The 72,089-nt window shown below is 45.4% G+C and overlaps 1 pseudogene; it reads left to right on the top strand.

Moving 5' to 3' along the window:
* Positions 1–12,375: 12,375 nt before the first annotated feature.
* LOC124673434 lies at positions 12,376–57,540 on the top strand (annotated as a pseudogene).
* Positions 57,541–72,089: the final 14,549 nt, after the last annotated feature.

Raw genomic sequence — 72,089 nt, 5'->3', positions numbered from 1 at the left:
TATGTCACAACATCGTCAAATACATGTCATGGCCAAAGTTTTTCGGCCAGACCACGCGTTGGAGTGATGCGCTTTGACGAGGCCGTGGTGGTGGAGAAAAGCAGCGTTGACGCAACCGGAAGAGGATGGCAGCATCGGTGAGGACATGTAAGGGCGGATGACAACGAACAACGCATGCATGCCAGCAGAGAGCGAGATCAAGAAGGAGAAGAGGTCCAGAAGGCCAGGGAGATTACCAGGAAGCGGAAGGTGGGGTCATGCGTGGCTGATGGGCCCTGGTGGCGCCAAAATTGACACCAGAGAAAGACAATGAAAGGGGGGTAACGGCGACGTGGACGTCGATTTGGAGCAGCCGTGCTCAATTCCCAGTGCCAAGAGGAAGAGGACGACGAGGCGGTTACCCTGGAGCAGTCGGACGAGCTCGGGGAGGCCAGAGATGGCAACGCCACAACAAGGGAGTTGCAATAGCTCGGGAAGGTCGAAGATGGTTCGCTTTTCGAGGAGGAGGGGGAAAAGTAGTGCCTGGTGGGGAAGGACGCGGTGGCCGTCACCCCGCCCTTCCTACCCGAGAAGCATGACTGCGGTGGGGGGGGGGGGGGTGCAGCCATGTCATTGAGTGGGGAGTTGTTTTTCGGCGATTTCATGAACAAAGTTTACCTACGAAGTTGCGACACACGGGTAGGTGTGTGTGGAGCCCGACTTAGCGAAAATAAGGCAATAAGGCCCATGCTTGATTTTTACGTGACGCGAAGTTTCTTCATACATATGCTACAAGTGCTCATTTTGTTTGTTACATGGTACATTCCTAAACATTCTGTTAGAGTGAACATGGCTTACATTTCTTTTCAAAATTTGAACACAAATTATTGCGTTTAGGCCTATTGCTATTCGTCTTGTATGGCTGCAATTAATTAAGTAACATTAAGATGGAACTACCATGACCCTTCCACAGTGATTTGAAATTTTGAGCCGTCCGATCTTGTGCACAAATGGTCTAGATCATCCTTAAACATGCTTTTTTACTCAAACTAAATGGCACATCCCATTAAATCGCGTGTACCCACGTTGGTTTCCTCTCACCGCCAGCCCAACATGACAGAGGGAAACTACTCTGGGAATATATTTACATGCTCTTTCGTGAACCGGGCCAACTCTCCTTGGGCGGCCCACATATTTCTCTTTGTTCGTCGTCTTTATTTGCAGTAGCATGGGCCTGGAAATCATGTATAAGGTTGCCGTCCTTTTTGTTCCTTGGACTATGGCTGCGATCTTTGGCCTCCAAGCGCCGCCTCCATTCTCTTCGTCGTTCTATCGGCAGGTCCTTAAACCAGCGCCGGCAAGTAATAATGGGGAGAAGCTAATTGGTAATCTTCCCATGTAACCGTCCCTGTCTGTTAGCCTCCCCTAATCAACTTTTTCCTGCGGAGTTTTTCATATATGTTGCTTGTAATAGGTTTTCCTTTTGCCTTTCATCTGGCCCGCACACTTCAACTTACTCAATTTTTGGTATTTGTGTCAGGGGTGCTCGCTGATCCGTATTTTCTCATCTGGTGCTGCTGCCGGAGATGACCCAAGAGAATATGTTGGGGAGCTGTGTTGGGGACGGTAGCGGTTGCCCATTCTCTTTGCGGGATTGGTTCTCCTTTCCCAGGAACGCGACAGCCTCCATATCCATCGTGGAGATCGAAAAGAGGAACATGTAGTTTGTCCAAGACCAAGTCCGGTGTATCTCATCGGCGATGGCGCACAGATGGCAGGGGTGGGTAGAAGAGAAAATTGTCGGGGTGGCCCGCGACACCACTTGAACCGGCATAAGTACTATACTATATGGCAACCAACATCTTTTTTCTCAGAATTTTGAATTTTTTTTCGGATTAACGCTGGGTAGACACGTATGTGAATTTGTGGTTGATTATCACTGTGATTTTCTTGTGTGCACGTCGGACACTCTCTTGCAATTTTCGTTTTTTCCTTTTCTTTGTGTCTTGCTGGTCCTCCTTTTATTCTGGGTGGACATACCATTTTACTGAACCGCTGTAACTTCTTCTGGAGAGATCCTACAAGGAAACTGCCCCACGATTTCCTGATTTCCTCCCCGCACTCTCTCTCTATCTCTTCCACCACCCCATCGTCTCCAGCCTAGGGCCAATGCCCTCCGCCCTGTGCTCTTCCACGGCGGCCCTCCGGCGAGGCACGGCCGCGTCGCTGTCCTCCCATTCCTCCGGTGTCCCACTACCCCGACCCTCTCCCATCTGGTGGCGCAGGTGCTCCACCCGCCGCCCTGCACGTCCAGTGACGCCGCCTTCTCCTCTTCCGATTTCCCACCACAGTGGTGCTCGGCCCGCCCCTATGCCCATGCCCATGAAATCCTAGCCCTGTCCTGGGTTTGGTTGCCTGCACAGCTCCGCCCCTATTCTTTTGTGCCTACTTGTGTGAGCGCATACCTTCTACCTGTTTGATGTTATGCTCATGAGAATTAAAACAGATTTCTTCAGTTAGACCGCGAGTAGACTACGAGCACACCTGGTTGTAGATTTTGTGTTGATTTTGATTTGGTGATTTCTGTCTTTCTGTAGGGAGCAGTGCACTGTCGGTTGCTGTATGTTTACCTTGGAGTGGAGCAGAGTAAAAATTCATTAAGAGGATTCTGATGCGGTCATGTTCATTTTAGAGCACGGTGGCTTAGATGACCGTGATGCTTACTTTGTTAGTGTTTTGCAGGTGAACTTTGATGTGAAGGAACACAACATGATGCTCAACTACGAGGTTCTCCAGGAAGTGTACACCAAGCTGTACCAAGCAAGGTACCGGCTCTCAGCCTTGCTATTTTTAACATATGCTTATGATGTTCCTGCTTCTGTAGATGATTTAGAGTCTATTGGAGTATACGAGAAACAAGATAAGAAAGTAAAAAGATGCGGGAGATATACCCATTCACAAATCTGTCTTCTATCAGACGCAAGTAAGCAATTTTTTTTCTTGAAATCTACTTCTAAAAAATAGACATCAGACCATGTTCTAAGACAATCCAGCATATTGTAAGTACTATGCTATATGAATTAGCAAAATAAACATCATATCATGTTTCAGGCTAAGTTCACCTTCAACTAGCCATATTATTTTTGTTGTCCAAGTTGAGCAATTCATTACATGCTGCATTCCAGGCATCAACTCGCAACAGGTTACTGGTTATAATTATGGCGTTTGCTCCAGTACAACCCCCTCCCTCTAAACTCAGAGCAAACTCAAACACACGAACGGCTCAAATTGCTTGATAACCCTTTATCATTAAAACAAAACAGATGTACGAAGCCCTGTATAAAACCCGTATGGTCCAACTACGCATAGGTACAAGTAGCACATCATGTATGCCGTTGGCCGATGTTCTTGATGAGACAACAACGGCATACATGATGTTCCTGCGGGAGGCACGGCAACATGGCGGCATGCCGGCCACGAGGCACAACGAGCGGTGTTGGTTGACACGATCAGGTAGGATGGCGGCGCGGCGCCGTGCAGGAACGGCAGCGAGGCGGCGTGCATGAAGGGTGCTACGGCGGCGGGTCGCCAGACAGCCCAACTTCCCTTTGGCCGGACTGTCCGTTCTATTGAGAACGTAAGCGATAACTCACCAAACAGCCTGGTGTATAGTTTTACGAGGATGATAGGCCAGACAGTATGGCGACAAACGCCAGACAGTCCAGGGCAGTGGCCAAATGGACTTAGCAGAAACAATAGGTATAGGGAGGACATGAAGCCAATATGGCCGGACTCGGAAGCCGGCCTATCCGGCCCTGGTGGCCGGCCTGTCCGGGCTAGGAGTTACAGAGCGACGTTGTTGTTGGCTAGCCGTTTGTGATGATGTGGTTTTATGCCACAGCATGTAGCATGGCAGATCAAAGTTGGGTGCTCAATATTAATCGGCTAATCTAAAATTGATTAACCTACGAAAATCACAACCTTTTCTCACAGCTGAAAGAGTTAACTGAATTTTTTGAGAAGTTAGAGAACAAATATTATACATCCATGAGATCCGAAGCCAATCTTGATGATGTTACCTACCTACTTTTTTTCAAAATACAATACCATTGATATATACACTTATTATGCAGTGCGGTGTGTTTGCTGCGTGCCGGACAGGCCGGCTGATGGTACCGGACATGTCCGGCTATGCACCTGCCATAGCCCTTGAACTGTGACATTGAAACCTTCCACGGTGACAGCCGTGACCGGTGGATGATCACCGTCACCGGAGCTGCAGAGATCGAGGCAGCAGAGTGTTGCGACCAATGTATCAGATCATGGAGATTGTGGAGATCGTGGCAGCTATCGGTATACGGTATACCCGTACATAGGTATATCGAATTTGGATATGGGTTGGATTTGGGCTTAGAAGCCCAAACTAAGTTTGGGGGAGGGGGTTGTACTGGAGGAAGGCTCTATAATTATTCTTTTCAATCATGTTTTTGGACGATTTAAATTGCATGTTTCCACGTGGAAAACCAATAATCCATCTTTCAGTAAACTCTTATTCTTTCAATATGTCCTTCTGGGAGACAAAAAAGCATAGCATGTTTTAGGTTAAGTTATCCTATATAGACGTATTGTTTTTCCTGTCCAAATTAGAAAAAATAAACATCACACCATGCTTTATGTTAATTAGACATTTTGTTCATACTGTCTAGGTTAGGAAAATAAATATCAGATCATGTTTTAAGCCAAATCATATTTTAGGCTAGGTTATCCAACAATTAGATATTGTTTTACCGTCTAGGTTGAGTAAAATAAACATCAGTTCATGCTTTAGGTTAATTGCACATATTGTTCTTACTGGCCTTTCCTATTGGTGTTTATATGGTGCTTCGGATATTTTGAGATATTTCGTTGTAGGTGCATTTTGTTTTCATAATCTATGGAAGTTTAGAAGTGGCAACCTCCAATATGTTCTTTGGCGTTTCCAAGTTTATAGTTTATTAATGCAGCATGATTGTTAGCGAGCTAGACTAATACACGCTTTAGTGAACTGCAGGTGTAAATAGCGACGAGGAGATAGGGACTGTGCCTTAGATGGACCTACATGCATGAGTATCTTCCACTTCTAGCAGTGATGGGCCAGAGAGCGTCACCTTGGTACTGCACGGCAGCACCCTGTCGTTGACACTCCGGGGAAGACAAGTAGCGCAAGCATCTCAACAGGTTTGAGATTCAGCGTGTGAAATTCAGGTATGTTTATGACTCATATTTGCAGGTTCTTTATGCTCTATTTTGGTATGAATTTTGGAATGCACATCTCAGATTGCGCACATGATTCCTCTGGAGTCTGGGAAATGGAGGTTCTTGGACTAAAACGAACTTTCACACTAAATTAATTTTTTTTTTGGCCAAGCGTCAATTCCAGTTTTCCAACAAAAAATGCTTATGTGAGACAATCTTCTGACAGCTGGCATCTTTACTTAGCTATGCCTACGGGTTCTCATATATTCTAATCTCTTCCAAATAAAATGGCCTAGGGCTTCTCCTTGATTTAAGTACTACAGTTGAATTACTACATCTTTCATTCTTCATAATGTTTGGCGATGAGGCTGGGTCCTCCAGCGTGAAGAGGAAGCCACAAGAGTTGCCTTACATAGCCAATGATGATGTTGACCCTGAGGATCTCGAGAAGCGCTGTAACCTGTGAGCTGGAGGAGTGCTGACCAAAAACCAAAGAAGAAGAGTGAAGAACAATTTTTAGCATATCAGATTGCTACCCAGGTTCAGGAGAATGATGCAGAAGCAGCTTCAGTAAGCTGAAGATGTGCCTGGCCCTAAATATACTGTTTTTTGTGGGGAAAACAGAATATGTCCATGGAGTGACAGGTAGATACACATCTGAGCATATGACTGTTTGCCTGTTAGAAGTACAGACTATATAAGCTACGTATTTCAGTAGTTCAGTTTACCTAAGTTAATTGCTACACCAGCTATTGAAAGGCATTCTTCAGCTGTGGTATTGCATCTTTGGCTATCGCCTATTTTTCATCTCACACACACCTATATTTATGTGGGAGCTAAGTTTTTAAAATGATATTATATTTTTGCCACACCTTACTAAAGATTATCAATTTACTCCTGTCACCAGAAATGTAATGTGCAATATTAGCTTATCTGAAACCACTAAGCATGGACACTTTAGTCATGCTGTAATATTAACTGCCATCATTGCTGCTAATTTCTATGGATATGCCATTATACAAAATGCTAATCAGGTGCACCATTTCAGAATAAAATTTACATACTGTTCGCATTTGAGTAATTGACATCTGCTTAAATATAGTTATCAAAATTATTGGAGCCCTAGGCGTGCCATGCCAATTTTGGCTACTGGAACTTCTCATTTCCAATAATAATAGCTATTTCACATAAAACTTTATCATGATATTTGCCTCATATCAATTCACTGCTTACTGCGAGACCTTTACTTTTGATTGCGTTTTACTCTATGATCTGCATTCATAGTTAGATCAAAATATACATTATCATCTCTTCTGAGATTTATCTTCCTTTCCCAAATATTAATATCTTCAGCTGATCAGTAGGAATTGTCTCTATTGTTATTTAATACTATTTGATGAAATTATCAGAGATGCTAAAATATTTCTTATGAACATAAGGTTTGCACTATTGGTCATATTTGGAAACAAAGCAGTTGGCCCATCAAATGTTATTCGAAGCACCATTGATGTGTTACCACTTTGTCAACACTTGGTCAATGTGACGAAAAATGTCATGTTCTGTAGCTTTTTTGGGGGAGTGCTATTTTTTTTACATTCCCCATAGATACAGATGTAGTCCTTAATTCTCTGATACTGAAAATCTGAAACTTCTTGGCTTATTGCGTATTTTTTCTCTTACAGTTGAAATAACATTGTAAGAGAGTTGCTTTCAACAGCTGACAAATAAGACAGGTTACATTCCCTTCATGAATCTTCACGAAATAATTGCCAGGGAATATTATATCCTTTTATTGTTGTTATATCACATAAAACTTAACATTGTAGCTCCACTTCTGTATTGTTTTGCACCACTTATAGGTTTGGCTGTTCCTCGCTCCCAACTTGGTCGTGTAATCTTGGTTAGGATGATATAGAGGTCAGTTGTAGGTCTTTTTGGCTTTGTCGCGGAGGCCAAATAAGAATTCAAGAAGAGGACACTGATTCCCCCTTAGATGATGAAGCATGCTCGGCTCTTTCTTCACCAAAGGCCAACAACTCATCATCTTTTCCCGCAACAACGAGGACACTAATGCAAAGCACTAGTGGATGGGATACCATGGAACATCAGCACTACCAGTCTTACCATCCTACTTTGCTACTTCCTCCCAAGCTTTGATAACCAAGAACATGTCATACTTCTGTTCAAGTAGAAACTCCTGTCTTTTCCATGTATCATATATGTAAAATATGTAAAATGATCCCAACAACTATGTTGTCAGATCTAATTCGTTCAACAAAGTGTTGTCAGTCTAATTCTAATTATATATTAATGCTACTGCCCCTTAATTGCTCAATAGCACTACTAAACCTTTACAACCATCCATATCATCCGCGGGTGCCCTTTTTTTTGTATGCCTTCCCGCTATCAGTGTACCCTATGTCCAGGTTAATTATCAGTTAATTTTATGCCCTTCTTAATGTGGGTAGAATTCTACAGATGCCATTTATTTACTTGATCTTATGGATTAAATTTTCATGCACCTAAATATCAGTATATATTGTATCCAACTTCATTGCCAACCATCTGAAAACCTACTGTTTAAACAAGAAAATATTAATTACTTCCATCAATTCAATCATATTCATACAATCGGCGTGGCGTGCCGCCGCGCCATCCATTGCTAGTGTCTATAAAAGCAAGTAACGATAAGGAGCCCAAAGAGGCCGAGATCATGAGCAAATGACCATATTGCCCGGATCAAATTTGGTGTTCTGCTTGCTTCTTAGATCCAATACATGATAAAGTAAGGTTTTCTTCCCAAGTTAGGATGTACTGTGATGTGCCAACTTATTAGCGTTCAGTGTCTGGCTTGCAATTCTATAGGTAGAATCCACTACGGAACCAGTCAAGGTGCTGATGGGTAGAAACCGTCGGCACATGCCAATTTCGCCATCGGCATAGGCTGTGCCGACGGTCATCGTTGGCACCTTGCCATCGGTACAATATGTTTTCGGCAGAGACCTATTTGTCGGTCAAGCCGTCGGCATAGAACTAACGGTCGTTTGGGAATTCCGGCTCAATTTTTTTCAATTTTTTTAAAGTTTTTTTCAAAAAAAAAATTCAAAGTTTCTTAATCCCTCACATGGATAATTTTTAACTCTAACTACACTTTATCTTAATTCAAATTACATTAATGGTCTAACTTTCCAATTGATCACCCATCCTAACACTACTTCAACCCTAGCATGCTTAACTTCTACATTCCTTCCGGTTGAGCTTAAAAAAAAACCTTATTGGTAATACTACGATATCAATCCTATTAACTCTTACACTGTGACATCACAACTCTTTATAATTTTGAATTTTAAAGAGTTATTTAAATCAACATCAATGATTAAGTAATAATAATCTTTATGCAAGAAGCAACTATCAATTTAATTTTTTTTAAATATTAAATCCTGAATTTTTGGCAAAAATTAAAATCTTCGTGCTTTCACATTTCCATTTGGAATTTTGAGAATCTAAGAAAATGCCAACTGGGTAAACCCAAGTGAATTCGGATGTAACATTTTCGCACGATCATTTTGATGTATTATACATTTTTTCCGAGTTTGTATGCAACCAGAAAATCAAGAGCTAAGGGACCAGTCCATCATGATACCGTGCTAGCGGAGCTTCTTCGCTTCTTCACCTATATAGAGCTACCTATTCACCAAAAACCACCTATGCATATCCTACTTACCTATCTAGCATGTCTTACATTTTGTTGTTGCTACGGACTTTGTGCTTGGCTGTAAAATTATGGGCTTGTGACGTATTGCAAGTCTAAGATGATCTTCTAAAAAAAAGAACCTTGTCCCTCATGTGAACTCATGGCTTTATTAATTTAAAGTTGGACATTATGGTATCTTTTATCTACTACTATAGTACCCCAGTTTTTGAACTTCGACAAGCATATTGATGTAGAAGCACTTATTACACGTTGATTTGTTTCATGGGATGAATATCAATAAGGAAATCAAGTTATCCAATGGCTAAGATTTCCTGGATTTGCTCCATACGGAAACGCGCCAAAACGAGGTTATCCTTATCTTTCTGGAGTCATTGTTAATTCACTATACTTGCATGCCCATCTCCACCCTCAACATATGCTAGAGTTGGGATCATTTTCAAATCAGGATCTTCTGTAGTTATTTTGTGAAGTACCATGGAGTCCAGACATAGAAGAACTTGGGACGAACGATTTTGGATTTTTTGTAGGGTTATGTATCCTCAAATCTTGTTTGTAGTTTGATCATAACTCATAAGATACCACATACATACCACGTTTCTTCTACTCATGGGCGGACCTAGTCTTCCCTACCCAGGCTTGGAAAATGACACAAAGTTCACGATATATGACTTTCTTTAGCAATTTTATCTAAAATTTGCAGCTTAACTTCGTTTGACCAGGCTTTGGAGATTTCTAGGTCCGTGACTTCCTACTTGTAGAATAAAGCAACACTTGCCATAATGCGGCTTGTGTTTCTAGACACGAGTTGTTTTCATACCTTGTGTAACAGCGATACCCTGAAAGATGCAAATAGTACAACACTATTTAAAAAACATGCAAAAGGCTTGCATGTCATTTCATTAAGATTGGGAGAAAAATATTTACAAGGGTATCACAAAGGCCAATGTCCTACACCACACACACAGGAGGCTACTCCTCCTTGTCACTCGCCAGTTTGATCCCTAGTTGCTTTCCACAAGATTAAACCGGCTAAAACAGGGAGACTATCTCCCCAATGGAAGCTTGTTATCTTTTGAAGACATGCTTTTGCCTCTTAGGCCATAACTTTTTGCAACAAGCAATGCTGAGAGTAGCAAGCTCAACTCTACGCCTTTGTGGGGTGCATCTATGTAAGCAATCCCAAAAGTCGCGGAAGGGCTGATCCTGTATTGATGTGAAGGAGGAAAGCCTTGATTTCCCAACACTTGGAACCAAATCGATCTAGAAAATGGGCATTGGGTTAAGATGTGATCAATTGTTTCATGGGCTTGATCGTAGAGTGGGCACACAAAGTGTCCTGGTAAACCTCGTGAGGCCAATATGTCACGCATCAAACATATGTCTATAGGAAGAACTTTTCTTTCAAAGGGTCCCAGTATCCCAAAAGAAAGTCCAAACTTTGCCTCAATCGAGCCTTGTATGTAGATTTTGTTAATTATCACACACTTTCCCTGAGCCTCCAGGAATAGTGATGAGGTGTGCCCCGTGAGAGGTGGTAAAGGCCTGAATTTGGGTCTGTAATTCAATAAACTACAATGTGGATGGTACCAAAAGGCAATAGATGTGGAGTTATCTATTGCGCACTCAGACATTTGCCCTGAGCCTCCAAGAATAGTGATGAGGTGTGCCCGTTGTTAGATGTATATATCTGTATATTGTAGTTTACCCATATGTTAGGGGGCTTTCTGCATATTTGCACCTGTACATGTACTATATATTGTGGCCTTTGGCCCCCTGGTAATACAACAAGCATATTGGCCTAACATGGTATCAGAAGCCCCAGGTCTCGAGTTCAAATCCTGGCTTTCACAATGTATTCTAAAAATCCCCGCAGCCTCCTGCTGTGTGGTCCCGGCCTCCCGTTGCCTCTTTGCCTCTCTACACGTGTTGACTTATTTTCTCGTCTTCCCGTCACACGTGAGAGGGGGTGTTGACGTGTATAAGTAGATTGCCTAACCCTTTCCATCAGTTCGGACTTTTGGTTCAAGTGGCTAGTGCATGAACATGTTTTTTTTGGATGAGATCAGATCCCAATCGGATCACAAAATCGCACGCACGAGGGGAGGACGCGGCGGAAACTCACGCTGTACAGGGGCCTCTGGCGGCGGGCGGGAGAGAGATGCGCCGGCGTCGGGCGGGCTCCGGCTCGGCGGGGGCAGGCTCAGGCGCGGCGAGCGGGTGGTGACGCGGTGCGGGCGAGCGCTGGAACGGGCGGGCGGGCCGGGGGCGGAGAAGCGGCCGGGGCGGCCGGGAAAGGAGAGGCCGGGGCGGATTCCGGCGGGCGGCGACCGGTGAGCTGAGGGCGGGCGGCGGCCGGGGGCGGAGAAGCAGCCTGGCGGCTGATGGTAGACGACGGGTGGACGAGGACGGGCGAACGGACGGAGTGGCCGGAGAAAGAGGAGCGGCCGGAGGAAGGAGAGCGGCGGCCGGGAAGGAGCCGGCCGGAACAAGCAAAAAGACGTCCGTACGGACTAGAAGAGGAGGAGGATCAATTTTTTCTCTGATACCATGTTAAGGTTCATGCACTAGCCACTTGAACCAAAAGTCCGAACTGATGTAAAGGGTTAGGCAATCTACTTATACACGTCAACGCCCGTGAGGTGATAAATGCCTGAATTTGGATCCATAATTCAGTAAACAACACAATGACTGGTACCGGGAGTCAATAGATCTGGAGTTATCTGATGCACACTCTTCTGATCCATCTGTCATAGCAGAATATATGAGTTTCCCATCACATAACTCACAACGCCTCGCCGCAAGGAATAATTGATCATCATCAGTTGCAGTCCATTCAACACTCTCAAGGATTCGGCCTTTTCCAGATCATGTCAATCATGTCATGGGTTAGCTAGTTGATTATGTACCGCGTGGCTTATGTGTACCAAAATTGAGCTTTTACCTCTTCTCTTTTCGTTACCGACAACATGCACGTTTGTTGTACAATTTACATGTCTACTCTACTCATGAAGGACGTGAAACTTGATCACCTATGAAGTGCTTTACTTTTTTTTTTATCTACTGTGCCAGATTGATGGGCGAGTTTGGTTACTTGGGACTTTTATCCATCCTCGATGCAACATGGCACAAGTGGTGAACTTTTGGGTAAATAAACAAATTTCTCAATTTATTATGCATGAAGTTTGGTTGCGTGATTGCCTTGCTGAGAGCAAAACCGTGACCATGGTGTTTGGCTGCATGTGTATTGATGTTTGTGGTATTTGGTTGCATGTGTATTGATGTTTGGGGTTTTTGGTTACGTGTATATTGATGTTTGCCGTCACCTCTTCTCATGGGTAAATCTAACAAATTAGCGATGGGTCAGAAGTGGACGAAGATTTGGTGCACATGAGCACAAGTGCTCCCGGACGGGGAAATTTGAAAACTTCTTTCTTTAGGGACGACCCATGGGGAGCTCAACTTTGCATAACCCATACAATATGGCGTCCACCCCGTGTGGGTCGAGCTCCGGGCCGAGCGTCGCGACGGCAGCGAACCTGGCTGCGGTTACGCTGGGCTCGGAAACCGGCGGCTCCATACTCTGCCCGTCAGCGTGGAACTCCGTCGTCGGTATCTTGCCTACTCTCGGGCTCACCAGCCGGTCCGGGGTTATTCCCAATTTCCCATCACCCCTAGGCAGGACACTGTCGGGTAATTCTTCTTCTTCTTCTTCTTCGGTAATGCTCATATGTGTGTTGATGATCCAATCCATCCATTGACCACGGAATGCAGACCGATGTGCCGCACGCAGTCTAGGTCCTTGACGCCATTGTCGGCTACGACGTGTTCGACACCACGGCCACCGGAGCAGCATCCAAGTACATCCCCGCTGGAGGGTACACACAGTTCTTGAAGAAAGATGGGCTGCGAGGCTAAGAGAATCGGCGTCCCCAATGGCTTCTTCCGAGGATACGGGGAGACAGAATTGAGGGTGTACGAGTAGCACCTCACCACAATGAGGTGATCGACAAGTTGAAATTCCACTGACTTCAAATTATACAGACACATCCCATGAGCTGTACTAGCAAATAGATCAGAACGCCTTGGGTCGTCTCCAGGCGGTTTCGTGTTATTTATATGTGCCACAATATGGCTGAGTTTATACAGGGAAGGACTCCAAATACAAACCGTATAGGAGAAGAATACATGAAATAAGAAAACCTATTACATATTCTAACACCCTCCCTTAATCTAAACCTTTCGAAAGGTTGAGATTACGTTTGAATTCATCAAGTTTCTTGACTGGAAGTGCCTTGGTAAAACCATCTGCAATTTGATCCTTGCTTGAGATAAACCGAATAGCTAACTTCTGATTTGCAACTCTTTCTCTAACAAAGTGAAAATCAATCTCAATATGCTTGGTACGAGCATGAAACACTGGATTTGCAGATAGATAAGTTGCTCCTAAATTATCACACCAAAGAATTGGTTTTTCTTTTAATTTGACTCCCAGTTCAATCAGAAGGGCTTCAACCCAAATCAACTCAGCTGTAGCATTTGCTAATGCTTTGTACTCTGCCTCAGTGCTAGACCGAGATACTGTATCTTGCTTCCTAGCACTCCAGGAAACTAAGTTTGGTCCAATAAATATAGCAAAACCACCTGTAGAACGTATGTCATCAAAAGATCCTGCTCAATCTGCATCTGTAAAAGCACTTAAGAAAGTTGACGGGGACTTTGTGAAGGTGATACCGAGTTGTAATGTATCTTTCACATATCTGAGAATACGCTTTGCAGCTGTCCAATGTTCTGTAGTTGGAGCATGTAAGAATTGACAAATCTTGTTTACTGAGAAAGCTAAATCAGGACGTGTCAGTGTTAAATACTGAAGAGCTCCAACAATACTTCTGAATGGATCGTAGCGAACAAGAGGGGGGGGGGGTGAATGGGCGCTACGTCAAGTTTTAGTCTTTTTCAATTTTTTAGTACAACGAAAGATAAAGGTGATAGCTTTAGCAATGGGGGTGATCCTACAATGATCCTAGACAAGTACAACAAGCAAAGGAATCACACAAGATAGTAAGAGTAAGGAGCGGGACAACCGGAGGGCGCGGAGACGAGGCGAGGTTTGTTTTCGCAGTTCCTCCCACAAAAGGGAGTACGTCTGTGTTGAGGAGGTGCTAGCCTCACACAAGAGGCTAGACGGCCACACCACGCAGGAAGGCCTCACCTTCTTCCTCGAGAGAGCTCCACAAAGGTGCTCCCCCTTCTCCACTAAGGCACCGGTCGAGGCGGTGATTCCTTCACAAGGTTGGGGAGAGCTCCACACCACAAGGAGGCTCCCAACAACCCATGGGGGCTAGTACAACACCAAGCTAGCCTCTGATACGTCTCAAACGTATCCATAATTTCTTATGTTCCATGCTACTTTTATGACAATACTTGAATGTTTTATACATACTTTACAGCATTATTATACATTTTCCGGCACTAACCTATTAACAAGATGCCGAAGCGCCGATTCTTGTTTTACGCTGTTTTTGGTTTCAGAAATCCTAGTAAGGAAATATTCTCGGAATTGGACGAAATCAACGCCCAGGTTCCTATTTTTACACGAAGCTTCCAGAAGACCGAAGAGATAACGAAGTGGGGCGACGAGGCGCCGCCACCATAGGGCCGCGCGGCCAGAGGGGGGCCCGCGCCGCCCTATGGTGTGGGCCCCTCGTTAGCCCCCCTGCGTTGCCCTTCCGCCTACTTAAAGCCTTCGTCGCGAATACCCGTGTACCGAGAGCCACGATACGGAAAACCTTCCAGAGACGCCGCCGCCGCCAATCCCATCTCGGGGGATTCGGGAGATCGCCTCCGGCACCCTGCCGGAGAGGGGAATCATCACCGGAGGGCTCTACATCATCATGCCCGCCTCCGGATTGATGCGTGAGTAGTTCATCCTTGGACTATGGGTCCATAGCAGTAGCTAGATGGTTGTCTTCTCCGCTTGTGCTATCATTGTCTAGATCTTGTGAGCTACCTAACATGATCAAGATCATCTATTTGTAATGCTACATGTTGTGTTTGGTGGGATCCGATGAATCTAGAATACTATGTTAAGTTGATTATCAATCTATCATATATGTGTTGTTTATGTTCTTGCATGCTCTCCGTTGCTAGTAGAGACTCTGGCCAAGTTGATACTTGTAACTCCAAGAGGGAGTATTTATGCTCGATAGTGGGTTCATGCCTCCATTGAATCTGGGATCGTGACAGTAGGTTCTAAGGTTATGGATGTGCTGTTGCCACTAGGGGTAAAACATCAATGCTTTGTCTAAGGATATTTGTGTTGATTACATTATGCACCATACTTAATGCAATTATCTGTTGTTTACAACTTAATACTGGAGGGGGTGCGGATGCAAACCCGAAGGTGGATTATTTAGGCATAGATGCATGCTGGATAGCGGTCTATGTACTTTGTCGTAATGGCCTGATTAAATCACATAGTAATCATCATTGATATGTATTGAATCTTTATTTGTCAATTGCCCACCTGTAATTTGTTCATCCAACATGTTAGTTATCTTATTGGAGAGACACCACTAGTGAACTGTGGACTCCGGTCCATTCTTTTACATCTGAATACATTCTACTGCAATCATTGTTCTTTAATGTTCGTTGCAAACAAACACCATCTTCCACTCGATACGCTTAATCCTTTGTTTTCAGCAAGCCGGTGAGATTGACAACCTCACTGTTACGTTGGGGCAAAGTATCTTGATTGTGTTGTGCAGGTTCCACGTTGGCGCCAGTTTCATCGGTGTTGCGCCGCACTACACTCCTCCACCAACAACCTTCACGTGCTTCTTGGCTCCTACTGGTTCGATAACCTTGGTTTCTTTCTGAGGGAAAACTTGCCGCTGTGCGCATCATACCTTCCTCTTGGGTACTGCACATGTCCGTTGGGAACCCCAAGTGGTATGATGCGTATAGAAGCTAGTTTCCCTCAGTATGAAACCAAGGTTATCGAACCAGTAGGAGCCAAGAAGCACGTGAAGGTTGTTGGTGGAGGACTGTAGTGCGGCGCAACACCAGTGAAACCGGCGCCAACGTGGAACCTGCACAACACAATCAAGATACTTTGCCCCAACGTAACAGTGAGGTTGTCAATCTCACCGGCTTGCTGAAAACAAAGGATTAAACGTATTGAGTGGAAGATGCTGTTTGTTTGCAAAGAACATTAAAGAACAATGATTGCAGTAGATTGTATTCAGATGTAAAAGAATGGACCAGGGTCCACAGTTCACTAGTGGTGTCTCTCCAATAAGATAACTAGCATGCTGGGTGAACAAATTACAGGTGGGCAATTGACAAATAAAGATTCAATACATATCAATGATGATTACTAAGAGATTTAATCAGGGCATTACGACAAAGTACATAGACCGCTATCCAGCATGCATCTATGCCTAAATAATCCAACTTCGGGTTAGCATCCGCACCCCCTCCAAGATTAAGTTGTAAACAACTGAATAATTGCATTAAGTATGGTGCGTAATGTAATCAACACAAATATCCTTAGACAAAGCATCGATGTTTTATCCCTAGTAGCAACAAGCACATCCACAACCTTAGAACTTTCATCCTTGTCCCGCATTAAATGGAGACATGAACCCACTATCGAGCATAAATACCCCTCTTGGAGTTACAAGTATGAACTTGGCCGAGCCTCTACTAGCAACTGGAGAGCATGCAAGAACATAAACAACACATATATGATAGATTGATAATCAACTTGACATAATATTCTAGATTCATCGGATCCCACCAAACACAACATGTAGCATTACAAATAGATGATCTTGATCATGTTAGGCAGCTCACAAGATCTAAACAATGATAGCACAAGCGGAGAAGACAACCATCTAGCTACGCTATGGACCCATAGTCCAAGGATGAACTACTCACGCATCAATCCGGAGGCGGGCATGATGATGTAGAGCCCTCCGTGATGATTCCCCTCTCCGTCGTGGTGCCGGAGGCGATCTCCTGAATCCCCCGAGATGGGATTGGCGGCGGCGGCGTCTCTGGAAGGTTTTCCGTATCGTGGCTCTCGATACAGGGGTTTTCGCGACGAAGGCTTTAAGTAGGCGGAAGGGTAGGTCAAGAGGCGGCGCGAGGGGCCCACACCATAGGGCGGCGCGGGCCCCACCCAGGCCGCGTGGCCCTGTGGTGTCGGCGCCTCGTCGCCCCTCTTCGTAACCCCTCCGGTCTTCTGGAAGCTCCGCGGAAAAATAAGACCCTAGGCGTTGATTTCGTCCAATTCCGAGAATATTTTCTTTGTAGGATTTCTGAAACCAAAAACAGCAGAAAACAGCAACTGGCGCTTCGGCATCTTGTTAAAAGGTTAGTGCCGGAAAATGTATAATAATGATGTAAAGTATGTATAAAACATGCAAGTATTGTCATAAAAGTAGCATGGAACATAAGTAGCATGGAACATAAGAAATTATAGATACGTTTGAGACGTATCAAGCATCTCCAAGCTTAGTTCCTACTCGCCCTCGAGTAGGTAAACGATAACAACAAATAATTTCTAAAGTGACATGCTACCAACATAACCTTGATCAACATTATTGTAAAGCATATGAGATGGATGGAGTGATCTGAAGCAAAAGATTGCTAACAAAAGATAATGACTAAACAAATGAATCATATAGCAAAACTTTTCATGAATAGTACTTTCAAGACAAGTATCAACAAGACTTGCATAAGAGCTAACTCATAAGCAATAAATTCAAAGTAAAATGCATTGAAGCAACACAAAGGATGATTAAGTTTCAGCAATTGCTTTCAACTTGTAACATGTATATCTCATGGATAATTGTCAACATAGAGTAATATAACAAGTGCAATAGGTAAACATGTAAGAATCAATGCACACAGTTAACACAAGTGTTTGCTTCTAAGATAGAAAGAAGTAGGTAAACTGACTCAACATAAAGTAAAAGAATGGCCCTTCGCAGAGGTAAGCATGGATTACTATTTTTGTGCTAGAGCTTTTGTTTTGAAAACATAGAAACAATTTTGTCAACGGTAGTAATAATTCATATGTGCTATGCATAATACTTCCTACAAGTTGCAAGCCTCATGCATAGAGTACTAATAGTGCTCGCACCTTGTCCTAATTAGCTTGGATTAACACGGATTATCATTGCATGACATATGTTTCAACCAAGTGTCACAAAGGGGTACCTCTATGCCGCCTGTACAAAGGTCCTAGGAGATCAGTTGCATTTGATTTCTCATTTTTAATAGATCTCAACTTAGGACATCCATACCGGGACAACATAGACAACAGATAATGGACTCCTCTTTTAATGCATAAGCATTCAATAACAGATAATATTCTCATAAGAGATTGAGGTTGTATGTCCAAACTGAAAACTTCCACCATGATACATGGCTTTGGTTAGCGGCCCAATGTTCTTCTCTAACAATATGCATACTCAAACCATTTGATCATGAAAATCACCCTTACTTCAGACAAGACGAACATGCATAGCATCTCACATGATATCCAACAAAGGTAAAAAGTTGATGGCGTCCCCAGAAATATGGTTACCGCTCAACAAACAACTTATAAGAACTAAGACACATAACTACATATTCATCACCACAATAGTTTTTAAGCTATTTGTCCCATGAGCTATATATTGCAAAGATAAAGGAATGAAATTTTAAAGGTAGCACTCAAGTAATTTACTTTGGAATGGCAGAAAAATACCACATAGTAGGTAGATATGGTGGACACAAATGGCATGGGTTTTGGCTCAAGGTGTTTGGATGCACGAGAAGCATTTCCTCTCAGTACAAGGTTTGGGCTAGCAAGGTTGTTTCAAGCAAACACAAGTATGAATAGGTACAACAAAACTTACACAAGAACATATTGCAAGCATTATAAGACTCTACACTGTCTTCCTTGTTGTTCGAACACTTTACCAGAAAATATCTAGACTTAGAGAGACCAATCATGCAAACCAAATTTTAACAAGCTCTACGGTAGTTCTCCATTAATAGATTAAACTACATGATGCAAGAGCTTAAACATGATCTATGAGAGCTCAAAACAATTGCCCAGTTATTCCAAACCATATGAAGCATTTTCTGATTCCAACCAAATAGCAATCAACGAAGCAATTTTCAGCCTTCGCCATGAACATTAAAGCACAACTAAGAACACAAGTGTTCCATATGAAAAAGCGGAGCGTAATATCTCCAATATAAGGATGGTGGGATCCAACTTTATTCAAACCAAAACAAAAATAAAAGCAAACAGACGCTCCAAGTAAAGAACATAAGATGTGATGGAATAAAAATATAGTTTCACTAGAAGTGACTTGATAAGTTGTCGATGAAGAAGGGGATGCCTTGGGCATCCCCAAGATTAGATGCTTGAGTCTTCTTAAAATATGCAGGGATGAACCACCGGGGCATCCCCAAGCTTAGACCTTTCACTCTTCTTGATCATATTGTATCATCCTCTTCTCTTGACCCTTGAAAACTTCCTCCACACCAAACTTAAAGCAAACTCATTAGAGGGTTAGTGCATAATCAAAAATTCATACATTCAGAGGTGACATAATCATTCTTAACACTTCTGGACATTGCACAAAGCTACTGAAAGTTAATGGAACAAAGAAACCCATTCAACATATCAAAAGAGGCAATGCGAAATAAAAGGCATAATCTGTCAAAACAGAACAGTCCGTAAAGACGAATTTTCCAGAGGCACTTAACTTGCTCAAACGGAAAAACTCAAAACTAATGAAAGTTGCGTACATATCTGAGGATCATGCACGTAAATTGGCGGATTGTTTTGATTTTTCTACAGAGAGATCTACGCAAATTCGTGACAGACAACAAATATGTTTCTGCGTAGTAATCCAAATCTAGTATCAACTTTACCATAGAGACTTTACTTGGCACAAAAACATGATAAGGAGAGGTTGCTACAGTAGTAACAACTTCCAAGACTCAACAATACAGTAGTAAAATAAAACATGGGTTATCTCCCAAGAAGTGCTTTCTTTATAGCCATTAAGATGGGCTCAGTAATTTTAATGATGCTCTCATGAAAATTGAACATGAAGCAAAAGGAGCATTGATACGTCTCCAACGTATCGATAATTTCTTATGTTCCATGCTACTTTATTGATGATACCTACATGTTTTATGCACATTATATGTCATATTTATGCATTTTCTGGAACTAACCTATTAACAAGATGCCGAAGAGCCGATTCTTTGTTTTCTCGCTGTTTTTGGTTTCAGAAATCCTAGTAAAGAAATATTCTCGGAATTGGACGAAACTTTCGCCCAGGGTCCTATTTTTGCGCGAAGCTTCCAGAAGACCGAAGAGATAATGAAGTGGGGCCACGAGGCGGCCAGAAGGGTGGCCGGCGCGGCCCAGGCCCTGGCCGCGCCGACCTACCTCCTGGGCCCCTCGTGTGGCCCCCCGCGTTGACCCTCCGCCTACTTAAAGCTTCCGTCGCGAAACCCCCGATCACGAGAGCCACGATACGGAAAACCTTACGGAGACGCCGCCGCCGCGAATCCCATCTCGGGGGATTCCGGAGATCGCCTCCGGCACCCTGCCGGAGAGGGGATTCATCTCCCGGAGGACTCTACACCGCCATGGTCGCCTCCGGAGTGATGAGTGAGTAGTCCACCCCTGGACCATGGGTCCATAGCAGTAGCTAGATGGTCGTCTTCTCCTTGTTGTGCTTCATTGTTGGATCTTGTGAGCTGCCTAACATGATCAAGATCATCTATCTGTAATACTATATGTTGTGTTTGTCGGGATCCGATGGATAGTGAGTACTATGATTATGGTGATTATCAATCTATTGTTCATGTGTTGTTTATGATCTTGCATGCTCTCCGTTATTAGTAGAGGCTCGGCCAAGTTTTTACTCTTAACTCCAAGAGGGAGTATTTATGCTCGATAGTGGGTTCATGCCTCCATTGAATCCGGGACGAGTGACGAAAGTTCTAAGGTTGTGGATGTCGTTGTTGCCACTAGGGATAAAACATTGATGCTATGTCTAAGGATGTAGTTGTTGATTACATTACGCACCATACTTAATGCAATTGTCTCGTTGCTTTGCAACTTAATACCGGAGGGGTTCGGATGATAACCTGAAGGTGGACTTTTTAGGCATAGATGCGGTTGGATGGCGGTCTATGTACTTTGTCGTAATGCCCAATTAAATCTCACTATATTTATCATATCATGTATATGCATTGTTATGCCTTTCTCTATTTGTCAATTGCCCGATTGTAATTTGTTCACCCAACATGCTTTTATCTTATGGGAGAGACACCTCTAGTGAACTGTGGACCCCGGTCCTATTCTTTACATAGCATACAATCTACTGCAATTGTGTTTACTTGTTTTCTTTGCAAACATCTTCCACTCGATACGTTTAATCCTTTGTTACAGCAAGCCGGGTGAGATTGACAACCTCACTTGTTTCGTTGGGGCAAAGTACTTGGGTTGTGTTGTGCAGGTTCCGCGTTGGCGCCGGAATCCCTGGTGTTGCGCCGCATCACATTTCGCGACCATCAACCTTCAACGTGCTTCTTGGCTCCTACTGGTTCGATTAAACCTTGGTTTCATACCGAGGGAAAACTTGCCACTGTGCGCATCATACCTTCCTCTTGGGGTTCCCAACGGACGTGTACATCTACGCGCATCAAGCACTTTTTCTGGCGCCGTTGCCGGGGAGATCAAGACACGCTGCAAGGGGAGTCTCCACTTCTCAATCTCTTTACTTTGTTTTTGTCTTGCTTTACTTTATTTACTACTTTGTTTGCTGCACCTAAACAAAACACAAAAAAATTAGTTGCTAATTTTACTTTATTTACTGTCTTGCTCTCTATATCAAAAACACAAAAAAATTAGTTACTTGCATTTAATTTATTTTGTTATCATGTCTAGTCCTGTACTTGTTTTTATTTTCACTAGTTAGGCATAATGGAAAACAACAAAAATATGAGAGATCTTTATGAACTTTATCTTGAATTAGGACATGATGTGTTTGAAGAAAGAATTAAGAAACCCATGGAACTTTATATGCATGCTAATGAGAATGTTATTACTATGAATGCTTTGAACACCATTGTTGCTAATGCTATGGAAAATTCTAAGCTTGGGGAAGCTGGTTTTGATGAGCATGATATTTTTAGTCCCCCAAGCATTGAGGAGAAAATTTACTTTGATGATACTATGTCTCCTATATTTGATGATGAGAATAATAATGATAGCTACTTTGTTGAATTTGCTCCCACTACAATTAATAAGAATGACTATGCTTATGTTGGGAGTAGTAATTATTTTATGCATGAGACTCATGATAAGAATGCTTTATGTGATAGTTATATTGTTGAGTTTGCTCATGTTGCTACTGAAAGTTATTATGAGAGAGGAAAATATGGTTGTAAAAATTTTCATGTTACTAAAACACCTCTCTATGTGCTGAAATTTTTGAAGCTACACTTGTTTTATCTTCCTATGCTTGTTACTTTGCTCTTCATGAACTTGTTTATTTACAAGATTCCTATGCATAGGAAGCATGTTAGATTTAAATGTGTTTTGAATTTGCATCTTGATGCTCTCTTTTGCTTCAACTTCTATTTCTTGCGAGTGCATCATTAAAACTGCTGAGCCCATCTTAATGGCTATAAAGAAAGAACTTCTTGGGAGATAACCCATGTGTTTTTTTTTTACCTACAGCAATTTTTTTGTTTTGTTGAGTTTTGGAAGTTGTTTACTACTGTAGCAACCTCTCCTTATCATGTTTTTGTGCCAAGTAAAGTTTCTATGTCAAAGTTGATGTTATATTTGGGATTGCTGCGCAGAAACAGCATTGCTGTCTGTCACGAATCTGGGCACAATTCTCTGTAGAAAATTCGAAAAAATCTGCCAATTTACGAGCGTGATCCTCAGATATGTACACAACTTTCATTAGTTTTGAGTTTTTCCATTTGAGCAAGTCTGGTGCCATTTCTAAATTCGTCTTTACGGACTGTTCTGTTTTTGACAGATTCTGCCTTTTATTTCGCATTGCCTCTTTTGCTATATTGGATTTATTTCTTTGATCCACTAATGTCCAGTAGCATTATGCAATGTCCAGAAGTGAAAATAATGATTGTGTCACCTCTGAATGAGTGAATTATTAATCATGCACTAACCCTCTAATGAGTTTGCTTGAAGTTTGGTGTGAAGGAAGTTTTCAAGGGTCAAGAGAGGAGAATGATATACTATGATCAAGAGGAGTGAAAGCTCTAAGCTTGGGGATGCCCCCGTGGTTCACCCCTGCATATTTTAAGAAGACTCAAGCGTCTAAGCTTGGGGATGCCCAAGGCATCCCCTTCTTCATCGACAACATCATCGAGTTCCTCCCCCGAAACTATATTTTTATTCAGGTCACATCTTGTGTTCTTTGCTTGGAGCGTCGGTTTGTTTTTGTTTTTGTTTTGTTTGAATAAGATGGATCTTAGCATTCACTTTGTGGGAGAGAGACACGCTCCGCTGTTGCATATGGACACATGTGTCCTTAGGCTTTACTCATAATGTTCAAGGCGAAGTTTCTTCTTCGTTAAGTTGTTATATGGTTGGAATTGGAAAATGCTACATGTAGTAATTCTAAACTGTCTTGGATAATGTGATACTTGGCAATTGTTGTGCTCATGTTTAAGCTCTTGCATCATATGCTTTGCACCCATTAATGAAGAAATACATAGAGCATGCTAAAATTTGATTTGCATATTTGGTTTCTCTAAGGTCTAGATAATATCTAGTATTGAGTTTTGAACAACAAGGAAGACAAGTGTAGAGTCTTATAATGTTTACAATGTGTCTTTTATGTGAGTTTTGCTGCACTTGTTCATCCTTGAGTTTGCTTCAAATAACCTTGCTAGCCTAAACCTTGTATCGAGAGGGAATACTTCTCATGCATCCAAAATCCTTGAGCCAACTACTATGCCATTTGTATCCACCATACCTACCTACTACATGGTATTTCCCCGCCATTCCAAAGTAAATTGCTTGAGTGCTACCTTTAAAATTCCATCATCCACCTATGCAATATATAGCTCATGGGACAAAATAGCCTTAAAAACTATCGTAGTATTGAATATGTATTTATGCACTTTATATTTTATTAAGTTGCTTGTTGTGCGATAACCATGCTTCTGGGGAACGCCATCAACTATTGTTGAATATCATGTGAGTTGCTATGCATGTCCGTCTTGTCTGAAGGTCTATCATTTTAGTGGTTGGAGCATGCAAAATTGTTAGAGAAGAACATTGGGCCGCTAACTAAAGCCATGAATCATGGTGGAAGTTTCAGCTTTGGACATATATCCTCAATCTCATATGAGAATAATAATCATTGCTACATGCTTATGCATTTAAGAGGAGTCCATTATCCGTTGTCCATGTTGTCCCTGTATGGATGTCTAAGTTGAGAATAATCAAAAGCGAGAAATCCAAAATGCGAGCTTTCTCCTTAGACCTTTGTACAGGCGGCATGGAGGTACCCCTTTGTGACACTTGGTTGAAACATGGCATGCGAAGATCCGGTAGTCCAAGTTAAGTAGGACGAGGTGCGGGCACTATTAGTATACTATGCGTGAGGCTTGCAACTTGTAAGATATAATTTTCATAACTCATATGCTTTATTACTACCGTTGACAAAATTGTTTCATGTTTTCAAAATAAAAGCTCTAGCACAAATACAAAGAATCGATGCTTTCCTCATTGAAGGACCATTCTTTTACTTTTATTGTTGAGTCAGTTTACCTATCTCCCTCCACCTTAAGAAGCAAACACTTGTGTGAACTGTGCATTGATTCCTACATACTTGCATATTGCACTTGTTATATTACTCTATGTTGACAATTATCCATGAGATATACATGTTACAAGTTGAAAGCAACCGCTGAAACTTAATCTTCCTTTGTGTTGCTTCAACACCTTTACTTTGATTTATTGCTTTATGAGTTAACTCTTATGCAAGACTTATTGATGCTTGTCTTGAAGTACTATTCATGAAAAGTCTTTGCTTTATGATTCAGCTTGTTTACTCATGTCATTACCTTTGCTTTGATCGCTGCATTCATTACATATGTTTACAAATAGTATGATCAAGATTATGATGGCATGTCACTTCAGAAATTATCTTTGTTATCGTTTTACCCGCTCGGGACGAGCGGAACTAAGCTTAGGGATGCTGATACGTCTCCAACGTATCGATAATTTCTTATGTTCCATGCTACTTTATTGATGATACCTACATGTTTTATGCACATTATATGTCATATTTATGCATTTTCCGGAACTAAACTATTAACAAGATGCCGAAGAGCCAGTTGTTGTTTTCTGCTGTTTTTGGTTTCAGAAATCCTAGTAAAGAAATATTCTCGGAATTGGACGAAACTTTCGCCCAGGGTCCTATTTTTGCACGAAGCTTCCAGAAGACCGAAGAGATAATGAAGTGGGGCCACGAGGCGGCCAGAAGGGTGGCCGGCGCGGCCCAGGCCCCGGCCGCGCCGACCTACCTCCCGGGCCCCTCGTGTGGCCCCCCGCGTTGACCCTCCGCCTACTTAAAGCTTCCGTCGCGAAACCCCCGCACCGAGAGCCACGATACGGAAAACCTTACGAGACGCCGCCGCCGCGAATCCCATCTCGGGGGATTCTCGGAGATCGCCTCCGCACCTCCGCCGGAGAGGGGATTCATCTCCCGGAGGACTCTACACCGCCATGGTCGCTCCGGAGTGATGAGTGAGTAGTCCACCCCCTGGACCATGGGTCCATAGCAGTAGCTAGATGGTCGTCTTCTCCTTGTTGTGCTTCATTGTTGGATCTTGTGAGCTGCCTAACATGATCAAGATCATCTATCTGTAATACTATATGTTGTGTTTGTCGGGATCCGATGGATAGTGAGTACTATGATTATGGTGATTATCAATCTATTGTTCATGTGTTGTTTATGATCTTGCATGCTCTCCGTTATTAGTAGAGGCTCGGCCAAGTTTTTACTCTTAACTCCAAGAGGGAGTATTTATGCTCGATAGTGGGTTCATGCCTCCATTGAATCCGGGACGATGACGTAAAGTTCTAAGGTTGTGGATGTGCTCGTTGCCACTAGGGATAAAACATTGATGCTATGTCTAAGGATGTAGTTGTTGATTACATTACGCACCATACTTAATGCAATTGTCTCGTTGCTTTGCAACTTAATACCGGAGGGGGTTCGGATGATAACCTCGAAGGTGGACTTTTTAGGCATAGATGCAGTTGGATGGCGGTCTATGTACTTTGTCGTAATGCCCAATTAAATCTCACTATATTTATCATATCATGTATATGCATTGTTATGCCTTTCTCTATTTGTCAATTGCCCGACCGTAATTTGTTCACCCAACATGCTTTTATCTTATGGGAGAGACACCTCTAGTGAACCGTGGACCCCGGTCCTATTCTTTACATAGCATACAATCTACTGCAATTGTGTTTACTGTTTTCTTTGCAAACATCTTCCACTCGATACGTTTAATCCTTTGTTACAGCAAGCCGGTGAGATTGACAACCTCAATGTTTCGTTGGGGCAAAGTACTTGGATTGTGTTGTGCAGGTTCCACGTTGGCGCCGGAATCCCTGGTGTTGCGCCGCATCACATTTCGCGACCATCAACCTTCAACGTGCTTCTTGGCTCCTACTGGTTCGATTAAACCTTGGTTTCATACTGAGGGAAAACTTGCCACTGTGCGCATCATACCTTCCTCTTGGGGTTCCCAACGGACGTGTACATCTACGCGCATCAAGCATCAAGAAGCAAATTCAAAACACATTTAAGCCTAACCCACTTCCTATGAAAAGGAATCTTGTACACAAATAAATTCATGAAGAACAAAGTGACAAGCATAGGAAGATAAAACACGAGTAACTTCAAAATTTTCAGCATATAGAGAGGTGTTTTAGTACCATGAAAATTTCAACAACCATATTTTCCTCTCTCATAATAATTTCCAGTAGCATCATGAACAAACTCAACAATATAACTATCACATAAAGCATTCTTATCCACATGCATAAAAGTATCATTACTCTCCACATAAGCATAATCAATTTTATTAGTAATAGTGGGAGTAAGACTATCACATCCATCATTATAATCATCATAAATTGGAGGCATAGAATAATCATAATGAATTTTATCCTCAATAGTAGATGGACTGAAAATATCATATTCATCATTGCAAACATCATATATAGGAGGCATATCAACATAAACTTTCTCTTCCATACCCAGAGGACTAAAGAGATCATTTTCATCAAAACCGACCTCCCCAAGCTTAAATTCTTCCATAGCATTAGCAATAATGGTGTTCAAAGCATTCATATTAATAACATTGCCATTAGCATGCATATAAAGTTCCATAGGTTTTCTAATTCTTTCTTCAAACACATCATGTCCTAATTCAAGATAAAGTTCATAAAGATCTCTAATTTTGTTATTGTTTTCCATTAAGCCTAACTAGTGAAGTCACACAACTTAGTGTTCTTAGGAGTATTCATTTTAACAGTAATAAAAGTAAACTAAGCAAACAGAACAAAGTAAAGACAAGTAACTATTTTTTTTTGTGTTTTGATATAGAGCAAGTAAACAAGACAAATGAAATAAAGTAAAGCAACTAATTTTTTTGTGTTTTTAATATAAAGCAAACAAGACAGTAAATAAAATAAAGTAAAGCAAGACAAAAACAAAGTAAAGAGATTGGATGTGGAAGACCTCCCTTGCAGCGTGCCTTGATCTCCCCGGCAACAGCGCCAGAAATTTAGCTTGATACGCACGAAGCACACGTCCGTTGGGAACCCCAAGTAGAAGGTATGATGCGTATAGAAGCAAGTTTCACTCAGTATGAAACCAAGGTTATCGAACCAGTAGGAGCCAAGAAGCACGTGAAGGTTGTTGGTGGAGGAGTGTAGTGCGGCGCAACACCAGTGAAACCGGCGCCAACGTGGAACCTGCACAACACAATCAAGATACTTTGCCCCAACGTAACAGTGATGTTGTCAATCTCACCGGCTTGCTGAAAACAAAGGATTAAACGTATCGAGTGGAAGATGATGTTTGTTTGCAAAGAACAGTAAAGAACAATGATTGTAGTAGATTGTATTCAGATGTAAAAGAATGGACCGGGGTCCACAGTTCACTAGTGGTGTCTCTCCAATAAGATAACTAGCATGCTGGGTGAACAAATTACAGGTCGGCAATTGACAAATAAAGATTCAATACATATCAATGATGATTACTATGAGATTTAATCAGGGCATTACGACAAAGTACATAGACCGCTATCCAAGCATGCATCTATGCCTAAATAATCCACCTTCGGGTTAGCATCCGCACCCCCTCCAGTATTAAGTTGTAAACAACAGATAATTTCATTAAGTATGGTGCGTAATGTAATCAACACAAATATCCTTAGACAAAGCATCGATGTTTTATCCCTAGTAGCAACAACACATCCACAACCTTAGAACTTTCTGTCACTGTCCCAGATAAAATGGAGGAATGAACCCACTATCGAGCATAAATACCCCCTCTTGGAGTTACAAGTATCAACTTGGCCAGAGCCTCTACTAGCAACGGAGAGCATGCAAGAACATAAACAACACATATATGATAGATTGATAATCAACTTGACATAATATTCTAGATTCATCGGATCCCACCAAACACAACATGTAGCATTACAAATAGATGATCTTGATCATGTTAGGCAGCTCACAAGATCTAAACAATGATAGCACAAGCGGAGAAGACAACCATCTAGCTACCGCTATGGACCCATAGTCCAAGGATGAACTACTCACGCATCAATCCGGAGGCGGGCATGATGATGTAGAGCCCTCCGGTGATGATTCCCCTCTCCGGCAGGGTGCCGGAGGCGATCTCCTGAATCCCCAGAGATGGGATTGGCGGCAGCGGCGTCTCTGGAAGGTTTTCCGTATCGTGGCTCTCGGTACAGGGGTTTTCGCGACGAAGGCTTTAAGTAGGCGGAAGGGTAGGTCAAGAGGCGGCGTGAGGGGCCCACACCATAGGGCGGCGCGGGCCCCACCCAGGCCGCGCGGCCCTGTGGTGTCGGCGCCTCGCCGCCCCTCTTCGTCACCCCTCCGGTCTTCTGGAAGCTCCGCGGAAAAATAAGACCCTGGGCGTTGATTTCGTCCAATTCCGAGAATATTTCCTTTGTAGGATTTCTGAAACCAAAAACAGCAGAAAACAACAACTGGCGCTTCGGCATCTTGTTAATAGGTTATTGCCGGAAAATGTATAATAATGATGTAAAGTATGTATAAAACATGCAATTATTGTCATAAAAGTAGCATGGAACATAAGAAATTATAGATACGTTTGAGACGTATCAGGTACCATGGGCGGTACTACCGCTCGTGAGCGGTACTACCGCTCCAGGTACCGCAGAGGTACCGCAACTCGTACTGGGGGACAAATCAGCTCAGAACTCAGAGCGGTACCGTAGGGCGGTACCTATAGGGGTAGCGGTACCACCGCTACAGGTACCAGTAGTACCGGCCTGGCTAAATCAGCTTTTTCCTCTTTTCTTCTCCTACCATGTTACCTCGCGACACACACACAAAACCAGAAAGCCTAAGAACTACGCTTCGGTCTTCTGATCATAATGTGTCCGACGAGGGCACCGCACACCTTGCAAACCTATCAATGACAAACTTTGTGCACGGTTAGAATTGTTCGAGTGTTGTCAACAAACACACAAAACAAGGGATATAGATCTTGCTCTTACAATCTCCCCCTTTTTGGTGTTTGATGACAACACACGAATTTGCAATAACACATAGGATATTATGATAAGGTATTTGGTTTGCAAGAGTAGACGAAGCTCCCCCTAGGTGTGTGCATACTTAGAATATGCATTTGTATACAAATGCACACACCCTAGAGAGAAACTCCCCCTAGATTCTACAAACCAAGCACACGTGCTAAGAAGAACATATGACAAGATCATATAGCACAAGTGCACTATGGAGGCAAGTATACAAGCATGTAGGAGAGTTTGTGTGAAAACTTTTCATACCTTTGCCTTCAGAAAACCCAAACTCATACTAATGAGAGCCTCCATAGGATTGATGTAGCCAATCAAAGGATAAATAGTGAAGACCATTAAGCTACGAACGATTAAGTCTTAATACAAACCAGGGGATCGGGAGATCCACAAATAGAGAAGCGAGCACACATACGAATAAAGTTCCGAATAACTAGGGGAAGATATGATGCCAAGACCGAAAGAACCAAAAAGAAGCACCAAGCCCTTGGCATCCCCATGCAAATTCCCGTCCTAATAGATCAACTTCTCCCCCTTTGGCATCGAGACACCAAAAAGGGAGAAGGGGCATACTAACGTCCCGAGGTGAATCAATCTTCATCATCATCATCGTCCTCCTCGTCATCCTCCTCGCCCTCTCCATCATCATCCATCTCCTCGTCCTCGTCCTCGTCCTCTTCATCTTCAACTTGGCCCTTACCATGAGGTGGTGGAGAGGGACGAACCATGCGCTCGGGGATGGAGTCCTCGGAGCTCGACCAAGCAAACTTGGACTTCCACTCACCGGGAGGGGTGATGTTGTCCTCGGAGCCCTCAGAGACAGGAAGCTGCATACGCCTCATCATTGCCTTTTGGCGTTGGCGAATCTTCTTGTTGTCATGGTGGGCTTGGTACATCCTGTCTTGGAGGTCCTCCTTGAAGCAAAAGGACTTCTTGAGGCGAGCGGTGAGCTTGGCGAAGAGGCCCTTGGTCTTGACGGAGTTGGGCACATAGTCGGAATCATCACTGTCGGCTTCGTCTTCGTCCTTGTCCTTGGGTGCATTCTTGCCATACCTTGGAGGGTCATGCTTCTTGACAAGGGGGCTCTTCTCCTTATGGATAGTGATGTTGGGGCGGCATTGCTCAAGAAGATCTCCACGGTTCGCTTGATCCCACTTTACGCAAATGAGCCTCATGATGAAGGGCGCATATTGAGGGAGCTTGCGGAGGAAGGCACAATCACGCATCTCATGCCAAATGAAGTCCATGATATCCAATTGTTTCCCACTACCTCTCATCTCATGGGTGCGCACGAGAAGGTTTACAAGAAAGCCATGCACCTCATCATGGTTGGTGTCCTTGGGGTTGATGGTGCTGCGATAGATGCGGTTCATGATGTCGTAGACGGGAAGGAGGTTATAAGCACTTCCACACAACATCCCCGGGGATGTAGAGGTTGGCCATCTTCTCTTTGGCCATTGGCTTGGCCTGGAGGTGAATCTTGAAGAAGTTGATTTCAAACTCGGGAAGTTCATATCCAATGCCTCTAGCAAACTCTTCCCATGTGGCTTCCATCACATGCTCCCTAGTCATCCACTTCAAGGAGCGGAAGCCATCCTCATCCTCAAGGAACACGACAGTGGCATAGAACTTGCATATTATCTCCTTGGAGTAGTCGTGAGAGAAAGTCATCAAAGGAATAAGACCTTGTTCTTCGCATATCTCGAGTGCTTCCCCAAAGTACTCGGGCTTGGCTTGGAGCTTGTCCATGTTGATGGAGAATTGGGGGAAACACCGGAACTCCTTTGACCCATAGACATCATTGTAAATCCTCTCTTGATCGGCATGGTAGAAGAAGGTGTTGGGGCAGAGACGAGAGTTCTTAGGCACAATGTAGGGATTGGCCCCTCGAACTTGCAAGAATTGGGCTTTCTTGAGATCTTTCATAGAAATCTGAGGACCCCGAACGGTCCTTTTGCCCGCTGCCGCTGCTGTTGCATCCCTTTGACGCTTGGTGGTCCTTGCCGGTAAAATCTCATCTTGCTCTTCGTCTTCTCGATAACAACGAGAGGAGGGCTTGACCTTGCCTCCACCATGGGGCCTAGATGATCCTGTGAAAAGCAAAGTTTTGGGAGGGAATAGGGGATAAGTGCACAAGCCATGGAGTTAAAGATCAAGGAAGACACTAACAAGCAACATTGGTGAAACCAGTCAAAGCGGTAGTACCGCAACCAGACCCGGTAGTACCGCTTAGACCGGTAGTACCGGCCTGAGATCCGGTAGTACCGGCCTCCAAACTCAAAGATACTCAGATTTTGGTGTAGGCTTGTGCTTTTAGACTGAGTTGGCTTGAGGGATAGATCATGGCTTAGGATTAGATGGCGGAACTGTTTAGGTACTACTCAACCAAGCTTGCAAGAATCAAAACATGAAAAGCCAAGCTTGGGTGAATCTCCCATGAAGAACATGAAGGAAATAAAACCAAAAAAAAGTGAAAGAAAAGAAATCAAAAGAAACAAAAGGCTCCTCAAGGAGGAGGTTGGTGGCCGAAGCCACCGTGTAAGAGTTTAGTAGTGTGAGGTCGCGTAGATGTATCTAGGACTCACGACTACAACTCAACATGAAGCTCATTAGTCACTTAGTTGACGAATAGCATATGCTTTGGATTTCTTTATGCATTATGGGGGGAGGGATAGCTCAATAATTTTAAACCGCACTCCCCCTATATTCATGCGTGCTTTACATCTAGACATGTAGTACAAAAGTGGTATTATCCACTCTTGACATGACGTCCGGATGAGAAGCACAAGAGTAGAGAGGCAAACCTTGACGTCGGTCGGTAGAGTGTGAGTCCATTGCCTTGTCGGTCTCATTGAAGCTTCTTTAGGAACTTGGGGTTTCTATACCGTTGGACCCCTTCATATCTTGCTCTTGAGTATATCTTGATGTACTTTTCTTGAGTCATGAAGGAGTCTTGACGCTTTAGAACCCCGGCGAGAATGGACCAATAGAATAGATTCTTGTGTGGTCCCTTGATCCTCATTATGGTTTAGGTCCTCGCCTTGACCCTCATTGTTGTTGATGCCGAACTTGAAGTTGTGGAAGAGGTGATGTTTCACTTGGTTGTTCAATGAAAGAAGCTTGGCCTTGTGGTGTAGATGGCTCCATATAGATGGAACTTCGTCCTTCCCCGGTACTCATAGAAGGTAGCTTTTGAGATCGGCGAGTGCCAACACCCATCCTTCCTACGGTAACTGGGGGAATTGCATCTCCTTTCTCACAAGAAGCACTTCGCCCCTTCCAAAGAACTATCATCTTCATCAAAAGAGTCTCATCGTCACATAAATCCACAATCACACAATAGACTCAAACTCCACCATCATGTTTGAGTGTCTCCAACTAAGGTTTGTCTCTCACTTCCGGCAACCCCAAGAAGTTGGGGAGAGTATGGCAAGGAGTATAAAGTGGATTCCTTCTTTGCCAATGAAGATATCCAAGATTTTGAGCACCAACTCCATTCCATTGTTGCTTCTTCTTGCAAGGATTATGTCATAGACTTTGTATTGAAATAGTTTGAGAAACTTCATCAGGGTTCATTTCCTTCAACACAAATCCTACAAAACACAATCTCTACACAAAGAAGCAAATTCCATTAGTCCTACGCCGTGGTCTCTTGAAGAGACTAGCTCCACAAGAGAACCACTACATGTTCATAATAGTAGGTATAAAGACCCAAGAGTGTAAAGCAATGAACAGAGAAAACATTGTAAACAAGGGTCTTGACAAGGACGGGTGTTGCCACCGCCTTGTCAAGGCCCAATACCTTTAAGCTTGCTTGTGTTGACGCCATAAGAAGAGATAGAGTGAGATAGCTCGAGGGCGACAACACCTTCTTTGCTTCCGGTCAAAAGAAATGTGGCTTCGATCTTCCACCAATGAAGCACCACCGGAAGCAAAGACCTTCATGGATCAAGATTTGGAGATAGGAACCCATTTTTCAATGGGTCCTATCTTGATGCTCCTCTTTATCTTGATCCTCCTTCTTCTCTTCTCCTTTGGCTTTATAACCACTCCTTCATTGCAAGAGTCCTCGTTGGCCTTATCTCTATGTTCAATGACTCTTTCCAAGTATTTCGCTTGAATTTGGAGTCTTTCGATTTTGGACTTCGAACGGTTGACTTCGTGAACATGATCCGGATGAGGATGAGTGATGTCGAATTCTTGAGCCTCTTTCTCCTTGTTCACCCGGAAATGTTCCAACAAGGCTTCCTCTTGAAGAGAATTCATTGTCACGAGTGAGCGCTTTTGTCTTTCCAAGGTGGCAATATCATCTTCATGGTTGCGACAAGTATAGTCCTTGCTAGCCCGTTTATATTCCACCAAGGCTTCCTCATACATGATCTTGATCACCATAAGCTTGTCATTTCTTCTCTTTAGAGTTGCAATTTCGTCCTCGTGGTCACAACAAGTATCTTTTCCTTTACTCAAACGAAAGTACTCCATCAAGAACTCATTTTGTCTATCAATCTCTTCAACTAGCGTGGCCTTGTGTCTCTTTAGAGTGGCAATCTCCTCTTCATGATCACAACAAGACACCTTCTCCTTGCTCAAACAAAAGTACTCATCCAAGGCTTCCTCTTGGCGAGAAATGATATCCAAGAGTCTTGCATTATGTCTTCTCAACCAACCAAGAGCATAATCTTGATCCTCGATGAGCCGGGAGATGAAGTAATTGTTGGAATCTTCAAGAACAATAGCACTAGTTTCAAGAGACATGCGCATGCACCATTCTTCCTCATATGCTTGAGTGAGAGAGACAATTTCCAATTCCGCTTCAACACGATCTTGAGTCACAAGTTCCTCATCATGAGTCTCCGAAGATACCTTTGCCACAAGACAATGGAAGTTGTTGACGAAGAGGTTTTCGTTTGGAGGGTCGAAGTGGGAGGTGATGGGAGTGGAGATGGCGATGGCGGCCACTTCCCTTTCCTCCTTGATCATTCCCTTGTCTTTGTGCTCTTCACCTTCATCGGAGGAATATTCCTCACGAATAATGAAAACTCTAGTCTTCTTGGTGTAGGAGGCCTTGGAGTCTCCGAAGTTGGAAGAGAACTTGGAGAAACCTTTTGAGAGAGATTTGAACTTGTCCTTTCGTACAAGCTTTCCACCATTGTCTTCTCTTCTCTCAAAGATACAATCGGCAACAAAGTGACTTGTGTCGCCACAATTATAGCAAGCTTTCCCTCTTTGCTCTTCTCTTGGACTTGTGGGAGAGTATCTTCTTAGCTTTGATCCCCGTGTCTTGTTCCCACTCCAAGAGCTCTTGGCGGCAAGGGCCATGTGTTCATGATAATTTGCCTTGAGGTCATCCGGACTCCACTCGATGTGATCCTCATCACTCTCACTAGCCTCATGCACCTTCATCTTCAACGCAAGATTGGGCTTACGGACATTGTGGGCACGAGCAACAAGATCTTCCGCATTCTTCTTGGAGATGTCCAAAGCGATGACTTCACTAAGGACTTCATCGGATTTCATAGCACGGAAGGAGGCATTTTGGCGGATTGCCGTCAACTTCACTTCCTCATAAGGAAGAATAGCATTATAGAACTTTCGCTTGATCCAAGGGTGATGCGCGTAGATGTACACGTCCATTGGGAACCCCAAGAGGAAGGTATGATGCGCACAGTGACAAGTTTTCCCTCAGAAAGAAACCAAGGTTTAATCGAACCAGGAGGAGCCAAGAAGCACGTTGAAGGTTGATGGTGGCGAAATGTGATGCGGCGCAACACCAGGGATTCCGGCGCCAACGTGGAACCTGCACAACACAACCAAAGTACTTTGCCCCAACAAAACAGTGAGGTTGTCAATCTCACCGGCTTGCCGTAACAAAGGATTAACCGTATTGTGTGGAAGATGATTGTTTGCGAAGAAAACAAGAAAGAACAATTGCAAGTAGATTGTATGCGATGTAAAGAATAGGATCGGGGTCCACAGTTCACTAGAGGTGTCTCTCCCATAAGATTAAAGCATGTTGGGTGAACAAATTACAGTCGGGCAATTGACAAATAGAGAGGGCATAACAATGCACATACATGATATGATAAATATAGTGAGATTTAATCAGGGCATTACGACAAAGTACATAGACCGCCATCCAGCATGCATCTATGCCTAAAAATTCCACCTTCAGGTTATCATCCGAACCCCTTCCAGTATTAAGTTGCAAGCAACAGACAATTGCATTAAGTATGGTGCGTAATGTAATCAACAACTACATCCTTAGACATAGCATCAATGTTTTATCCCTAGTGGCAACAAGACATCCACAACCATAGAACTTTCTCGTCATCGTCCCAGATTTAATGGAGGCATGAACCCACTATCGAGCATAAATACTCCCTCTTGGAGTTAAGAGCAAAAACTTGGCCGGAGCCTCTACTAATAACGGAGAGCATGCAAGATCATAAACAACACATAGGTAATAGATTGATAATCACCATAACATAGTATTCTCTATCCATCGGATCCCGACAAACACAACATATAGTATTACAGATCGATGATCTTGATCATGTTAGGCAGCTCACAAGATCCAACAATGAAGCACAATTAGGAGAAGACGACCATCTAGCTACTGCTATGGACCCATAGTCCAGGGGTGAACTACTCACTCATCACTCCGGAGCCGATCATGGCGATGAAGAGTCCTCGGGGACATGATTCCCCTCTCCGGCAGGGTGCCGGAGGCGATCTCCCGAATCCCCCGAGATGGGATTGGCGGCGGCGGCGTCTCTGGAAGGTTTTCCGTATCGTGGCTCTCGGTACAGAGGGTTTCGCGACGAAGACTTTAAGTAGGCGGAAGGGCAACGCGGGGGGCCACACGAGGGCCCCACACACTAGGGCCGCGCGGGCCCAAGCCCGGCCGCGCCGCCCTAGTGTGGCGGTGCCTCGTGGCCCCACTTCCTTTCCCCTCGGTCTTCCGGAAGCTTCGTGCAAAAATAGGACCCCGGGCGTTGATTTCGTCCAATTCCGAGAATATTTCCTTACTAGGATTTCTGAAACCAAAAACAGCGAGAAAACAACAACCGGCTCTTCGGCATCTTGTTAATAGGTTAGTGCCGGAAAATGCGTAAATACGACATATAATGTGTATAAAACATGTAGATATCATCAATAATGTAGCATGGAACATAAGAAATTATCGATACGTCGGAGACGTATCGGCATCCCCAAGCTTAGTTCTCGCTCGTCCCGAGCGTGTAAACGATAACAAGGATAATTTCTGGAGTGACATGCCATCATAACCTTGATCATACTATTGTAAGCATATGTAATGAATGCAGCGATCAAAACAATGGTAATGACATGAGTAAACAAATGAATCATAAAGCAAAGACTTTTCATGAATAGTACTTTAAGACAAGCATCAATAAGTCTTGCATAAGAGTTAACTCATAAAGCAATAAATCAAAGTAAAGGTATTGAAGCAACACAAAGGAAGATTAAGTTTCAGCGGTTGCTTTCAACTTATAACATGTATATCTCATGGATAGTGTCAATGTAAAGTAATATAACAAGTGCAATATGCAAGTATGTAGGAATCAATGCACAGTTCACACAAGTGTTTGCTTCTTAAGGTGGAGAGAGATAGGTAAACCGACTCAACAATAAAAGTAAAAGAAAGGTCCTTCAAAGAGGAAAGCATCGATTGCTATATTTGTGCTAGAGCTTTTATTTTGAAAACATGAAACAATTTTGTCAACGGTAGTAATAATTCATATGTGCTATGCATAATACTTCCTACAAGTTGCATGTCTCATGCATAGAGTACCAATAGTGCTCGCACCTTGTCCTACTATCTCGGAAAACACGGATTCTCATCACATAACATATGTTTCAACCAAGTGTCACAAAGGGGTACCTCTATGCCGCCCGTACAAGTGTCTAAGGAGAAAGCACGCATTGGATTTCTCGCTTTTGATTATTCTCAACTTAGACATCCATACCGGGACAACATAGACAACAGATAATGGACTCCTCTTTTTCATGCTTAAGCATTCAACAATAGTTAATATTCTCATAAGAGATTGAGGTTGTATGTCCAAACCGAAACTTCCACCATGATACATGGCTTTAGTTAGCGGCCCAATGTTCTTCTCTAACATATGCATACTCAAACCATTTGATCGTGAAGTCCACTACTTCAGACAAGACGAACATGCATAGCATCTCACATGATATCCAACAAAGGTAAAGTTGATGGCGTCCCCAGAAAACATGGTTACCGCTCAACAAGCAACTTATAAGAATTAAGACACATAACTACATATTCATTACCACAATAGTTTTTAAGGCTATTTGTCCCATGAGCTATATATTGCAAAGGCGAATGATGGAATTTTAAAGGTAGCACTCAAGCAATTTACTTTGGAATGGCGGAGAAATACCATGTAGTAGGTAGGTATGGTGGACACGAATGGCATAGTGGTTGGCTCAAGGATTTTGGATGCATGAGAAGTATTCCCTCTCGATACAAGGTTTAGGCTAGCAAGGTTATTTGAAGCAAACTCAAGGATGAACCGGTGCAGCAAAACTCACATGAAAGACATATTGTAAACATTATAAGACTCTACACCGTCTTCCTTGTTGTTCAAAACTCAATACTAGAAATTATCTAGACCTTAGAGAGACCAAATATGCAAACCAAATTTTAGCAAGCTCTATGTATTTCTTCATTAATGGGTGCAAAGTATATGATGCAAGAGCTTAAACATGAGCACAACAATTGCCAAGTATCACATTATCCAAGACATTTTAGAATTACTACATGTAGCATTTCCCGATTCCAACCATATAACAATTTAACGAAGAAATTTCAACCTTCGCCTTGAACATTATGAGTAAAGCCTAAGGACATATTTGTCCATATGCAACAGCGGAGCGTGTCTCTCTCCCATACAAGTGAATGCTAGGATCCATTTTATTCAAACAAAAACAAAAACAAAACAAACCGACGCTCCAAGCAAAGTACATAAGATGTGACTGAATAAAAATATAGTTCCAGGGGAGGAACCTGATGATGTTGTCGATGAAGAAGGGGATGCCTTGGGCATCCCCAAGCTTAGACGCTTGAGTCTTATTAAAATATGCAGGGATGAACCACGGGGGCATCCCCAAGCTTAGAGCTTTCACTCCTCTTGATCATAGTATATCATACTCCTCTCTTGACCCTTGAAAACTTCCTTCACACCAAACTTCAGGCAAACTCATTAGAGGGTTAGTGCACAATTAAAAATTCACATATTCAGAGGTGACACAATCATTCTTAACACTTCTGGACATTGCACAAAGCTACTGGACATTAATGGATCAAAGAAATTCATCCAACATAGCAAATACGGCAATGCGAAATAAAAGGCAGAATCTGTCAAAAACAGAACAGTCCGTAAAGACGAACCTGAAAGGGGCACTAGACTTGCTCAAATGGAAAAACTCAAAACAAATGAAAGTTGCGTACATATCTGAGGATCACGCTCGTAAATTTGCAGATTTTTTCGAATTTTTTACAGAGACTTATGCCAGAATTCGTGACAGACAGCAATGCTGTTTCACGCGCAGCGATCCCAAATATAACATCAACTTTAGCATAGAAACTTTACTTGGCACAAAAACATGATAAGGAGAGGTTGCTACAGTAGTAAACAACTTCCAAGACTCAACAAAACAAAAATTTCTGTAGTAAAATAAACACATGGGTTATCTCCCAAGAAGTGCTTTTCTTTAACGCCTTTCGCCTAGGCGCGAAAGTGCAAATCAAGTAACATCAAGAGTAGAAGCATCAACATCATAACTTGTTCTAATAATAGAATCAAAAGGCAACTTCATTCTCTTTCTAGGGAAGTGTTCCATACCTTTCTTGAGAGGAAATTGATATCTAATATTACCTTCCTTCATATCAATAACAAGCACCAACGGTTCGAAGAAAAGGTCTTCCCAACACAATAGGACAAGATGCATTGCATTCGATATCCAAGACAACAAAATCAACGGGGACAAGGTTATTGTTAACCGTAATGCGCACATTATCAATCCTCCCCAAAGGTTTATTTTTAACATTATCGGCAAGATTAACATCCAAATAACAATTCTTCAATGGTGGCAAGTCAAGCATATCATAAATCTTTTTAGGCATAACAGAAATACTTGCACCAAGATCACATAAAGCATTACATTCAAAGTCATTGAATTTCATTTTAATGATGGGCTCCCAACCATCTTCTAACTTCCTAGGAATAGAAGCTTGAAGTTTTAGTTTCTCTGCCCGAGCTTTAATGAGAGCATTTGTAATGTGTTTTGTAAAGGCCAAATTTATAGCACTAGCATTAGGACTTTTAGCAAGTTTTTGTAAGAACTTTATAACTTCAGAGATGTGGCAATCATCAAAATCTAAATCATTATGAGCTACAGCAATGGAATCATTGTCACCAATATTTTGAAAAATTTCAGCAGTTTTATCAAAAACAGCAGTTTCAGGCAGTTTTGTACGCTTTGCACTAGGAGTAGAAACATTGCCAACACCAATTATTTTACCATTGATCGTAGGAGGTGCAGCAACATGTGAAGAATTAGCATTACTAGTGGTGGTAATAGTCCAAAATTTAGTCCTGCATAGAAGGTTTGGATAATCATCCAAGTAGTCAGTCCATGGGTTGGGCAATTCTTTACCAAAGATTTCATTCTCTCCCATGCTTGAGCAACATGTTCAGTATCTAATTGCTTAAAATTAATTATGCTACTTCTCAAAGATATAATTTTAGCGGGAGGATAATATCTACCAATAAAATCATCCTTACATTTAGTCCATGAATCAATACTATTCTTAGGCAAAGATAGCAACCAATCTTTAGCTCTTCCTCTTAATGAGAAAGGAAACAATTTCAATTTAATAATATCACCATCTACATCCTTATACTTTTGCATTTCACAAAGTTCAACAAAATTATTAAGATGGGCGAGCAAGCATCATCGGAACTAACACCAGAAAATTGCTCTCTCATAACAAGGTTCGAGTAAAGCAGTGTTTAATTTCAAAGAATTCTCGCTGTAGTAGCAGGGTGGAGCAATAGGTGTGCATAGGAAATCATTATTATTTGTGTTTGTGAAGTCACACAACTTAGTATTTTCAGGGGTATTCATTTTAGCAACAAGAAATAAAGCAAACTAGATAAAGTAAATGCAAGTAACTAATTTTTGTGTGTTTTTGATATAGAGAGCAAGACAGTAAATAAAGTAAAACTAGCAACTAATTTTTGTGTGTTTTGTTTAGGTGCAGCAAACAAAGTAGTAAATAAAATAAAGCAAGACAAAAACAAAGTAAAGAGATTGGGAAGTGGAGACTCCCCTTGCAAGCGTGTCTTGATCTCCCCGGCAACGGCGCCGAAAACAGGCTTGATGCGCGTAGATGTACACGTCTGTTGGGAACCCCAAGAGGAAGGTATGATGCGCACGGTGGCAAGTTTTCCCTCGTAAAGAAACCAAGGTTTAATCGAACCAGGAGGAGCCAAGAAGCACGTTGAAGGTTGATGGTGGCGAAATGTGATGCGGCGCAACACCAGGGATTCCGGCGCCAACGTGGAACCCGCACAACACAACCAAAGTACTTTGCCCCAACGAAACAGATGAGGTTGTCAATCTCACCGGCTTGCTGTAACAAAGGATTAACCGTATTGTGTGGAAGATGATTGTTTGCGAAGAAAACAAGTAAAGAACAATTGCAGTAGATTATATGCGATGTAAAGAATAGGACCGGGGTCCACAGTTCACTAGAGGTGTCTCTCCCATAAGATTAAAGCATGTTGGGTGAACAAATTACAGTCGGGCAATTGACAAATAGAGAGGGCATAACAATGCACATACATGATATGATAAATATAGTGAGATTTAATCAGGGCATTACGACAAAGTACATAGACCGCCATCCAAGCATGCATCTATGCCTAAAAAGTCCACCTTCGAAGTTATCATCCGAACCCCTTCCAGTATTAAGTTGCAAGCAACAGACAATTGCATTAAGTATGGTGCGTAATGTAATCAACAACTACATCCTTAGACATAGCATCAATGTTTTATCCCTAGTGGCAACAACACATCCACAACCTTAGAACTTTCCGTCACTCGTCCCAGCATTTAATGGAGGCATGAACCCACTATCGAGCATAAATACTCCCTCTTGGAGTTAAGAGCGTAAACTTGGCCAGAGCCTCTACTAATAACGGAGAGCATGCAAGATCATAAACAACACATAGGTAATAGATTGATAATCACCATAACATAGTATTCTCTATCCATCGGATCCCGACAAACACAACATATAGTATTACAGATAGATGATCTTGATCATGTTAGGCAGCTCACAAGATCCAACAATGAAGCACAATTAGGAGAAGACGACCATCTAGCTACCGCTATGGACCCATAGTCCAGGGGTGAACTACTCACTCATCACTCCGGAGGCGATCATGGCGATGAAGAGTCCTCCGGAGATGATTCCCCTCTCCGGCAGGGTGCCGGAGGCGATCTCCCGAATCCCCCGAGATGGGATTGGCGACGGCGGCGTCTCCGGAAGGTTTTCCGTATCGTGGCTCTCGGTACAGAGGGTTTCGCGACGAAGACTTTAAGTAGGCGGAAGGGCAACGCGGGGGGCCACACGAGGGCCCCACACACTAGGGCCGCGCGGGCCCAAGCCTGGCCGCGCCGCCCTAGTGTGGCGGCACCTCGTGGCCCCACTTCCTTTCCCCCTCGGTCTTCTGGAAGCTTCGTGCAAACATAGGACCCTGGGCGTTGATTTCGTCCAATTCCGAGAATATTTCCTTACTAGGATTTCTGAAACCAAAAACAGCAGAAAACAACAACTGGCTCTTCGGCATCTTGTTAATAGGTTAGTGCCGGAAAATGCGTAAATACGACATATAATGTGTATAAAACATGTAGATATCGTCAATAATGTAGCATGGAACATAAGAAATTATCGATATGTCGGAGATGTATCAAAGGGTCATCCACAAATGTTGCTCCAAGATCTTGCATTTGCACGGCGAGAGCGATAAGGCGCCGGTACATCTCTTCGGGTGATTCTCCTTCATTCATGACAAAGTTGTCCGCCATATTGTTCACTTCATCGAAACGAGAGCTTTGGATGCTCTCATTTCCGAGGAAGAGCTTGTCGAGTTTATTCCATGCTTCCTTGGCGGTCTTGAGCGAGCGGATATGAGTGCGGTCCTTGGGTGTGACGGCCATGTGAATCATGTTGATGGCGGTGGCGTTGAGTTGATCATCCACGACCTCTCTTCTTGTCAAGTTCTTTTGGTCTCTTGGTGAATAACCTTCCTCAATGATGCGCCAAAGTTTGGTAGACGCGCTGCGAACATGAGATTTCATCAAGAATTGCCAATTTTCAAAGGTATTGGAATCAAGTAGCGGTGGTGAGCCATGAGTCAAGATACGAGGCATGGGTATTGGGACATTTAGGGAGAAATCACTTGGTGGGGGAACCGTATGATAGCCTCCTAATTGTCCCTCAACCGGTGATTCATCCTTTCCTTTTGATGAAGTGCCAATGTCCTCAAGCTAGTTCCCCTTCTCGAGGTGGTTTTGTCGATTGCGCGACAAAATCAACAAGAGGAGGAGTGTTGACTTGTGGTGGAGGAACATCAACATTTACATTAGGATTTATAATGGGGGTTGATTTGGGAGCAATCAACTCCATCATCATAGCCTTCATTTGAGATACAATGGATGACTCCAATTTCTTGAGGTCATCCAAAGTAGCCGGAGTGCTATCGACAATTGATGGTGGAGGTGATTGCTCATCGGGAAGGAACCCATTCTCTCCATTCTCTTGTTCGGCCATTTCTTAGGCGGTAAAGCCCGAGCAAGAAAACCTTGCTCTGATACCAATTGAATGGATCGTAGCGAACAAGAGGGGGGTGGGGGGGGTGAATGGGCGCTACGTCAAGTTTTAGTCTTTTTCAATTTTTTAGTGCAACGGAAGATAAAGGTGATAGCTTTAGCAATGGGGGTGATCCTACAATGATCCTAGACAAGTACAACAAGCAAAGGAATCACACAAGATAGTAAGAGTAAGGAGCGGGACAACCGGAGGGCGCAGAGACGAGGCGAGGTTTGTTTTCGTAGTTCCTCCCACAAAAGGGAGTACGTCTGCGTTGAGGAGGTGCTAGCCTCACACAAGAGGCTAGACGGCCACACCACGAAGGAAGGCCTCACCTTCTTCCTCGGGAGAGCTCCACAAAGGTGCTCCCCCTTCTCGACTAAGGCACCGGTCGAGGCGGTGATTCCTTCACAAGGTTGGGGAGAGCTCCACACTACAAGGAGGCTCCCAACAACCCATGGGGGCTAGTACAACACCAAGCTAGCCTCCATGGATGCACTTCATCCAAGATTCCACTATAGGAACTTGTTGGCGTCAGAAACCCACCGGCGGGCAGCGACTGGCCAACACGGTAGAGCCGGGAACGACTAGGGCTGCGGCTGGCCCCAGTCCCTCAGAGCGACGGCCCGCAAAGCCTCCTGGTCGCGCGCCGATGCTGGGTCGCAAGGGCGTGCCACCTGACCTATACCTGGTCAGGAAGGTGTGGATGATGCCTCGCTTAGTTTCCTGCAGGGCACACACGCACGCGTTAAATACGAGCCTCGATCGGCTCTCAGGTTGTCCTGTGAATCGGCTCAGGGAGCCGATTCACCCATGATTCGTCCAAGGTGGCCGAATATATGGTGGTCCTGCTTGATCAATGTAAAGCGTATGAGATCCACGACGATCTAGGGTTTTCACCGCATAATCGGATCATCCTACTCACGATTGGGCCTCGCGCTCACGCACGGTAAACGTAAGCCAGCCCTAGACAAGGCCTAAAAACCAACACTAGGTTGATCCTCGGAACGTCCCTGTCTAGGGGCAGCAAACTACACCCCGCATGCCGCTGGATCCTCCAACCCTTTGTAAGGCCTAACTATTGCAGATATTAAACTAATCCTTGATGAATCAAGGATCGACCATAACGGATCAGATCTACTAAATAAAGACCAAGCGGGGTGCCGCCCCTGCACCCATGATGAGGCACAAGGACGGCTAGACGCGCAAGGGTTGCACTACGCGAGCATATGATGCTAAGAACGATGCTAACCCTAACGCGTCTACGATAACTACGTTGCTCGCCATCAAAAGCGCTTCGATGACGAGCAACGCATGAACAACTAGGCAGGCTTGTGCTGCCTAGATCGCGAGATGCGATCTAGGCAGCATGATGCTTACCGGAGGAACCCTCGAGACGAAGGAGTTGGCGATGCGCCGAGATTGGTTTGTGTTGAACGTTGGTTGTTGTTTATTCCATAAACCCTAGATACATATTTATAGTCCAGGGGACTTTCTAATGTGGGCGTGCACCAAACCGTGCACGGGTAAAACTCTAACTTCTAAACTAAGATGCGATCTAATATGTTACAGATACATGGGCAGTTTAGCCCAACTTGGTATAAAAGGCCGATTCACGTATTTCTTCCATGTACAATCTTCACGTCCATCTTGATCGCGGCCCACCTCTGGCTTGGTCAGATTCTGGTGATAACACATGCCCCCCTGGTTTTGGAAATGACATTTCCAAAATCATTACGCTTTTCCTTCGCCGGGTCATGTCGTGGCAGAGCAGAACCGCCACAGCATTTTTCATGATGACGTCTTGACTTCTCAGCTTCTCTGCACGACTTGACGGTTCTGGCACCACGTCTTCGGGAACTGCTTAGGCATTAAACCGTAAATTCCCCCTTTTATTTGGCCACTTCCTGTAGCTTCCTCCTTCATCCCCTTTCGCACTAGCACTTCCCAAAAGCCCTCCTCTGCCGCCATGTCTTCCTCTTCTTCCTCTTCATCGGGTCTCTCTACTCAGTCCTCCCCCTTCCGCGAGCCAACGCCGGAGTGGGACCCGGTGGAGGCCCATGCGGCCAACACCCGCCGCGCCATCGAGGCCGGGGACGACCCGAGCCACAACTTCTCCATTTGGTCAGAGGACGACCAGTCCCTGACCGATGGGGAGAGCGACCTCTGCTTCCTCGCCAATGAGGAAGCGGTGGAGGAAAGCGACGACGACCACCTTTCCTGGGACGGGGCCCCTCCTCCGAGGAGGCGGAAGAGAAGGAGGAGGAGGAAGAAGATGACAGCTCGTCCGACGAGCCACCGGCCAAGCGCCACCGCCCCGGCCCGGCAATCTCAGCGACTTCGACGCCGACGATGACGCCGACGAGGTGGATGAGGACAACGAAGGTCCCGCCGATGGCCGCCACAGCAGCGATGATGAGCCGGCCGGGAACAGCGCCGACGACAGTGATGAAGACGACGATGAGGGCAGTAGCGGCCCCTAGATAGGGTAGAGCTAGGAGTAGTAGATGGGGCAATGTTCCCCCTAGCAATGCCTTTTGAGAGCAATCGGCTCTTTATGTAAGAAATCCTTGTTTATCAATGAAGAATTCCCCAATTTGATCTTACTGATTTCCTTGGTGACAATTTAGCCGATTGCCCTTCGTGCTGAATCTACCGATTGTCGATTCGGTCGATGCTCAATGAGCCGATGGCAGAACATCGGTCTCTTTCTTGATAATTCTTGAGATAAATCCATCCGGATCTCCAAACCCTTGGTCAAACAGGGTCAAGCCACAATCGTGCAAACCCCAGAACTTGGAAATGCAGATTCAACTGAATGGGATATTAGACTTAGCGGCAAACTCCAACAATAATGTCCAGCTTCCTCATTATCTTTAAATTTCAGACATTCTTCTGCCGCATTATCCTCTCCAGATTCCGCTCACTCAGCTCCGGCAGTTTCCTTCTGCAATAATTCACCATTTTTCAACGAGCTGTGACGAAGAGTGAGCCGATTTCGACAAAATCCGCTACACCTCGAGGGCGAGCTGCCCCCCGAGCCTCAGCCAAGGCGAGGATAACAAACGGACCAGCCTAATGGACCATCACCAGCTTCCCAACTGTGGTGCCGCATCAGCCGATTCCAACAAATCGGTTTCCCAGACCATCGACATTTTAGGGCTGGCTCGATCACATCCAAGAGAGCTATCCTGCAGGGCCACCAGCCGATCACTTTTCTTCCGTTGGCAGTCGACACGGTGGATGACTACCCACATCTCCATGGACAAGGCTGACTTGCATGCCAACATTCCTCCGGTAGTACTCGCTGAACCGGCAACCCGGCAACTTTGCGCACTTGTACTAAGGTCGATGACCGTGCATCGGCTCTACATCTCGAAACACCTCAAAAGGGATCATTAAACCTGATCATGAGTCTAACCAGCCCATCTACCAGGCTGGCAATCTGGCTTCAGGCAGGTGTCCATGACAGAGCCCTGGGCTTGTCGCCGAATCGACTGGCATGCTGAAAACTGATAATTTTGCAATATCAGCCCCGTTCTTCAGCCCCGTTCTGCATGTTGTGATGCAGAGCCAACCGATTCCAACAGAATCGGCTTCCTGTAGCAAAGGATCCTTCGGGGTAAGCTGCCCCCCGAGCTTCAGCAGCTCACATCTTGCACCTGGCTGATCAGATCGGCTCATCGTCTTTGGCAGGCTGAGGCAACTCCCGGTGGGGATGTTTTTGAACTTCTGATGCCCTCCAAACTCTGGACGTAACACCCCCGGAAGTGATAGCTACCAAGTCCCCACCTTGGTCAAAACATTACAACCGATTGCTTCGTCATCGGCTGTCCCCCTGGTCTTAGGCTGAACTCGAAGACTTGCCACCGAGAATTAGGGGTCCTCGAAGAGAAGATCCACTTCCTGCTCCATTGATCCACTTCCTGGTCTTAGGCTGAAGTCGATGTCTGCACGTCGGCTGTGCTTAAAATTTTTCGATTTTTTTTTTTTTTTTTTTTTACGGCCGATTTATGCGTCGGCCCCCATACTTTAATACCCATTACCAAAGGATGAGACGCTTCTACTGCATATCCTCGTGTATCATCCATCTAGGTGCCCCCGAGCCGATTCCGTCAAGAGAATTGATGGTATCGGCTTTTCGAGTAGTCCCTGTTGGGTCAAACGTTGAGCCCAGGCAAAAACGGATGGTGATGGTAATTTCGGCCGATTGCTGGAATCGGCCTCCACGTTGCTTGCTCGGTGAAGGTTTTGTAATGTTCCTTCACAAATTTTGGAGGCCGATCACAGGGATCAGCCTCGCCATCTCTGTTCATCGATGTTGTTCTTGCTACACGGTCAGTCCGGTGGATAAAACCAGCCTCACCCCGTTCTTTGTTACATCGATGCGTTCGCAGTCGTCCAGATTGATGCCCGAGAGCGGCTCTTGGCCTGATGTCTCCCAAATGTCCATGCCGGCCGTCGAAATCTCAGCTGAATCATCTGCGTGGACGACTTCCACTTCATCTCCATCCCACTCGTATTAGGCATTGATGCATCGTGGATGGAATGCAACAGCTTGGCGTGGATCCAATCTCTTCCCAGCGAGTACGGCATAGGTACTCTTGCTCTGTCGACGATAAAGAACGTCGTAGGGACAGTTTTCCTTCCTACGGTCAGATCCACATTCAGAACACCTTGCGCGTCAGATGCTTGGCCGTTGAAATCGCTCAGTGTTACGTTGGTTTTGATCAAATCCGAGCTGGAGCGTCCCAACCGCCGTAGCATGGAGTATGGCATAATGTTGACCGCCGCTCCGGTGTCGACTAACATCTTATTGACAAGCTGCCCATTGATGTAACCTCGCAAATACAGGGCCTTTAGATGCCTGTAACTCCTTTCTCGCGGCTTCTCGAAGATGACCGGCCGTGGGCCGCAGATCCGGCTTGTGCCACAGGTGCTTCATATAACCTTGGAGCGCTAAATTCCGCAGAAGGATAAAAACCATGTTGGTCCCAGCCGATGTTTCATCATCGGCTTTCCTTTGCCTAGGGCGCCACTCTTTCCTTTGTGGCGGACCCTCTTCATCCAGGGTTCGCTGAATTTTGGCGGCCGAGTCAGGCCGCGCCTTCCTCAACGCGTGCAGATATACCCTTTCGGCTTCTTCCAACGCACGTAATCGCTGAACCCTTCGTTTCTGGGAGCGGCTGAGCCCGTCAGGACACCATCTTGGCCGATGATACTTGTCGTCTTCATCACCGTCCTCTAGTTCCTCGTGATCCTTTTCCCCGAACGGACTCGGTACGCTCGCTCCAAGGCGGGAGAGGTCCCAGACGCTCGAACACGGATACGTTGGCTGTCTCCTTCTTCTTCTGGTTGCATTCTGGGCAGTTGCCGATTGTTGGCAATCGGCTCATTCCTGAATCCCAGCAGTGTTTGAAGAAGGGACAGTTCCAGTGCTCGTCCATGTTGTATTGCTCTTCTGACCTCCCCCTGGCGCGCCGTTCATACCCGTCGTTGTTCCGACGATACCTCCCGTCTGCATCAGACCGATGATCTCTTTGATCGCCTCCGCCGTAGCGGTGGCGTCGGTCGTATGGCTGATCGTATTTGCTGAGGAGATGCACGGATAATGAGCGCGGATACCGCATGCTTCTCACCTCCTCCTCGGCCAGGTACCGTTTATCGTCGTCTTGAGGCCGGTCACGTAGAACGGCCTCGTCCTTCTCTTTGCCACGAGCGTGGCTGCTCTCTGCTTTGTCTACGCCATGGCGAATCACGAACCCTGCCATATTGGCATCGAACGAGAACCCTGGTTCCCTTCTGGAGTGGCTGAGGTCGACCGTATCGTCGCCCGGCAAAGGACGTGTGCCTCCGTCGAGCCTGATGCCGTGTGAACGGGTCTTCCCATAGGAGCCGATGAGTTCGGTTCCGATGACCGCCTTGGCCTTGTTATGCTTCTTCGTGGGCTCGCCAGTGAGCTCCTCGTATGTGACCGGAGTTTCTTCCGCCATCTTGGATGTAGATGGCGATGCGGTGGATGTCGTGGATGTTGAAGATTGTCCCACCGGGCGTGCCAGAATGTGTTGGCGTCAGAAACCCACCGGCGGGCAGCGACTGGCCAACACGGTAGAGCCGGGAACGACTAGGGCTGCGGCTGGCCCCGGTCCCTCGAGCGACGGCCCGCAAAGCCTCCCGGTCGCGCGCCGATGCCGGGTCGCAAGGGCGTGCCACCGACCTATACCTGGTCGGGAAGGTGTGGATGATGCCTCGCTTAGTTTCCTGCAGGGCACACACGCACGCGTTAAATACGAGCCTCGATCGGCTCTCAGGTTGTCCTCGTGAATCGGCTCGTGGAGCCGATTCACCCATGATTCGTCCAAGGTGGCCGAATATATGGTGGTCCTGCTTGATCAATGTAAAGCGTATGAGATCCACGACGATCTAGGGTTTTCACCGCATAATCGGATCATCCTACTCACGATTGGGCCTCGCGCTCACGCACGGTAAACGTAAGCCAGCCCTAGACAAGGCCTAAAACCAACACTAGGTTGATCCTCGGAACGTCCTGTCTAGGGGCAGCAAACTACACCCCGCATGCCGCTGGATCCTCCAACCCTTTGTAAGGCCTAACTATTGCAGATATTAAACTAATCCTTGATGAATCAAGGATCGACCATAACGGATCAGATCTACTAAATAAAGACCAAGCGGGGTGCCGCCCCGCACCCATGATGAGGCACAAGGACGGCTAGACGCGCAAGGGTTGCACTACGCGAGCATATGATGCTAAGAACGATGCTAACCCTAACGCGTCTACGATAACTACGTTGCTCGCCATCAAAAGCGCTTCGATACGAGCAACGCATGAACAACTAGGCGAGGCTTGTGCTGCCTAGATCGCGAGATGCGATCTAGGCAGCATGATGCTTACCGGAGGAACCCTCGAGACGAAGGAGTTGGCGATGCGCCGAGATTGGTTTGTGTTGAACGTTGGTTGTTGTTTATTCCATAAACCCTAGATACATATTTATAGTCCAGGGGACTTTCTAATGTGGGCGTGCACCAAACCGTGCACGGGTAAAACTCTAACTTCTAAACTAAGATGCGATCTAATATGTTACAGATACATGGGCAGTTTAGCCCAACTTGGTATAAAAGGCCGATTCACGTATTTCTTCCATGTACAATCTTCACGTCCATCTTGATCGCGGCCCACCTCTGGCTTGGTCAGATTCTGGTGATAACAGAACTCTACCACCAAGATCCACTAAGGACTACCACGAATTGGTGAAATTTCTCTCGGTAGAACGATAGATCGGGGTCTCCTCCACCACTCCTCAAAGTATCAGCAAGATTGATTGGGTAGGGAGGGAGATCCTCTAAGTTTGAGCTCAGCAACAATGGAGGAGAGGGAGAGAGAAGAGCTAAAAACGAGCTGGGGAAGAAGGGGCCTTTTTATAGGTCCCTCCAAATCCAACCGTTATGTGCTGTTTTTGCCTAAGTGGTACTACCGCTTTGGGAAGCGGTACTACCGCTCTGAGTTCGAAATTCCCCAGATCTGGTCCATTTGGACGCAGAGCGGTACTACCGCTAGAGGTACCGCAATGGGGTCCAAACCTTACTGGATCCAAGGCGGTACCAGAGCGGTACCGAAGCGGTACTGCCGTAACTTAGTTACGGTACCTGGGCGGTACCATGGGCGGTACTACCGCACGTGAGCGGTACTACCGCTCCAGGTACCGCAGAGGTACCACAACTCGTACTGGGGGACAAATCAGCTCAGAACTCAGAGCGGTACCGTGGGGCGGTACCTATAGGGGTAGCGGTACTACCGCTACAGGTACCGGTAGTACCGGCCTGGCTAAATCAGCTTTTTCCTCTTTTCCTCTCCTACCATGTTACGCCGCGACACACACACACAAAACCAGAAAGCCTAAGAACTACGCTTCGGTCTTCTGATCATAATGTGTCCGGCGAGGGCACCGTACACCTTGCAAACCTATCAATGACAAACTTTGTGCACGGTTAGAATTGTTCGAGTGTTGTCAACAAACACACAAAACAAGGGATTTAGATCTTGCTCTTACAACTTCTGTATTGAGTGCTGTCCTCAGAGCCAAGAGGTGTACCATCTGTCAGAGACAACTGCTCAGATGAAGACAAAGGAGTAGGTGCTGACTTGCAATCCTGCATATTAACTCTGTCCAATAAATCTGTAGCATATTTCTCCTGTGTAAGAAGTAACCCATTGTGTATCTTCTTTACTTCAATACCAAGAAAATAGTGTAAGTCGCCCAAGTCTTTTATAGCAAAATTGGCTTTTAAGTCTTGAAGAAGAGCATTGATGGCATGATCAGAGGAACCAGTGACTATCATGTCATCAACATAAATTAGAACAAATATAATGATACCTGACTTGTTGAGAAAAAATAATGAGGTGTCAGCCCTTGATGGTTTGAATCCAAACTCACATAACTTGGAGCTAAGCCTAGAGTACCATGCTCGAGGAGCCTGCTTAAGTCCATACAAAGCTTTATCCAGCTTGCAAACATAATGCAGAGCGTGAGAACTTTCAAAACCAGGGGGTTGTCTCATATAAACCTCCTCTTCCAGAACACCATGTAAGAACGCGTTCTTAACATCTAGCTGCCGTAGGCTCCAGCCACGAGAAACAGAGAGAGACAACACAATTCTGATAGTGGCAATCTTTACTACAGGGCTGAAAGTATCTTCATAATCAATGCCATACCTTTGCTTGAACCCTTTTGCAACTAGTCGAGCCTTATATCTATCAACAGAACCATCTGACTTCTTCTTGATACGGTACACCCATTTGCAATCAATTAAATTTCTGTTTTTGTTTGGGGGAACAAGGTGCCAAGTTTTGTTCTCCATAAGAGCATTATATTCCTCCTTCATAGCTTGACACCAATTTGAATCACTCAAGGCTTCTGTGAGAGTATGTGGTTCACCTGTGGAAGAAAACATACCATATCTAATTGTACCATCAGTATATTTATTTGGACAACGTATACCTTGCTGTAACCGAGTGCGAACTCCAGGGAGTGATGATGATGGCGGAACAATATTTGCAGTGGCAGAATCGCTTGTACTTTCAGAATTTTTGGAATTTTTAGGTTGTGACACATATTCACCCTCACCCCCACCATTCGAAGAAGATCCACTAGGGGACAGGGAGACAGAGCCCTGCTCGTCCTGCCCAGCACCGGCACGTGGCGGCGAGGAGTTGGCTGCATGCACTCGGTCCCCGCCGGGCGTGTGGCCGGCACGCGCCTGAGCGTGGCGCGGCGGAGTGCGACGCGGGGATGGCGGGATCCGCCTCGGGGCGAGCGGAGGACCTGGTAGGCGAATCTTCCTCGGGCTGACGCGCTTCAGGATCGCTGCGGCCAGGGGAATGTTCTCTCAGATCCTCCTTGTGCTCCGCGCCATTTTCGTCCGTTTCTGAGGCTGATTCAGCATCATTGTATGCACAGTTTTCACTGTATCTTCCTGTTCCACATTAGTAACATAAGCAATAGGCACAATATGATCATTGCAATTATGAGCACTCTCATGGGAATTATAGGAAGATGGAAGGAGCAATAATTCTTTCTTAAGAAGTGCACCGGCATTTGGATGTAAAGAAGCAAAAGGGAAGATATTTTCATCAAACACAACATCACGAGAGATATAGATGCGGCCTGTAGATATATCTAAACACTTGACACCTTTATGTAGAGGACTATACCCAAGAAACACAAACCGTTTGGAACGAAAAGCAAGTTTCCGTTTGTTGTAGGGGCGGAGGTTAGGCCAACAAGCAGAACCAAAAGTCCGAAGAGCATCATAATTTGGTGTGATATGAAGTAAACGTTCAGTGGGCGTTTCAAAATCAAGAACCTTGCTAGGGAGAAGATTTATGAGAAAGGTAGCTGTGATAAAAGCTTCATCCCAGAACTTGAGAGGCATAGAGGCATTGGCAAGCAAGGCAAGACCAACTTCAACTATATGACGGTGTTTTCTTTCAGCTGAACCATTTTATTGGTGAGCATGAGGGCATGATACATGATGGGTAATGCCTACTTTTTGAAAGAATCCATTCAATTTATCATACTCTCCGCCCCAATCAGTTTGCATAGTAACAATTTTTCTATCAAACTTGCGTTCAACATATTGTTGATAATTAAGAAAAGCTTGATAGACATCAGATTGCTTTTTGAGCAAATAAATCCAGGTGAATTTACTAAAATCATCGATAAAGCTTACATAGTATGCATGTTTTCCCACAGAGAGAGGAGCAGGACCCCATACATCAGAGAACACTTGCTCCAAGGGAGCAGTAGAGACACTAGAGGATATGGGGTATGGCAACTGATGGCTCTTGGCCAACTGACAAGAGCCACACATATATGGAGTACTCTCTGTAGTGTAAGCTATTTTATTTCTTCTAAGAACTTGCTGAACCACAAACGAAGATGGATGTCCTAAGTGGCGATGCCATGTAGAGGATGATGGCTTTATTGAGATAAAGGCATGCTTGGCAGTCTCATGAAACATGGGCACCAAGGGATAGAGACCGCCACAACATGGTCCTCTAAACAGAACTCTTCGGGTTGCTTGGTCCTTGATTAAGAAGAAGAAAGGATGAAACTCAATAAAGACATGATTATCAAGTGTAAAGCGATGAACTGACAAAAGATTTTTGGAAGCACTAGGAACATGGAGAATATTTTTAAGATCAAAGGAACCATGAGGAGTGTGCAAAATTGAATTACCAATGTGACTAATGTTGATACCTGTACCTTCAGCAGTGCGAACACTGTCTTGTCCATGATACTTATTGGCGACGAGGAGTTTATTCAGCTCGCCAGTGATATGATCTGTTGCCCCTGTGTCAGTGTACCAGTTTGTATCAACACCATATGAGGCAAGATTTGCACCCTTCTCATGATCATCCTTGTTCTTCTTGTCATCTGAGTAGCGCCACCAACACTTGCTAGCGGGGTGACCATGCTTGGTACATATCTGGCAATCAGTGTCGACATAGGGAGTAGGAGTGCGGTCAAAGCGGCGGCCATATTGTCAGACCGCCGGCCATCATCTCGGCGTCTATCACGACGGTCATCACGACGATCATGCGGGCGCTCATCACGGCGCCATTGGCCACGATCATCATCTCTGTCTCGATAGTTGCCACTTCCACCACCACGATAAGGGACATAGTCAGGGGACCGGCCACGTGGAGGAGTGTGACCGCGGGGTGGCGGAGTGCGGCCTCGTGGACGATGCTGCTGCTCACGACCACGACGAGCAAGGTTTGCCGAGGAGACGAACTCCCCATTCTCTTCAACTCCATTGCATTGACAGAGGTAATGAGTGCATTGTATTTAGTTTTGTCAAGACCATGCAGCAGATAACCAAGCATCTCATCATCTCCAACAGGCTTAACAAAAGCAGACAGTTCTGAGGCAAACCCTTTCATCTTGGTGTAATAAGAATCGGCTGTCATGGAGAGCTTCTTCGTGTCATTCAGTTTCTCACGGAGGTGCTGAGCTTTGGTGCGCGAGGCTGTCTTGAACATGGAGTTGATGGCAGACCAGGCCTCGGCTGTGGAGCTTACATCAAGGAGATGAGAGAGAATATCAGGTGAGAGTGTATTGAGAAGAAACCTCAGGACTTGCTGATCACGAGCAAGCCATGCAACATAGGCAGGATTCTCAACAATGATCTTCTTCTTCTCAGCATCCTCCACTTCAACGTTCTTGGCCGGGGCAGCTTCAGTACCATCGAGCAATGCCATCACGTTGGCACCGCGGAAAGCATGTAAGACAAGGGCTTTCCATAGGAGGAAATTCCCCCGCGTGAGCTGTTGCGCTGGCGGGGCACCGAGAGCTGCAGCAAGGCCGGAGCTTGAGGTCGACGAGGATGCCATGGCGATCTAGGGTTTGGTAGTATGGTGGGGGTTTTGGTGGCTGTTTGGTGGCTAAGGGTTTTTGAGGTTGTTGTTGGTTGTAGGGTTGTAGCCGGCGACGACAGAAGATCGGCGCGGTGGTGTTTTGTTTTGTTTTCTGGTTGTCTGGCGGCGGCGGCAGGAGATCGGGTGATCTGCGGCGGCGGCGGCGTCTGTTTTCTTGGATGTGAGGCGGCGGCGGTAGATGATCAGGAGATCTGCAGCGGTGGCAGTTTTTCTTGGCGGCAGCGGCGGCTGACGGACAGCGGCGGCGGTGGCGGCAGCTAGGTTGTCGAGGAAGACGGCGGCTCTGATACCATACTAGCAAATAGATCGGAATGCCTTGGGTCGTCTCCAGGCGGTTTCGTGTTATTTATATGTGCCACAATATGGCTGAGTTTATACAGGGAAGGACTCCAAATACAAACCGTATAGGAGAAGAATACATGAAATAAGGAAACCTATTACATATTCTAACAAGCTGATTCTTGAATTTTGCCACAGGAACCACGGCCCGTGGTGATCGAGAACCTTGAAGTCGCACCCAATCTAACCGCTCTGTCGGTTGATATTGCTTCCAACAAGTGGATCGCGGTGCGAGCAGAGTTCAAGCTGAGCCTGAACGGGTACTTGGCAGATCTGAGGTACTCCCCGGTCCGCTCGCTTGTAGACGTCATAGCTTTCAACAATGCAAATCCTGCCCAGGTAAGTTTACAAACCCGACTGAATCCAACCTTTCATCTCTTCACTTCTAAATTTAGGTTCAAACATTACAGAATCTGCATTTATTCTCTACTACTTACTCTCTTTAAATTTGATTAAAACTTCTAAACATGTTGTGCAGGAGAGGCTGAAAGATTTCGGGCAGGCCAATCTTATCGCGGCAGAAAACACATATGGTGAAGGATCCATGGAGAGAGCCGGGATTCAACGGCTGAAGCCAAATGCCACGAATAAAATACATGTAAACCGGTACGGAAAACACCAAGACACCAGGCGATCACGTGGCGGCTCTAAAACCCATCTAGGGTTTCGTCCCTCTCGCCAGCGACGCTGCCGGTCCGCTCCGCCTCTGGTGGCCTTGGGGCCTTGGAGGTGTGGCGGACCGCGGCCTCTTGTCGGCGGGAAGGTTTCAGTTCTTCGTTTAGTCAGTTTTGAGTGTCTTGTTCGGGACGGTGAGGCGGTGGCTACATCCTGATGTCAGAATAATGTCCTCCCCGTCCTATCCTTGCTCCGGTGGTGCATCTAGCGCCGGCGGAGGGCGTGTGTCCGGGGATCTCCCATGATCCGGTCGATTTTCGTGTTCGATGGTGTGGTTTCAGGCCAGTCTCTTCCGATCTACGGTTATCATCATTGGCGATGGTTCCTGCTCTGGTGCGCTGGTCCTTTTGGGCCTTAGCACGACGACTTCCCGTCTGTCTACTACAACAAGCTCTACTACGACAAGCTTTGCCTGGCTCCGGTGATGGAGGGGTGAGGACGGCGGCGCGCCTTCGGCTCGTGCTAGTGTCTGTAGTCGTCGCTAGGTGGTCCAATGATCTATTTGTAATTTTTATTACTTTTAGATATCTTTGTACTACTGTTGATGATTATTAATAGATCGGTGGAATTTTCGCAAAAAAAAAAAAAAAAAAAAACTGGCGGGCTAGAGAGGCTGATGAAGGAGCAGCAGCTGGACACGATCGTGACGCCCGACAGCAGAGCCTCCAGCGCTAGCCTGTTGGCCTCCGGCATCGTGGTGCCTGCAGGGTATGACGAGCAGGGGTCCCCTTCGGCCTATGCTTTGGCGGGCTGCAGGGGTACGAGCCGAGGCTGATAGAGTTGGCACCGATGTTCAAGCCCTAGCTAGAGCGCACAATCAAACTAGAGTTTAACGTCACTTCTTCCTTCAGTAGTGAACGCCCTGCTTCCCAAAGCAAAGAAGCCACACGCAGGTTTTCGTTATATTCTCTGTAAAAGGATATAAACATGGAAGCGCTACCTCTTGGGCCAATAACTGTTAAACAGAGCATGAATTCGACCATCATATATATACACCAATACACCATAGTGTAAAATAGTAACGTAGATGAGTACTACTACTGAATATCATCGCCAGACCCATAATGACCAAACAAACTTGATACCTATGGACGATTAGCATCTACTAGTAAGGCAGAAAGATGCACGCCTATAAAAGCTTACATTGCTATTGACGATTAGTCTCTACCAATAGCAAAAGAAGCAAGTCTGCTTAAACTTCCTCTATCCTCTGATGTTGGGATAAGTCACAACCATCAGCAAAATTGGTACTGTAGTTGCTTCTTGTCTTCTTAGCTTTGTCTGCAAATGCCCCCCCCCCCCCACCCCCAACTTTGATCAGATAATAACCACATAAAAGAATACTATCTTGTCAACATTAGCATCCAATGTTATTATCTCAAGTACTGTGAAGCTACTGTCAAACTAAAGTTTTTTTTTGACCAACTGTCAAACTAAAGGTTGTGATGTTCGTTTTCAAGCAACCGAAGTAACTTGCATCTTGTGAGGCATTATAGAATTCACGTCTTCCTTGTCCTTTCAAAAGGTCCACTTCTTTTTAGTACATTATTATGAAAGCAACTAATACAACAGGGCAGAATTGCAAGAGTTGAAAAAGAAAACTAGGCCATTGCAAGAACTTGAAAACTTTCACTGGTTTAAATGTTGAAATTCTTAACCAACAGAGTTTTACTTTTTAAAAGAGGTTGATTACAACAGTTGATGCGGCAAACATGTTCTGTACATCTCACAAGTTGCACAGATACAACGATGAAAGGGACAATGGAATTTACAAAATTAATACTGTATTACTTTCTCTCATATAAGTACACTAGAACATAAAAACGCGCGTTGCTGCGCCCATCCATTTTAACAAATAATTAAAAATGTTGTAATAAATATAAACGTCAAATACCTCAAAATAATTGGTTTTCATCAAAGAAATACTACACTACTAAGTACAAATTCGTAGGAACCTATCTACCGTTGTCATTGTAGTACAATAGTTGTTCTGATAGGGACCATGGTGAGCAACAAAAGCAAAAAAAAAAAAAGAGAACAAGTCATCTCAGGGACTTTTACGGTTTTACCATCATTCCACATGCCACACCCGGCTCATTGTTACTGTACTACCGCTATGGATGGCGACCAGGCCCTCTCATCAGCTTGATCGCATAGCTGGTGATTTGCTCGACACAGTACATCTATTTATTTTAGGCTCGTTCTGAAGTTTTCTCGGCCAAATTTTGCACTTTGATGATAATGCACTGAGTTGTTGCTGTTGTCTCTGACAGTTTCCTCTTCAATATCTTCGGTACAGTGCATGATGCACTTCTGCAAACGGGTACATGAACTCTTTGGGCACCATAACCATATCAATGGTATCCACCAAAAATAGAATTCGGTAAAAAAATAGTACTTAACTTTATTGAAGGGGTAGCGCAAATTCAGTGTAACAAGGAAAAAAGTTAATAAAGGTTCTTCCAACTTTTGACACAACAAAAGGCAATACAGGAAAAACACAACCTATTCGAAGGAGGTTTATATGATACACCGTTTTGATTGGATCGGTTGATAATCTCCTTTTGGGAAAACTTGTTTCAAGTTCTGGAACTTCTTTATTACTTGTACTACCAGATCAGGACCTAGTTTCATTTCCTTGAGAACAAATTACAGGGTACAGGATGAGAGGTGGTTGCCCCAAAGCATCATTTGTGCTTTCTGATCGCTGTTCTTGAACCCATGTGACCAGAGGGCTATGTCCTTTATGATCCTAGTGATGATAAGATCATATGGAATGGTTTGCTGCCTAAAAATCAGAACGTTTGGGGCGTCACAAATTATCCACATGATTGAGGTCATTGTGAAAGGGGCAGATGTCATTATGGAGCGAGGCATGTCGACTGGTGGACCTTGTTGCTTACTGAACCATAGATCATAGTAAATTCTCGCCTGACCCAGTCAATCGATTAGTCTGGTTTCAACGTTGTGCTGTTTTAGAACAAGAAAATATCAAATACAAAACATACATAAGATTTGCCTTAGATAAATGTACAATGCCCATGTAATGTCAACTACTGGGCATGAATCGAGCTAATAATTCTCAATCAAATAATCAACTTGTGGCCTTATACAAAGTAGCACGACCCATTTATCTTCTCAGAGTGACCATGAAAAATAAAAAATGCTTACCCATTTTAAAATCGTATTAATTGCCTATCTTAAATTTTGCCATCCCAAAGCGATATATTTGAACATGAATGACACTACCTTAGAGTCATGTTCAAGCCAATAATTAAATGATATTCCAAATGCTTATGCAGGTTCCAAACTAAACTCTATGGGATCTTCAGTCTAAAGTGCAGGTGTTTTTTTTTTTAGATAAAAGGCACTGCGTGCCCGACTTTAAATTAATAAAGCCCTCAGGTTCGGAAACAACGAGTTATTACATGCTGCGGCATACAGCTTCGCCAAAGAGAAACAAGCTGCGGCATACAACTTAGCCAACAAGGAAACTAGACAGCAGGTGGCGCAGCCCTTCCCCCTGGAGGAGCTCCTTGCGACGCCTCATCAGTCCTTCTTGACTGCGCATTTGGTACGTGGGCAGGTGTTCATGCAGCATATAGTTAACTTAAAACTTTTCACATGATACCCGGATGTAGAAAATAGCAACACTACTTGAACAGCAACATTGAGATGGCCTACAGGGTAATCTTATCAACTAACGAAAATCTTGCGTGCTGCAAAATTGTTCCGTTCTGTCGGAGTTAGAACATCTCTCATGCGTGCCCATACAACTGCCTCCTGTGAAAACCCCAACGGGACCCAATCCAACATCTGATAGAGTAAACCGACAAATCCACAATTCGTGACCAATATTAGAGGTGTGGCAGTTGATTTACCCTCATCATGGTGAGACTGACATACTGGATTCTTCTCAAGGGAGCATGGAGGGTTGGAGGCTGGTGCTGGTGCACCCTGAGGCCAGAGGTGGCCCTTGATCTTGATCGATCCTGCCATTACAGCGTGCATACCAATAGATAAAAAGAGAGCAGCGACGGGTCAAAATAGACATAATTTCAGAGACAGATCGAGAGGCGAGGAACCGCACAAGGTGAATCGAGAGGATGCATCACCTCGAAGCCTCACACACAATCTAGCCCCTGTGTAGAGCAATTCGCACTGGCTAGCCCGAGAATTCCTGAATTCCTGAGTTTCACAAACAAAGATAGGAAAACAGCGGTCATCCACAAAACAAGCCATCGGCAAGAGCCATGGCTGTTGAAGGGATGGAGAGTGACGGCCACAACCATATATGGAAGGGGGCGGGAAGTAACGTACAGTACCTCAACTCCGAGTAACACTAACGGAAGAGAGACCGCCAAGCTTCCTCGTCATTATTCCACCGTTGCCAATAAACTCGATTCGTCGCTTTGAAGCGAAGGAGATGCGGGGAACGAGACGACGATAGGTCCCTAGATGAACAGGGGGTAAAAACCCCACGTTTTAGAGCAGTACGTGGCCCATGAAGAAAATTAGCAAATTCAGGATCAATCGGCCCAGTTCACGAGAAGACATCCAGATCAATCTCTGGAGTAGAAGCCCGATAACGGGAAGCTGGACTGGGGATGCAGAATTATAGACGGTTAAAAGCTCAGTGGGACAATTAATGATCTGAGACGTCCAGTACCATAATCGGATGGCTGACGACCTGAAATTGCTGTGGAGAGGCCTAGCTAGTTCCATCTTCCTGTTAACTAATGATGTTTATCATCTCATTAAAATAAAGGCATGCGGTAGAACATGTGTCCATTGGGAGATATCCACACAATTAATTATCAATGTTAATCCCAATGTTTGCCATGAAAGGACAGGAAGAAGAAAAATCCTAACTGGCTCCATTTAACAAATACTATTAACTTCAGTCGGAAAACTAACAACACCGCAAGGACTATTTTCATGTTATCGCTACACTAATGTACTCACATTAAAGACATTAACATATTGCTGACAGGCACATGGGAAGGGGAGCTAATAGTATATACTGATATACCTCAACAATCTGCGACGCCTATCCGACTGGTTCTTCCTCCGGGCGCTAGGTCGGAAATCTGAAATGATGACAATGCAAAATATCGCGTGGAAGCCAAATAACCCCACATCGATGATCATGGAACCAATCTTTTCTCCCTGAGACAGCCATTGAGAATTAGCAGGAAGCATGCCCCTCCAAGAGCCACGGTGCGGGAGGATATATTTATCTCCTGAATGGTATCCCGAAGTATTTTCCAAAGGGCACTCTGAGGAGCACAGCACAAGGAGACACCGATGGACATGAACATGAGAATGGTTCGGAAATGGACTGATGCAGCCATATATGCAGATGAACTAATGAGCTGACATGCATGGAACACTATACTACTCGCCAGAAGCCCAGAACAAGTTAGGCAATAGTCTAGTAGAGCTCAGCACTGGTATATCTAGTGATGTAAATATTACAAGGAGTTATTTCGATCGTACCTTCCTGAAGTCAAGAACCAAATCAATGAAATCACAGACAATATTATGTCGGCCAGGAAGAGCAGGATGTGTCCGCTCCGCACAGCAGCAAGCCTATATGAGCGAAGAAGAGAAAGATCATGCAGAGGCAGGCCTTCAGAGCCGCGCCCGTGAGCGCTTCGAGAAACACGAAGGGGGCGGAGCCCTTGCCCCAGACGCGGCGTGCCACGACCGCGGCGGCTGAACCAGCGGAGAGAAGCAACCCAATCGCCGAGCACAGGTAGGGCCGCGCATCGGCCGCGGCGCGCGCGAGAGCCAGCGTTGGGGCGAGAACGATCCTTGATTCCTCGACAGGAGCGGGGCCGGGGAGCGGCAGCGAGGGCATCAGCGCGTCAGCGGCGGCCATCAGCGCGGAAAACCCTACCTCCTCGATTGGGCAATGAATACCTTACGAGGCTGGGTTTTGGTCGCCAAGATAGTCCACTTTTCATACTCCCTTGGTCGGCATATTTTCAAAAATTATTTGTCTCATAACCCCATTTCTAAGGCATAATTTTATTTAATGAGGAAGAGAAAGGGGTTGCATGCACTAACGAGAGAGAGAAAGAGAATGCATGCACCAATGAGGAAGAGAAATGGGTTGCATGCACCAACGAGAGAGAGAAAATGAGACCCAATCAGCTAGTACCTTGGGCCAAGGTATTTAAAAATTGTGACTTACAAACTAAGACGGAGAGAGTACTTTAGGAAAAAGTACACGTTTCATCTAGAATTTTCTTTGGGTTCAAAGTAGACCCTGAACTTCCTAAATTGATCACTATGACGGTTTCAAGGATCTAATGTCGATGCGCGAACCGGGTTATCAAAAACCACATATTGCCCGATCTAAGCGGACCAAACCGATTGTAAAAAAAAAAGAGGACCAAACCGAACGAGATCAGTGTTAGATAGTTGAACCGAACGTTGCAAGCGAAAAAGAAGGAAACCTCCATTGATCGCCCTTGTGATTCTCGGGGAGTCTATCCTCGTGTCATCTCTCTCCCACGTCCGCATGGCCCCCTGCAGTGTTGTCTCTGTAATCCTGCGCCTAGTTAGTCGTCAGTTAAATTCAGTTAGGCATAAAAACAGCTAGTACATGAGCCTGTTCGTGTACTGACCGGTGTTTAGTTTGTTCAGCTAAGTTAGTTAGGTCGTTGTGCGAGCATCGTGGGATGGCACGAACTCATGCAAGCATGGCGGCGTCATGGGAGGTGGCGAGTGTATGTGGGATGGCATGGCCGTGAAGCTCAGATCATCTCCCTCCTTTTTCTGTAATTGTAGTACAAATAACAGAGAAGAAGAAACGACAAAAGTTGCGAGGTTGAAACGCAACACCAAAAACCCTAGTCTCTCCTGCAATCTAATCGAATTTGCTTCGGTTGTCTGACAAGTGGTATCAGAGCCTCGTTTACGAGGACTCGTCGATCCGCGATGGCCGAGAGCAAGAAGGATGGGGAGAGCACGGAGGCCACGGACGCCGCCGCCACTGCGCAGGGCGGCGATGGCACACGCGCCTCACGATCACCGCCGCACACTCCAGCTGAGCGGACACGGAGCCGCGGACGGAATCTGGTGCAGAGGAGGGGCAACAACGAGATCGTCGTCCACGAGCGCGTGATCCAGAGCGGTGGAGGGGGTGGACACATGGTTTACCCCACGATGACCTCGACGAACTACATCGAGTGGGCGCTGGTGATGAAGATCAACCTGCACGCGCAGGGCCTCTGGGAGGACGTGTCCGGCATGGGAGAGCCGGGCGATCGCGAGGACATGGCAGCGCTATCAGCACTGCTTCGGTCGGTGCCACCGGAGCTGGTGCCCATCCTCGCCGTCAAGGACACCTCCGCCGAGGCGTGGGAGGCGATCAAGCTGATGAAGATGTGCGTGAGCCGCGCGCGCAACGCGACGGCACAGCGCCTGCGCAGGGAGTTCGAGGCGCTCGCGTTCAAGGACGCCAAGACGCTCGACAACTTCGCCATCCGTGCCACGAACGTCGCCAACAACCTGCGCTCTTTGGGCGACAAAGTGGAGGAGGTAAAGATCGTAGAGAAAATCCTCAATGACGTTCCCTCTCAATACTCATAGACAGCTTGCTCGATCGAGACCTTGCTCGACCTGGAAGATCTGTCGGTGGAGGAGCTGATCGGTCGTCTCTCGGCCGCTGAGAAGCGGTGCACGGGCGGCACGTCGGAGGGAGCAGGATCCAAACTCCTCCTTACGGAGGAGGAATGGATCGCACGCGGCAAGAAGTACAAAGAGCAGGGCTCCAGCTCCGGCGGAGCGAGCGGCAAGAAGGGTCGCGGCAAGCCGTAGAACAGCAAGGGCAACGGTGACCGTGACATGTCGCAGGTCAAGTGCTACAACTGCAGCAAATATGCAGGGCACTTCTCGTGTGACTGCAAGGAGCCACGAAGAGAGAGAAAGGGACAACCACGACATGAGTCCCGTGGCCTGGCACACTTCGCTCAGGCGGGAGAGGAGGAGAAGGCCGCCTCCTCATCTGCTCCTGCACGATCAGCGACGATGACAGCCCATCGTTGCTGATGGCACGCACAAACGTGCCAACGATGCTGTCGAACGACAACGGCGCGCACGTCGACCTGTTGGAGGAACGCGTCTTCCTCGCCAATGATCCACGCCGCGACGACACCTGGTTCCTCGACACGGGGGCGAGCAACTACATGACTGGGCATCTCTCTGTCTTCTCGGAGCTGGACACCTCCGTCACGGGCACGGTGAAGTTCGGGGACGGATCACTGGTGGAGATCAAGGGGCGCGGCACCATGTTGTTCGCCTGCGCGAGTGGTGACCACTTCGCCCTCGTCGATGTCTACCACATCCCTCGTCTTCGCAGCAACATCATCAACCTCGTACAACTCGAGGAACATGGGTGCCATATCACGATCCGCGGCGGATACCTCAAGCTCCACGGCCGCCATGAACGCCTCCTTGCTGTGGTGCCCAGGGCATGAAATCGGCTGTACACCGTGACGCTCGACATCGCCAAGCCAGTGTGCCTTGTAGCGGTGCGTGGCGACGAATCGTGGAGGTGGCACGAACGCTGCGGCCACCTCAACTTCGACGCGCTCCAGAAGCTTGCACGACATGGCATGGTGTGTGGCCTGCCCACGATCGATCACGCAGGGCAGCTGTGTGACGGCTGCTTGGCGGGGAAGCAATATCGCACCTCCTTCCCCGCAGCAGGCGAAGAAACGAGCCACTGGCCTGCTCGACTTGGTGCACGGTGATCTGTGCGGCCCGATCACGCCGGCGACGCCAGGTGGGCGCCGCTATTTTCTCCTGCTGGTCGACAATCAGAGCCGCCACATGTGGCTCACGCTGCTGACCACAAAGGACCAGGCCGCAACTGCCATCAAGTAGTTCAAGGCTGGAGCGGTGGTGGAGACTGGTCGCAAGCTTCGCCTCCTCCGCATGGATCGCGGCGGAGAATTCACGGTGGCCATGTTCTCTGCATTCTGCGCAGACGAGGGCGTGTGGCAGCATCTCACGGCGCCGTACTCGCCACAACAAAACAGCGTCGTGGAGCGCCGTAACCAGACGATCATCGCCACCGCACGGAGCATGATGAAGGCAATGGGGGTGCCTGACAAGTTCTTGGGCGAGGCGCGCGCTGACCACCGCCGTGTACCTCCTGAACCGCTCGCCCGTGAAAAGTGTCGACGGCAGGACGCCGTTTGAGGTATGGCATGGATACAAACCTGACGTAGGTTACCTGCGTGTGTTTGTCTGTGTGGTGCATGTCAAGGTCACGAAGCCGCACCTGTCGAAGCTTGAGGATAGGAGCAAGCCGATGGTGTTCTTCGGCTATGAGCCCGGGACAGGGGCGTATCGCGTCTTCGACCCCGTCGACAATCGCGTGCACGTCACACGCGACGTCGTCTTCGACGAGGGAGCACAATGGGATTGGGAGAACATGGCGGAGGCGCAGGAGGCTGCCCCTTTCCACGTCGAATTCTTCTCCCACCCAGCTGCAAGTCCCGTACATAGAAGAACATACGCATCGACTGAAGCTCATGCTACCGAACCAGCGACACCTGCATCAACGCCAAACATCTACGCGAGCAGCGGCACGCCGACTACCTCTCCTCCAACAAGTACCAGCTCCGCCGTGGCAGCGATAGCTCCTGCTGCGCCGCGCCCACTGCATCCCATGATCACGCGGGCACGCGACGACATAGTGCAGCCCAGCAGGCTGTACGACGACTTCGTTATGGCAATGGAAGTGGATGCACACAAGCTGGACGAGCTGTGCCTGGCTGTTGCGGAGGATCCAGCTAGCGTGGATGCAGCGCTGTCTGAAGCATGCTGGAGAAGGGCCATGGACGACGAGCTGGGGTCGATTCGCGGCAACGACACGTGGGAGTTCGCCACACTCCCGCGTGGTCAGCGTGCAATTGTCCTCAAATGGGTCTTCAAGGTGAAGAAGGATCCAGAGGGCAATGTGATCAAGCACAAAGCACGCCTCATCGCCAAAGGCTACGTCCAGCGCCAAGGCGTGGACTTCGACGAGGTCTTCGCGCCAGTGGCGAGGATGGAGACCGTACGGCTGCTGCTCGTAGTGGCCGCCCATTGCAAGTGGCAGGTACATCACATGGACACAAAGTCCGCTTTCCGCAACGGTGATCTCACGGAGGAAGTATACGTGCACCAGCCACCAGGGTACGTTAGCGTCGGCAACGAGAACAAGGTGATGCGGCTTCGAAAGGCCTTGTACGGCTCCGCCAGGCACCGCGGGCATGGAATGCCAAGCTAGACGAGTCCCTCGTCTCGCTTGGATTCGAGCGGAGCCCACTCAAGCACGCCGTGTGCAAGAGGAGCAGCGGCAAGGCAACACTCATCGTTGGCGTCTACGTCGACGACCTCATCATCACGGGCACCTGAGAGGAGGAGATCGCGTCGTTCAAGGAGCAGATGCAACACCTATTGGACATGAGCGATCTCGGCCTGCTGAGCTACTACCTGGGGCTGGAAATGAAGCAGGAGGTGGGCGCGATCACCATCTGCCAAAGCTCCTAGGCCGCCCAGATCCTGGAGGCGGCTGGCATGGCAGGTTGCAACGCGTGCCACACGCCGATGGAAGTGCGACTGAAGCTTTGCAAAGGGAGCCCTGTTGACGTCGTTGACGCCACGCGGTTTCGGAGCATCATCGGAAGCCTACGGTACCTCTGCAACACCAGGCCTGACATTACACATGCCCTGACATTTCCGGGGAGTCTATCCTCGTGTCGTCTCTCTCCCACGTCCGCATGACCCCCTGCAGTGTTGTCTCTGTAATCCTGCGTCTAGTTAGTCGTCAGTTAAATTCAGTTAGGCATAAAAACGGCTAGTACATGAGCCTGTTCGTGTACTGACCGGTGTTTAGTTTGTTTATCTAAGTTAGTTAGGCCGTTGTGCGAGCATCATGGGAGCACGGCGGCATCATGGGAGGTGGCGAGTGGACGTGGGATGGCACGATCGTGAAGCTCAGATCATCTCCCTCTTCTTTCTGTAATCGTAGTACAAATAACAGAGAAGAAGAAATGAGAAAAGTTACGAGGTTGAACGCAACACCAAAAACTCTAGTCTCTCCTGCAATCTGATCGAATTTGCTTCGGTTGTCTGACATGCAGCGCCGCAACCCACACGATGCCATCGCCCCTTGCAATGTTGAAACGTCATCGTCTTTATAAGGTTGAAACCGTCATCGTCGTTATAGAGTTAATCATAACCACATATTTTATATTTATTATGCTTTTAGTATATAATATCACTTTGATGATATTTTGAAACAAAGGCACACGGTAGCATTCCGGCTATTGGTCACTTACACAATTAAAAAGGTTCAGACTAATTCCATTTTCGTTTGTATTTAGTTCATATTGAATTATTTAATGAAGTCTTACAATATCAGAGGGAGTATTAATAATCAAAAAATGCAGGTTTGGTTTCAGGCTAGGCCAAAGAAAGATTGGCCTTACAAAATAAGGCCAAGGCCCAATCCAACAAAAATGCCCGCAATCCCGGTGGACTGGTGGGCCAGACATCTTCCTTAATGCGCACATTTTAACTATCCAGTCCCAGCTCAGCCACCCGGCCAACATTTTTAGGCCCATGACCAGGAATTTTGGGCCGTTCCTCAGGCCGGGCTGCCCATGCGCATGTCTAATGAGTGGTGAGAAGATCATCACTCCAAGAATGTGACTTCTTCAACATGATGAGAAATCCAGTCGCAAGACCAATGGTAACAATTAAATAAGCACCACCAACATTAGCCATCTTTGAGTACTTCAGGATTCAGATTTCAGTGTTTTCCTACCAAAAACATAGTCGACCGCTTACTCTCAACAATCCAAAAAAAAATCTATCCCATGTGAATCAAAAGAAAGATCAGAACATTCACAGTGCTAACCCTCAAATTTAGACATTTGTAGCTATAGATTCAATATCACGGTTGCATTCTTAAAATTTTAAGTATTAGAGCTTGGCCCATTCCATATCCACAAGACAGAAACAAAGATATCGAACTGTAGGGCCGAAACATACATGATCACAACAAACGTAACATTCTATGATGACTAGCACAAGCTCAACCACTTTAAAAGACATAGTCACCCACCATAAAACTACAAACATGACAAATTTGATAAGACTTGAAAAGCATTTGTCCGCTAGGAGGGTGTTACCCCTCGCTGTCAGGCCATGTATTCCAGCCTTCCACCAACAAGAAAACATTAAAACAACAAAGCGAATCGCGATAACTCCTAGCACATGGAGAATCCACTACTAACAATGGACCAATATACGGACACGGATACATGCAATTATAATCCAGTCTTTGTCAGCGGCCATAATCTTCATATATCTCTCGTATCTGCCTTGACTTTCTTCATGCCTTCACTTTAGGGTTATGTCTGTTTGTACAGAAGCAAAAAAAAATCAATAGACCAACAGCATCAAGTAGAACTTGAGTGCGAATGTGTAGATATTAAACACCCTATGTTATAAATTGTATATAGTGATCTATATAGAATACCGATATGGAAAGGTTCACTATCATGCCAGCGCAACAATACTAGTGAGGGGGATTCTTTAGATCAAGCGTGGGAAGGGTTAGGTGGGGCGTCAGATCTGATGGAGAACACAACACTTGGAACTTAGAATGCAAAATGTAATTCTTGTGGGTCCACATAACAAACCAATTTGGAAAGACTGGGTGCCTCAAAGCTGCAAATTAAATACATGGTAGCACTTTTCAAATAGACTCTAAATTATAGAAATCTTGATGGTAAATATGGCATAATCAGTAGTGATCAAGGAAACCATCTTGAGATCATAACCCTAACAAGTGGGCAGATCAAATCATCACAATTCACACACCACAGGTCACAACTAAGCGGTATAATATAAATAGTAGTAGAAGAAAAAATTGACCTCCCCAAGAGTAGAACTCTTCAAAAAACAAATTGCGCTTGGACCAATATGGTTAAGAACTAAACATATAAACTATGCAAAATATTTCTAACAAATATTTCTTCGAGAAACACTTCTTAGGGAAATAATGGACATTAAAAACCGAAAAAATAATTTATGTCTACAATAACATGAATTATGGGAGGCACTTCTACATAACAAAAATCCATGGAACAACACCACAAACAAGTAGGAGATACTAGCTACGGCTTATGGGAACGGTTTGTATCATATATCACCATCATAGTTTACTTACATGAATTAATCAAATAGACTTTCTATTTGATATCTTCACTAAAACAAAGCCTTACATTGGTAGAAAATGGATAGAACAAGACATATGAATAACAAGATAATGCAATTAAAAAAGGAGATGTCCAGCAACCCAACCCTCTGGAATTTGAGGCCTACCACTACTGATGGGTTTGATGGATAATTTTTTAGCGGCCTAATCACGGGAATGACAAAAACATGAACAATGATACCAGGTTTCTGCTGAAGATCTTTCCTTAAGCATCTGATTGGTCAATATGTGATTTGGACCAAAGAAGAGTCATGTTAAATGCAAATATTCTTAGTAAAGCTAACATTTATCAAAAGCCGAGAAAGCTATTTATCTTGTAGGTCTACATGGGATGCACAAAGAAATGGTTTGGCAAAATGTTATCAAGACCGTTAATTGTTAGTCGGGTACATTTATATGCAACCACAACACATGAAGTATTAAGGAAACTAAATCCATCATGCTAATAGTAAGAAAGGTGCTTGCAAAAGGTTCTAAAGCAGAAAACACTTTTTGTTATAGTCTCACTATTTGCACTCATAGAAATGATCATAGGCTACAATGGAACATAAACAACTATCGTTACTTTTAATACATGATATTGATCACTTTGATGATTACTTCGTAATGAAGTCACATGGTAGCATTCCGGTTGTTAGTCACTAACACAATTAAAGATTGAGACTAATCCCAAGGTTTGCCATGAATGATTTTTTACGAAACAGGTTTGTCATGAATTCCAATATGTAGAAATTCGAGGGAATAGCAAAACCATCATTGGTTAATATATAATAGTAGTCCATGTTACCACAAACCAACCAACAGGTAGATGCAGCTAAGGAAAATGACTGCAAATACATAACATTGGAGGCACAATTATCATGTTATTACGAGGCTAATAATGCAATGCAAAAAACTATGAATCATTAATTGAGATGACCATATTGATAATATAGACATAGGAGAAGCCAAAGAAGAGGGGGCAGTATATACCTTAACAATCCGCCACAGTGGATCCTGATTTTCTGTCACCTGGTCCTTCCTCCAGATATCAATTGCAAAAGCTGGAATGATAATGAAGCAAGATATGGCATGGATACCAAATATCCCCACATCCATGATCAAGGAACCAATCATTTGTCCCTGAGATATTGATCCATCCACATGTGGGGACATGATCATTGCCAAAATACCAGCGACAATTAGCGGGATGCAGGCCAAATCTGCAACGAGCCCAAGGACTGCGGCGCGAGGAAGCTTAAATAACTCCGGAATCGACTCCCATGTGATTTCTCCAAAGACGGTCTGAGGAGGACAACAATTTCAGCGAAGCCACAAGGATGGACATGAACATATATGGGATGGTCAGAAAAATCGAAGGATGCAGATGAAGTGATAAGCCCACATGGAACACTGTTGCTACTGACGTGGCCTACGTAAATTATGCGTGGCAATTAATTCGGATCCAATAATGTACGATCTCAGATACTAGCCTATCTAGCAAGCCTGTAATTCGATCAAAGTGAAGATCATTTGAGAAGGATTTATTTGCAGGATAGTACCTTCTTGAACTCAGAACCGGATCCAGATACAACTGCAACCATGTAGGCTAGGCACAGGATGCACAGAAGAACGGCCGCAATCACGAGGAAGCAACACATGCCGCAGATGCAGATCTTGAAAGCCGCATGCGTGAACGCATCAAGAGAGGCGAGGAGGGTGGAGCCCTCACGACATGTGTGGCGTGCGACGATTTTTGCGGCCGTGCCGGCGGAGATAATCCAAGCCGTCATGAAGCACAAGTAGGGGAGCACTTGGGCCATGACGCGGAGAATCCACACGAGCCCCTGCATCGGGGCGAGGATGAAGCCCACAAAAGTTAGCAGCAGGGCGACGATCTTCGGCGTCGGCGGCGGCAAGGGCTTCACGGCTGCGTTGGTGACAGCCATTGAAAATTCGGAACGGGAAACCCAAGGTCCTGGAAGGTTTCTCCCTCTAGATCTCGCTGGGGGTGGAGTGGTTGGGTGGGGCAGCAGACTGAGGGGGCTTGTGGGAGTGGAATTAGCGAAGAACATGTGATGTG

The sequence above is a fragment of the Lolium rigidum genome, chromosome 7, assembly GCF_022539505.1.
Source record: "Lolium rigidum isolate FL_2022 chromosome 7, APGP_CSIRO_Lrig_0.1, whole genome shotgun sequence".
NCBI classification, from domain to species: domain Eukaryota; kingdom Viridiplantae; phylum Streptophyta; class Magnoliopsida; order Poales; family Poaceae; genus Lolium; species Lolium rigidum.
This window is presented reverse-complemented; position numbering and strand designations above follow the sequence as displayed.